Here is a 72,089-nt window from a genome sequence, read left to right on the forward strand (position 1 = left end):
TGAAGAAAAACCCTACTTAGAGTTGACGTAGGGCCATAAAAATTCAGATTTGGCAACTTCTAACCTTGCTATATTAATATCCATGAAAAAGTTAAAATGTGTAAAAATTGCCATAAGGGCCCTTTTCCCATGGGCGCAATCATATCTTGTTGAACATTATTGAACTCCCTTTATAATTTCATTCAAGAAATTACTGTGTGGTCACAAATTAATTGATTTATATAGCCCCAAAATTTTTAGATCTTACAATTCAGTTCTCTCAAGAGCACGCAAGTTGATTAACAGTTTTTTCATGCATTGTTTATAGGAAAGTTCAAGGTTTCATTAATATTATCACTGTACCAACTTGTTTTAGGTATGACTCTTTCTGCATGCTGAAAAAAGCATATCTAAGAAAAATTTGTAATAAAACACGCTTTTCTGAATAGCTTAATAGGCTATATACCTCATTCCAGCTGTTTTGTAAAATCAAGAGATTGTGCCGGACTTGATTATGTATAAATATACTTTCGATTAATGCATAAATCTGCTAAAAACAATTTTTGACTTTGGTTTGTTACAGGTCATCCATCTAGAGAGCTCACAAATCCAGATTATGTGCCATCCATATTTTCCTACAAGGCTCAACCCAACGATTCAGTTCAGAATATAGTCCTTCGACATCAGAGCCTTCAAGAGAGAAAAGAAAACTGCGAAGTCAGAATCTGCTGCAGTTCTTCTTTCATTGGGCAGTGAACTACCAACATGTGTGCCAGGAATCTCTAACATTTCATTGACCTCGATTTAAGAAAGTGGACAATGAACACACACAAAATTGAGGAGGGAAATGTTAAGCAGTTGGTTGTGGTTCATAGGAGACACATTTTGAACTCAGCACTGAAGGCTTTTGACAGGGCTTCATTTAAATTGGAGGAAGCAATGAAAGTAGAATTTCCAGGTGAACTCAGTGAGATCGGATTTTTGAGGGCCAAAGAGGGAGTTTTTACGGTATAAACAGATTTTTTAGGGCCATCTGCTCTGTGGGTGCCTTGAGGATCAGTGTTATCTGTCTGTCTGTCCATCTTCCATCTCATTATCACTTGCCTAAAATATGTTCTCTCTTCTTGGCCTCGTGCTTCGCCCACATAGTACCTGTGGATAGAAGGTGTGCAATGAACATGAAGCATTTGTAGTTCACCTGAGCCAAAGGCTTAGGTAAGCTTTTCTGATAACAAAATAAATTGTCCATTGTCTGTTGTTGTCGCGTGAGTGTAGCAAAGACGCTGAGAGACAAAAAGGAGCCACAAGACACAAGGTGGAAATTTAAGCTGCTCAAAGTATGTGTCAAACAATAAAATTTTTAATGATGACTTAATGAAATTTTTTTAATGAAACTGTTGAAATTCCTCATTCAACTAAATGTACAATTGGGGTTTAAAATTGTTTGTCTGTTGTTTATCAAGTGATAGCATTAGCAGAATAGTATGCCACTTCCACTGGTATGGCTCAAGCCAACTGTAGTCTAACAAAGACCGTGCCTTGCAGACTATCTCCTAAAAATAAAGACAGAAAAATATGATTATCAAAAAGCATTGCTTTCAATAGAGTGTTATCCTAGATAAATTGTTAGCAGCTTTTTCAATTTTTAGATACGCATGTAGAATTTTAAATGATTCATACCATCAGGTGTAATTACTGAGCCACATGTGTACATGTACCGCTCTAAGACTCTGCTAAGACTCCTTTCTTCTCGGGCAGTTAATTGCTTACGACTGTAGATGCACCTCGGTTTTCTACATTCCATACATGTCACAGTTCGACGAACATTTTGTGCAACTAATATCCGATTTGGACAACCCTGCCAGAAATGCATAAAATATACGAATAAATTCTCTCCCAACTTTTCAACATTTATGCCAGGAAGTCATTTTGAAGTTTTCATCAAATCATTACATGTAGAACACATCTGTCAGATACCTGGTGCTCTTCTGCTACTTTAGCAAGTGGCATATTTCTGCTCGAGGGCATGTCCTCCTCTGTAGTGCGGCTTGGCCGAGATCAGGTGCCCATGTTGGTTGCAGATTAACAAAAAAATGAAGTCAAATGAAATTTATTACAAGTATGCTCTATGTAACACTACATCCTTTTGGCAGATTGTCTGAAATTTCTGTCCATTTCTGTCAAGCGGTTTAAAAGATTTCACTTTTACTATAACAGAGACCCATGTAGGCTACGGACTATACATATTCAGGCATAACATTTATCTTTATCATATTCAACTGAACAAAAAAAGTATAATTCAAATACAAACACTTCAAATAATATTGTCGGAGCAGAAAAAATCACATAATTCATTTCTATTAAAATGTTACAGTATACAAAGGACATGGGTAAATTTGTTAATCTTTGAGAGTTTTTCTACTCTTAATATTTGGACACTTGAAGAAAAATGCATTAAAGTACTTTCAATTTTTCTAAAGAAACTGTATATGGGAATGAGAATTTCAAACTTATTTGGTAATACTCAGAGAAAAACTGTGTCAAGTATTTTTTGATTGACTATTTTGGGACCTTGGGCTACGGACTATACATAGAGTATTTTTCATTTAAGGAGAGACCATAGAAAAAATAGTTGCTTGTATCAGTAAATATTTGTTAAAATTATCATCTTGGAGTTCACATTTGTTTAATAAATACTTTCAGTTGGATATTAAATCAATTTATACAAAAATCCTGTGAAATTTAACAAAATAAAACTAAAACTTAGCATAAATTCCCAATACGAGTAAAATATGAATTGTCAGAACAAAATAATACATGTCAGAACTACATGTAATTGGTGTTTCGATAACAAAATATAGTCTAAGACCATCTAAAGACCAAGAATGAACTTTAATTTAGCATCTAACATGTCTAAGAAGGATGAATTTCATGAGAGCACTGGGGCTACGGACTACACCGTTAAACATCTCTATTGTTGACAATCATCTTAAAGAAAATATATTAGTATAATTAATTCTTGGGCAATTTTTATATTATTATTTTGGTTTTCTACAACAGTTCACACCACTAAGTTTGAGTATTTATAATACTGTGCTTAAAGATCAATTGTCTAATGTACTGACTGTACTTTCAATGCCAAATAATGGAGTTGATCCTTATGTTTTGGGATCAAATCCCAATATGGGATGTTAAGACTGGTTGATGGGACCTAATAAACCATTGAAGCCACATTTTGCAGTGATGCAGGCAGAAAACAAATCTCTTGCTAATAAAGAAGTAGATGGTTACTAGTATATGGTCTGTAAATTTGCTAAATTTATTTGAAGAGTCTGTAGCCCTTTTCTAAGTAGAATTTGTGTGGCCAAATATTCTTTTAAAAATGTTCCAATGCTTATTATTCTAAATGGATTGATAGTATGTATCATAAGAAGGAAAACTTTATCATATATTTTTAGAAATATGTTGTGACCACAAACAGAACAGGACAGACTACAGAAGCAAGCCTTTAGTTGAAAAATGTTAATTTTCAGACACTTTATCTTTAATTACAGTGATATATGTATTTAAAAACATTGTATTTGTTCGAATAAACATATTACTGTATTGTAGTTATTGTATCAATAATGTATATGACTTTTTCTGGAAGTTGTAATATTAGGGCTACGGACTATACAGGGCTACGGACACCAATCATTCTTCTATAACTTCTTTTGGTGTTGTCGCAAAAGCTATTCATTACCGTTTTTATACTTTACTGGTAATTTTGAAAATATTAAACAAGAGCATGATAAATTATACATTCTTTTGTTGAACACAAACTATAATGAAATGTGGGGCTAGGGACTATACAAAATATTAGACCAGTGTGGAAAAAAAATTACAAAATGTGCACACATTTTACCATATAACCACTATAATTTTCTTATACTACTTTTTTTCTTAAGTAAAATAAAAAATTTTAAACTCATTATATTTGCTCTTTTTCTGCTAGAAATTATGAATTTTTTCAAACATTGATAAATCTTAAATTATATAACAAAGGTATATCTGCACACATTTTTTCATAATTTCCACAATTTTTACTTTTTCTTTTCTGTAAAAAATAAACTTAACCAGAATGATTTCTCTATAATAAAGTATATTTATTTTGGAATGTTTCATTCAAAATCATTTTAATTAACCATTTTTTTAAAATGTAAAAAATCAAGTGCAACAGCATAACGCTTCAAAAATTATGAATCTGAGACTTTATTCTGTTGTTTTTTCAAAGATGTAGGTACTATATATATGATATTATATACCAATGGAAAGCTCTCATTCTGCTCTTTGCAATGCAACTAAAGACATTTAGATTAATTGTAAGTAAATAGAGTTACGTCTATATACATTATTCATGTGGAAATGGGCACCTGATCTTGGCCAAGCCGAGTGTTGGTCCCTATGACATCATGGAATTTCTTGTAATGCTGGGGATCATCAGGATTGATCACTGGATCTGGAAGAAATGGTGGCAGTTCTACACTGGAATTACGCACAGGCCTACAGCAACCTTGGTCATCACATTTCCTCACCTAAAATAAAATTCAAACAACCACATAACATTATATTAATCTTTTACATCAAAATAGAGTTCAGCCCATATCTTGAGATCCCTTTGATATTAGGACTTCAAACTTGTAACATAGAAAGAAGACATTGAGACAAGATGCACTGCATTAGAATTTTGACCTTGACCCCTTTCTGCCTTCAAGGTCAAATAGAGAAAAAAAAACGATCTGACCATAACTTGAGAGCCCTTTGACAATAAGACTTCAAAGTAGGAACATGCAGAGATGGTATAAAGGAGGGATGCTAGCCACCAAAATCTTTGACCTTGATTCAATTATTATAAGGTTAAGGTCAATCCTTCACATGAAAATAGTCCAAGCCAAAGCTTCAGTACCCTTTGATATTAGGACTTCAAACTTGTAATATAGAAAGAAGACATTGCTACAAGATGCAACACATCTATATTTTGAACTTGACCCCTTTCTTCAAGGTCAAATAGATTGATTGATTGTATGTTTTACGTCCCATTCGAGAATTTTTCACTCATACGCCCGCGTGGCGCAGTGGTTAGAACGTCTGCTGTAGAGTCGTGGCGTAAGGAGTTGATCCTTACGTCGCGGGTTCGAATCCCACTGTGGGACGTGGAGACCGGTCCTTCGAATGAGACCGTATAAACCGAGGTCCAGTGTCGCAGTAGGTGCTGGCACGAAAAAGATCCCTCACTGCTCAATGGCCGTAAGTGCCGAGTATAGGACAAAATTTGCAGCTCTCCACCGGCAAGTAGTGGCGTCTCCATATGAGTGAAAAATTCTCCAGAGGGACGTTAAACAATCTACAAACAAATGATATAGAGACGTCACCATATACCGGTGAAGGGCTTAATTCAAATTTTGACCTTTACTCGGCACTCAGGGCCATTGAGCAGTGAGGGATCTTTATCGTGCCAACGCCTGCCGTGATACGGGGCCTCGGTTTTTAAGGTCTTATCTGAAGGACCCGCAACTTTCACTTCAAAGTACCGAGCGCATGGCGAAGGAACAGTTGCTACCCATTTTTCATTGACTTAGGTCAGTAGCGGCCGAGATTCGAACTCACGACCTCCCGATCACGAAGCGAGAGGTCAAATAGAGAAAACACGATTAGACCGTAACTTGAGAACTTCAAACTTGGAACATGGAGAGGTGGTATAGAGAAAGGGTGAATGCCAACATTTTTTTTTCACCTTGACCTATGATTAAAGTCAAGGTCAATCTTTTACATGAAAATACAGTCTAGGTCATAACTTGATAACTTTCTGACATTAGGATATCAAACTTCGAACAAGGAAAGACAACATTGAGACTAAATGCACCGCATCAAAATATTTGACCTTGACCACTTTCTTCAAGGTCAAATTCAAAAATGACCAGGACATTACTTGAGATTCGTTTGACATGGAAACTTGAAATTTTGTAGACAGAATTTGAGTTGAGATGCACTGCATTATTATTTTTTACCCTGATCATATATTTGCACTCGTTAATGTTGGTAAAGAAGGGGAGACGTGGTTTTTTGTTGTTGTTGTTGTTTTTTTTTTTTTGAAAAAAAAAACACCCACTAGTTTTCCTTGTCTTCCATTTTGAATGGTTAACTAGTATAGAAATGACATTTTTTCCGCTATATTTCTGAAAAAGTTAATAGATCTGTTTTTATTGTCCGTTTTTAAATGAATTTTTTTCTAATTGTTACAAATAAGACGACCTTCCTATGGATACAAACCACTTTGACCTTGACATAGGAGTTTGACCTACTTTCAAAAAACCTTAACCTTAGTCATAACTTTTGAATGGTTGGTGCTAGGGCTTTCATACTTCACATATGTAATCCTTGTGACAAGACCTTCCTTTGGATACCAACCACCTTGACCTTGACATTTGACTTTTTTTTTTAAAACTTTAACCTTGGCCATAACTTTTGAACAGTTGCAGCTAGGTCTCACAAATTTCACAGGTAGATTCCTATATAGACAAGACCTTTCTTTGGGTATCAACATTTTTTATCTTTTGGCCTGGATTTTGACTGCATTTGAGAAACTTTAACCTTCGCCATAAGCTGCCATACGGGGGCATCAGTGTTTCACAAACACATCTTGTTTTAATTTGTGAAGGAAACAGAAGAAACGCATTTCGAAGGCGAAGTAGAGGGAATAAAAACTCTTAATTAAATTTCATCCTCTGATTTACAGAAACCTGTAGGTTAAATGGTTGAGTTGTATGCATTGGATAACTTGCTTCGAAGCTAATTCGTCGGAATAATTGAAAGATTTAAAGTTTGATTCTTGGACATGATTTACACTTTAAAATATTCATGAGATAAAGTTGAACACAAACCTAGAAAATTACATTGTCATTATCATGCATAACTCTGAAATTTGGGAATTAGTTGAAGAAAACAAGGTCAAGGTTAACTTATTTTATTATCTTGAGTAACTTCTGTAGATTTGTGTGGTCGTTTGTGATACTAAGCCAAACACAGGATTAAGATAACCGAAGAGAGCATTGTGGTTCATGGGCTACTTCTTACGAGTTGCAAAATATAACCTTTGTTGACTCCTTAAGAAACCAATCGTAATTTTGTAATTTATTCCTAAATAAATGCACACAAATCTGTTATTTAATGTTACATCATTGTTTAAGAGAAAACGCTTAAAAATAGATTCAGTTCTTTTGGAAATAATTCTGCCAGGGAAACAGTTTGATCAAGTTTTAATAACAAAATGTCACAACACAGCCTCAAATAACAACTGACAACAATCCAGAAGAAACTGAGAAACATCCCAATCAAACAAGTGCCGTCTAATCAAACACTGAGACGAACAACATAGCAACAGAACACTCTGATCCAGAAAACCTTCATAACCAACAAACAATGGCAACCGGATTTAGCCTTCCTAAGTTCAATGGATCGGAATCCCCTGTGATCTGGATTTCAAAACTTGATGCTTGACAAAAATTCCACAATTATCGAGATCAGAAAATTCTGGACATGCTACCATGTGCTCTAGAAGGAAGTGCCAGTACATGGTATCAAACTATGCAACCACCCTGTAATTCTTTAGCAACATTCAAACAACTGCTGACAGAGAGGTTCCAAACAAGTATATACGGAATGCCTTTCATGGGAATCCGACAGGACGCCAGTGAAACCATGGATCAATACCTTGAGAGAGCAGAACAAATTGGAATGATCCACGACATTGCGGAACATTATAAAGTACAAGCAACTGCTTCAGGACTCCTACCCCCTTGGCGCGGAAAAGTGCTTTCTCCCGAACCAAAGACTTTCCAGGTACTACGTAATGCAATTTCAAAGGTGCATGTAGAACTCGGTGACCTTCCATCAAATTCCAACAATTCCAGTGACAATAGTTTAGCTAACCTTTGCGCAACGCTAGCAAATCAGATGACCGAGCTTACGCAAAACATCAAGGCAGAGATAAGCGCAATCCGTGTGGCCAACTATCCCTCCCACCAATCATCACAGCAGCGCTGGACCATTCAACTTGGTGGACGACCACGGTTCAACACACACAGAGACCTCAGTGAGAGTCCAAGAGAGTACGTGAGCTGCAAAGGGTGTAGTAAGTCATGTCCTTTAAGAGAAAAGTGTCAAGCCTTTAACACCAAAATGCACATACTGTTTCAAATGGCACCATTTTGAAAATGTTTGTTTAAAAAAAAACAACTATATAACAAAGGCACCCCAGTACTAACTCTCACTCTACTAGTTAGGGACGCGTGTCTGTCCCTAGCAAGGATAGGCACCCAATTAACAGATCTCAAGCAATAGTCCCTCGTCACAGTGCTAATACTACAATCCGAACTAACAAGTCTAACACTAAACCAAGTACTAACAAAACCAATACCCCTGCTAAAACTGACCCTCAATCCCATAGTGTTAGTCTTATTACGCCTGTGGAGAAAAATACTGTTTGTATTTTTATTTATGGCTTTAGTGGAGACAGAAGCAAGCATATCCTGTGTGAGTTCTGATCTTATAACCCATCTCCTTACCCATCTCCTTTGGTGGGCGTATCATCTTTCACACTTTTCATGTCTTTCAATCATTCAATCATCCTTTGATCTTTGGTCTTGATTTTCTGAACAAAAATGATGGCATCTTCAACGCTGAAAACAACACTTTTTACCTCAAAGATCCTGCAGATCTCACAGCCTTGATACCAACACTGGATTTGCTAGGACTCTCAATACAACTAGAATTCCACCTAATTCTGTAGTTTCAGTGCAGGTCTTTATTATCAACATAGCTAATACTAGTCTGTACTCTTAGAACCATGTGCACAGCTACCACAACGTGGACTAGCAGGAGCGAAATGTCTTGCTGACAACACCAGAAAGACATACATGCAAATCATAAATCCATCTACTAAACCTATCAGACTAAGTGCTACTACACCTATTGCATCTGCATCCATTGTGAGCGAAAAGACAATTACTCCCTTGATACCACAACAACAAAAACATGCTCAAAGAATCCAAGAATCCCATTGAGTTTGATCTTGATAATTCAACTCTCTCTACATCTGAAAAACAACTACTTGAAACATTCCTGAACAAACACAGACATGTCTTTGCCACAGACCTACAAGAGTTAGGGAAAGCCAAAACACAACCTCATCACGTTGTCACCGGGGATTCACAACCTGTACGCCAACGTTTCTACCGACAATCCCCTCAAGTTAATAAGGAAATGAATAGACAGATTGAAGAAATGTCAGCAGGAATAATTGAAGAATCTGATTCAATGTGGCAGAGCCCTGTAGTTATAGTTAAAAAGAAAAATGGACAACTTCGCTTTGCAGTAGACTACCGCAAACTGAACATTTACAACACTTGGAACAAATATTCACTCGACTTACATCAGCTGGATTAACCCTGAAACCCAGTAAGTGCGCCTTCGCTTTACAAGAAGTAAAATACCTGGGACATGTGTTAACGAAAGATGGCATTCAAGTAGATGTGTCCAAAACTGATGCAGTGAAGTCTTTCCCAGTTCCAAGAAACCAGAAAGAATTAAGATCATTTCTAGGACTCTGTAATTATTATAGGAAGTTTGTGCAAGGATACAGCAAAATCACCAATCCATTGACAAGTGTACACTGCAAGGACGTACCATTCTCATGGACAGAGGAGTGGCAATCCGCCTTTGACAGACTGAAAACAGCCCTAACAACGCCCCCAGACCACAGCAAACCATTTACCTTAACAACAGATGCTTTTGGATCTGCCATAGGCTACATACTTGAACAACTTGAAGCAACTGGAAAGGAAAGAGTGATTGCTTATGGTGGACGTTCACTCAACCAACATGAACGCAAATATTCAGTATCAGAGCGAGAAGGACTTGCTATTGTTGAAGGCATAAAAACATACCATGTATATCTGGCAAGTCAACCAATCAAAATTTTCAGACCACGCAGCACTAAAATGGATTAACAACATCAAACAGCCAACAGGACGACTCGCTAGACGGTCAGTCTTACTTCAAGGGTACAACTATGAAATCAATTGCAAAACTGGGAAAAAGAACGAAGTTTCTGATGCTCTATCAAGACGAACCTATGCTGATTCAACTGACTCTTTAGATGAACCGGAAGATGTGCTCCCTTCATCTGACATATCCAGTCTTACATTCAGCAGCAACTTTCAGGAAATCACATTCTATTACAGCAATTCAACACCATCCAGCATGCCTGAAGCAACATCACATGCAGTTTGTACTATAGACACTCGTCTATCAATTGCAGAACTGCAAAATGATTGCCCTGATTTTGGACCAATATATACGTATTTCAAAACTGATAAATTATCTGAAGACAAATCCCGCCAAGAAAAACTTCTCAGTGAATCAAACTTTTATGTGTTCCTGGACAATGTTTTGTATCATTATTACCAACCTCGGTCAAAGAGAATGCGACATCCTGACAAGTATCTCAGACAATTAGCAGTTCCCCGTTGCCTTCAGGAAGACGTACTTCACTCTTACCATGATAGCTTAGCCGGAGGAGCTCTCCTTGGATTCGAGCGAAAATAAAGAGCCATCCAACAAATACTACTGGCCAGGTATGTACCAGGACGTTGCGGACTATGTGCGCTCTTGTGCTGAATGTCAATGTGCTTAGAAATCTACATAACCTAGCCATGTTCCTCTTGTCAACATCCCAGTTACAAAACCATTCAGCAGAATACACATGGATATCCTGGGTCCTGTAACTCCAACACCTGAAGGTCATAAGTATATCCTGCTATACTCCTCTAAATGGCCAGGAGCTTTTCCTCTGAAGACACAAGACTCGCAAGAAATAGCAAAAGTCCTTTTCAGCGAGATATTTGCCCGCTATGGAGCCCCTCGCGCACTCATCACAGACAGAGGACAAAACTTCATGAGTAAATTAGTCACAGCTGTATGTGAACTGTTCCAAGTCACTCGCCATTTCACAAGCTCATACCATCCCCAAACGAATGCAGCTTGTGAACGTGCGCATGAACAGCACCACTGCCCAATGCATCCGCACATGCATCAATAAGGATCAAGATAATTGGAAAGAGCTGCTTCCTGGAATTTTGATGGCCCTTCGAATGAGTCTTTCCACACAGTCTTCAGACCTTTCACCCCATCAGATTCTCTTTGGCACAGAAATGGAACTCCCGTTCGACACATCTCTACTCCCTAAAGATGGTATGAACCCGGACGCCAAAAATCATGTAAACAATCTTATTAAACACCTCAAGATTATTCAAGGACTAGCTTCAGACAACATCAGAAATGCACAACAAAAACAAAAGGCCCAATATGACAAAAAGGCAGAAAACAAGGAATTTGGAGTAGGAGAATGGGTTTTACTTCACAACCCTAAAGTCCCAAAAGGCCACTCTCCCCAATTCCACAAACCTTGGGATGGACCATTTTATATTACCAGAAAAGGACTCAACAACACATATAAAATCATACGCTGTTCCAACACCAAACAATTCGCTCATATATCCATGCAAACAGACTCAAGTCATATACTAATCCAGCTCATCGCGAAAGTCTTGACCCACCACCTGCCACTGAAGCTATCGATGATTCACATCAGCCAGCAGCTGAAGATGCCAACGAAACAAACCAACCTGATGACTCACTCAGACACAAGGATGCCTTTCTACCTCCCAATCCTTTGGGTGATCAACCCAAAGCACCCACAATCCAGAACCCCAATGGTGCACCAGAACAAATGCCTTATGACGTTCTACCAGAAGACGATGCTCATTCTTTCAATCCACAACCTAACACTTCCTCCTACCACACAAACAGGAGACGGTACACAGTGTCAAAACACACAACCACCTGACGACAAAACAACATCTGATGGCCTTCAGGGATATGTTGAAAAACTCATCAAGTACAGGTACATACGAGGTAAAAACACCTCCTTGTAAAATAGATAGGACACAATGAGAAAACTTGGGGACCGGAAGAAAATCTCAACCCGGCTCTTGTCCAAAAGTACCATATTGATAGGACACAAACTGGACGTGTCAAGAAACGCAAGAAGCGCACTTGCTTTAACTATATTGCAATGTTTGTTGCTATTCTTTCACCGTTTCTCATTTACTTTTTCTGCCACTAACATTTTTCTTGTGCTTGTGTAAGATCATATGTTAAAATTTTAACTTTTTCATTTATGCAACTTTTTTTTTAAATGAAGCAATTCCTGAAATTGTTAATTAACACCGATTCTTTGTAACTTTCAAAATTCTTTGGCCACGGTATGTCTCAGATTTGAATGAAACTCTGTGTATTATTAGATATTGGTGTAAAACAGGTAAAAAAACTTGTGCAAAGATTTGACTTAGCAACGGTTGTCATGGAAACGTATCTCAAAACAACCAACGGTTGAAGTATTGGAAACTTTAAACAATCTCGCAAAAAAGAAATATATTTAAAAGAAAAACATAAAAACAAATTAATCAGTTTGTTTTAAACGTTTAAAAACAAAAAAATTATTTACCTAGCCCACAAATGAAGTGTAAATAGTAATTTTCAGTAAATTTCCCTTTTCACCAATGCAAATCTTGAGAGATAAAAAAACATGTTTTGCCCAGTCATCTGATGTAAACATTTATGTTAGAAAAATAATATGAAAATTTGTATAGAATACGGAAGCCTTAAATCTATGGAGAAATCAAAGATAAATCTGGAATCAGATTAAATTACCTGTGCACTTTGTGAAAAAAACAACAAAGAGTTACAGTTCTTGATAGTACTCTTTTGTATTGAAGGGAAGAACGGCCTTCATTTGTTTCCAAAATGTCAGAAGATGGAACCTGCAGTTTTCATTCGTTTCATTCTTTAGTTGTTTGTTCTAATGTAGAAACTTTTAGTTCCATTGATTCATTACCATCAACTTTGAGTTCTATTATATTGACGGAATCGGGTTTGATTTACGGTAAATATTCAAATTCATTTAACATTTGCCAAAATCATTTGAGTTGCATTCAAGAGAAGAATCGTCTGCGTAAAAAAAGTAAATGTTGCGGAATTCCTCAGCATCTGGCATCACACTCAATAAAGAATAAAAAAAGAACGGGGAAGCAAAAGGCAGACAGACACATAACTATTCATCAAGTGGAAGGCATAAACAGGAACTATGGGACAATTCTTCCTGTAGGAACGCGTAAGTAGTATAACTGTATAAGCCCCTTTGTTTCATTCTATTCTTTACACTAATTTGAATAAATTTCAGTAGAAAAGAATACAAACACGATTATAAATTATGATAAAACCATTGCATATTTTTTTTCTAAAATGCTTATACAGGCAAAGTACATTTTCTGCCATTGGGGCTTTAGGCTATTTAGTCTAACTATACTAATTATCATGATTATTAGTACATTTCTGTACTTTCAGCTATATGCACATCTTGTCGTGCTAAACTATTTAAGGAATCCAATGTAGATAGTGATGTAGAGACTTGCAAGGCAGTAAGTATCTTTCATAACTTAAGTAGGGCTCCGCGTAAAAATCATGCAGGTAGCACAGAAAAGGCGCTACATCGATAATCTGCAAATTCATTAAAACTGAGTTTAATATATTCATTTGGGTCTAAAATGAATGATAACGAATGAATTTGTTATAATTCTTCTTTTTTCATATAGCTAGGGATAGGGTACTCCAGGGGTAATTTTGTATGGATAGTGTGTAAATAATGCATATTTCAGAAAATAATTTCTTCTAAACCCAAGAAGATGTATAAGATCTAAACACATAATTACAGTGAAAATAGAAATTGTAAATTAAATTTACTCTAATATTTTTGTGCAAACAAAGGATTGAAAAGATACAGGGTGTTAAAAATCTGGAATTTGTGAAGATTCTTCGTATGAGTTATCTCCCTTAGGAAATTTATATAGGTGGCGGTAGTAAAAAAAAATGGCGGCCTCCATGATTGATTGATTGATTGTATGTTGTTTTACGTCCCATTCGAGAATTTTTCACTCATATAGAGACGTCACCATATACCGGTGAAGGGCTTCAAATTTTGACCTTTACTCGGCACTCAGGGCCATTGAGCAGTGAGGGATCTTTATCGTGCCAACGCCTGCCGTGACACGGGGCCTCGGTTTTTAAGGTCTCATCCGAAAGACCCGCAACTTTCACTTCAAAGTGCCGAGCGCATGGCGAAGGAACAGTTGCTACCCATTTTTTATCGACTTGGGTCTGTCGCGGCCGAGATTCGAACTCACGACCTCCCGATCACGGAGCGAGCGCTCTACCGACTGAGCTACCGTGAACGGTCGGCCTCCATGAAAAGCTGTACACTGCAAAGTTATTTTGATGCATCATGTGGTGTTCATTGTAAATATCTGTGTGAATTGAGTAAAAATGATTGAAAGGAATTTACAAGAACAGATTGGACATAGAGCTCGTGTAAATTAAGAGGAAAAAAAATCCGTGAAACGAGAAAGTGTAGCTTGGGAATATTACTGTCATCGTCTGATCGTGTTGATAAGGGTATCAGCAATTTTCCTCATTACTGACATCAGTATGGTCTATGTCGGAAGTTTAGCTTCTAAGTTAATCCACCAGAATCCAAGAGTAAGCCCTCAGAGAGGAGTTGCAGTCCGGCTGTGTCAGTATACTCAACTTGGAGAGGGAAGATAATGTACCGGCGCCACCGGTACATTTGGACAGCTGTTTGAACAGCTTGATAGGAAGGATTTAGTTTAAATTTACTTCTTATATATGATTATTGATATTTTATACAGTAAAGTATGTATTTGGAAAATTGTTGGGGATGGCCAGTTCCTACATATATCAATATCATGTCCATTTTGAAAAAAATGACATCTTACACATATATATGTTTGAGTGATGTTACTGTGTCTTGGGACAGGCCCTGACCACAGTTAGAATGCCTTCCATATTCCCGCAATGTAGCAGAAAATGGTGGAAACACTCTGAAATGATTTTGGAGAAAATAAATGAAATTGCATTGAAAAATAAGCGTCAAGTTAATAATAACAAAGTTAACCTTTTTTTGTCACAGGGATACCTTTCACCCCCAAAAATTAATCCATATAATGTAAGAGTTCAACACTTTTTGTCAACGTTTTTTTACACGATTCAAATTTACATGCCATGTTGACAGTCAGAAATCTCCGAATTGTTCAGAGTAAATGCATTGACCAGAATTAGTTATGACACGATAGCTCAGTGTTTTTCTTTGAAGTTTGCCGTTCTGTATTAAGGAGCAATACAGAACAGGACTACAGTGGGCAGAGCTGATTTCCATTCTGTATTAACCCTATATACTGTCTTGTATTAGCCAACTATTCTGTATCTAAAATACAGCACAGTCAAAAAATAAATCTGATTCAATTTATCAAAAGCAAGTACAAATAGTATATGCTGAGTTTTTTCTTATTATAAAATTTGGAGAAATATATCCCTAGCAATGAAAATATCAAAATTTCTCAATTTTTAAAAAATTATTCCACACAGAATCTACACGTTATTTCGATCCAAACAAAAAGGAAAATTCGCAGATATGGAAAGCATCCTATGTTTAATAAATTTCTGAAAACTTGTTTGCTTTCCCTGCTTTTTTGGGGTCCCCTTCAAAATAGTTAAGCCAATGGGTTCACGGGTGCAGCATACATTATGTGAACTTCGCACAGTCACCCCCCCCCCCATTTTCCACTCTTCTCGTGCAAACTCATTCAAGTCCATTTTGAGCATTTTTTTTTAACATTTCATCTTAAATTCTTATCGCTGACGACTGCTGCACATCTCTTTCTCTTTGTTTTTAAATTTAATGTCGCATTTCAATAAGAAAATAAAAATTTGTGACATCAAAGTTCATTAAAGAACTGTTTGTATCACCTGCATGTGTATCTAGTTAAACTGAGATTTTAAGACCCCTGAAATAAATTAGGATCAGTCTCCATCTACAGGAAGGTTAAATTGTCCACCTTATCAATTAAGACAATGTCTACCCCGTTGTCAAAACAAATCTGACTAAATCTTATGTTGTCTGTGGAAATATATATCTACTGCGGAGGCATACTCCCCATCAAGGCATCATCTACAGAGAGAACAAACAAACACTGGCAGTAGTTTGAATGCTGCACAGCTGTAAAGGGTTGAAACTTTTGTGAAAAGTAGTGGTAGCATGGGGCTTTAATGGGTGGTCAAAATTTTACTTTAAAAAAAATGTAGATACTGGGTAACAATCTTTAGAAATCTTCTTCTCAAGAACTAGACATACTGGTAGTATAGGGCCACAATGGGGGATCAAAGTTTCACACTAGATAGTGATAATTCTTCTTTTTAAGAACAGCAAAGCCATGATTAGTCGTACAGATACATGTATATATTGAAGAATCCTCAAGTAGTGTAGATTCAAATCTGTTGAAATCATGAACCCCTGGGATAGGGTAGGACCGCAATGGGGATCAAAGTTTTACATACGTATATATATTAGAAAAATCTGCTGATGAAGATATTGACTCAGGTGAGCATTGTGGCCAATGGGTCTCTTGTTTGCTCTACCCATGTCAACATGGCACTAGTCAGAAATGATAACTAAATAACAAAATCAAGTATGGACAGAAAAAAAAAATCAACCAAGATATAAAAAGCACCAAAAAGCTTGATTTATTTAATAAATATATAATTTTTCAGACAAGGCTGTTTATGCACATTTTTTAACATTACTGATGGTATAATCTGTAAAAGATATATCACTGAAAATTCTATTAGTCTTGTCAAACTATTGCTGACTTACATTTTACTGGCCCAACATTTTTAATCAGGCTAGTGTATTTGGAAAACGGTGTACTGTGCTTTGGAATCACCAGGTCAAGTTAATTTAGGGTTGTTAAATAGGTATATTTAGTTGTCTTTATACCTACTCTCTCTCTCTCTCTCTCTCTCTGTATGTCATATTGCATATAAATCTAGATGAAAAATATTCCTTGTTTTTCAGAATGATCAAGAACTTGTTTGACTGAAGAGATAGAATGAAAAGGGAAGACCCAAAAGTGTTTTATAAGAGGTACTGTGAGAGTACCGGGTATTTCATTGTGTAGTTTTAATTTAACAGTAGCAAGATTACAGAATTCATAACTGGTTACAGTTTAAATTGTAATATGGTTAAAACCTGAGACATAAATGATAGAAAATATGGTAAAGATATTTTACATATTTCATAAGTTAGTAATTTGAATTATATACTTTTGAAATGAAACCCTATATCATTTTCACAGAATGCGCAAGATGGTTTGCATCATGGTTATGAAGGAAAAGCTGACAGTATTTTTAAGACAGCAAGAAAAACATCATTGCACACCACCAACTAATAAGACTCCAAAGGTGGGGGACCACATGCCATGCACATGCAACCATTTGAGATTTTACATGAAATTACTGCATTACATAAACTTGAGATTCCATGTAAAGTAATTTATAAATTTAAAAAAAACCCTTTAATACCTTTAAATCAATGTAGAACAATGAGTTTTAATGTGGTAAATGATAATTATATGTAACTATTATTTTAGGAATAACAAAGATTAGAGTTCAAAGAATGCTGGTACTTGGATAAAGATAATCAGGCATGGACTTTCATCTCCCATGGATCTTCAGCACCTTTAGGTTACAGTTTTATATTTCACTAGAAGAGACTCATAAATAAACAAAGGACAGTCAGTTACTACAAAAGAGAAGCATCGGAGATTAGTGATATTTTGTTCAGCATTATTTCATCTTACAAAGATGTAAACTATTAAAATTTTGTTTACATCTATCAATTAATGATTTTGATACATGTACCAGTAATTAATAATTTTGATGTGGGATAAACTGGTAAAATTGAATTGAAAAGAGGCAGATGACTTGGTAATGATGTGTAAAAAACATCATTCATTTAATTAATACATGTAATTGCATGCAGTTAAAATTCGATCAAAATTCTTGTGGTGTATATTGAAAGGTGTAACCAAGAGGGAAACATAAAATGATTTTCATATTATCATTAAAATAAAAGTTAAGTTGTATATTATACAATTATTTGTTTTTGAGGTCATTACAATGGTTTGGCTTGCCTAAATGTATGCATTCACCGATCCTAAAGAAGGAAGTAAATATTGTCCCTCGATGGTTGTTGGATTAATATATTAACACCCCCCCCCCAAAAAAAATAAATAAATGCAATTTCAATTTTTGTATAATACCCTATGTATCATACCCATAGGGTATGGTGTGTGCGAAACAAGCGTGACCTTTTGATTTGCATTGGCTGTTGGACTTTAAAAAAAAATTAGAGGCTGAAAAAAACCCTCAAAAATGGGATATGATACTGTTTTTGTAAATATGGATTATCTCCCTTTTCAGCTTAAAATTAGAACATTTTACTGGTCATGAAAATATTTTGATTAAATGAAAAGTAAAATTGTGTTGTATTTCAAATTAGAAAATTGAGAATTTTTTTTTGAAATGTCAATTTATTCTTACATGCATACCTGGTATATATTCATGATATGTGTATAGGGCATAGTTATTGTACTATGACAAAAAAAGGGAAATTGCCATTTTTTATATAATTCATCAATTGTTTTGGGAAAATAATAATCATTTGCACAAAAATGTTTTTATTTTATTTGCTATAGGGTATGGTGTCTATGAAATTAGCATGACCTTTTGGTTTGGCTGTTGGTTTTTTTTTTTAAATTTTTTGATAGCTGAAAATCCTCAAAAAATTGATATTTTGCTGTTTTTGTCAATATGGATTATCTCCCTTTTCAGCTTAAAATTGGAACATCTTACAGGTCATGAAAATATTTAGATTAATTAAGATAAGTAAATAATTGTGTTATATTTGAGTTTGGAAATGTAAAGAAATTGTGTTGAAATGTCAATTTCCTTTTACATGCATACATATATGGCATATATTGGACTGTGACAAAAAAAGGCAAAATTGCCATTTTTTTAATGAAACTCGTCAATCTTTTTAGAAAATAATAATCATTTGCACAAAAATGTTTTAATTATTTTATTTTCTATAGGGTATGGTGTCTATGAAACTAGCATGGCCTTTTGGTTTGGCTGTGGGGTTTTTTAATTTTTTGATAGCTGAAAATCCTCAAAAAATTGATATTTTGCTGTTTTTTTCAATATGGATTATCTCCCCTTTACAGCTTAAAATTAGAACATTTTACTGGACATGGAAATATTTTGATTAATTATGAAAAGTTAGTATTTGAGCTGTATTTGAATGAGAAATAAACAAAAATGTGATTTATTGTCTGATTTTCTTTTAATTTCACATGAAATATTGATATTTTTGCCTATTTTTAGAGGAAATTTCAGCCATATTTTACCGAAAACAGTTTAACTGTTGCCATGGCAACCAGACACAGAATTGATAAAAAATCATTTTATTTTTTGTAGTATCTTAGCATACCCTATTAACATGCAAAGTTTGAAAAAATTCTGAAACCCCCCATGTATCACCCCCTGCATGATTTTTACACGGAGCCATACTTAAATCATTAAATATATTTGTTAAGTTTAAACATGCAAGATATTATCAAATCAACTGATCAGAAGTTGTAAATCAAGATATTTGTAACTTATGTATTGGTTTGGGGCCAAAATTAAAAAATTGGTTGTTTGCCGTTTTCCAACCCAGATTTTTAACAATGGGTAGGTAGGTAGGAAAAATATTTTATTTTTTCTTTTGAAAAGAAGCATAACAGCCAAAATGCTCATTTGTGTCACTTTCGATATTGCTGCTCTTCTAATGGTTGTTTTTGAAAGATTTCTACATTCCCATGAAAAATTGTGGGTCCACCCTAGGCTTAAGAACACATGACATAACCGAATTTGATTTTCCCCTACATGCATGATTGTACATGTACATGGGCAGAAGGGCACATTATGCTGCAATAAGAAAAAGGAATTATTAGACATGTTTTCTGTTGCATGCTTATAATTTATTAGGCCTTGAGGTGGTTTATTTACTTTTTGTCTGCTTGTATTAATTTGTGTAAAAAAAAAATAATAATAAAGGAAAGGGGGGAGGGGGTTAGAAATTAGAAAAAAAAAAAAAAAAAGCTATGGAAAATTATATATCAAGTGAAAACTCATCAATAAAATTAATAATTTATATTTTTTAAAAAATGATGTAAATCCTATTGAGAACTTCTTTCTGACTCGGAAACAATTGAACCTGCGGGTATCAACTTTCACGTTTGAACAACATCATTTAATGTATTTGACTTTTGACTTCATACTCTGTGTTACCAAGCCCATTTCTCATTCATCTTTTAAATTTTAGTACTGTATACAGGGTTATTTTCGCCCCATGTTATTTTCGCCCTTTTACACTTGCGAACAGTTTTGCCCCGTTTTAAATTCGCCCAGTCACGGTTTTGTTTAAGGAATTATACTGTGTTCTTTGAATTTGCCCCGTTTTAAATTCGCCCACTTGTGACAAGGGCGAAAGGAACGAAAATAAAACGGGGACGAAAATTTTCCTGTATACAGTACATTTATGTAAGTTGACTTATTAAAGGTGCTTGGACACAGATTTGATGTTAATGTTTTCTCAAATTTTCTGCATAATTTCATGACTTATATGTTGCTATAGCATTTCATACTATAATATAATAAAAATCTTATTTCATCTCGAAGTTACTGAAACTTCAAATTTCTGGACGCGTTTGATTGACACATCCTTGCACTTTCACAAATTTTAATTTTATTCTTAATACTTAAGAAAAATGGCAATTTTGTTGTGTATTAATGAAAAATATTAAAACTATAATCCAAAATATTCAGAGTAGAAATGTTCGAAAGCAAAACCCACTCACAGTATTGTCAGTCCGTGCTCAGTGGTGTGTGCAGACTTTAACAATTGAACACACCCGGTGAATCGTAAACATTAACAATAACAGAGCTCGTGCCCTGTTTACAAAAGCAGTTTACATTTCACGGGTATATTCAATTTGTTTAACTCTGTACACAACACTGAGCACGGGATGACGATATTAGTGAGGGGGTTTGCTTTCGCATATTTCTCTCTGAATTTTTGTGGATTATAGATGTAATGTTTTTCATTAATACACAACAAAATCGCTTCTTTTCTTAAATATTATTGATAAAGATAAAATTTGTGAAAGTGCAAGGATGTGTTAATCAAACGCGTCCCGGAATTCGTAGTTCAAATAATTTCCAGATAAAATAAGTTTTTAATTATATTTTCGTGTGAAATGCTATTTCAATATATAAGTCGTGATATTATACAGAAAATTTGAGAAAATATTAACTTAAAATCTGTGTCTAAGCACCTTTAATGTATCTGAAGGTAAAATCAGCAACCTTGTTTGCCACTTTTTCTCATCAACGATTTTTTTCTACTTTCGGTTTTAAAAAGCACCTCCAATTTTGATAATTATTTTAATTGTTTAATAATTTATGTTTGATATCTTTTACAAATTATGCTCCAATTCTCAGTCATTATTTTCTATCCCCTATTACTACTTTTGTCAGTTGTGTGTTCAAGCGAGACATGATTTCCTGTACATTTCACACCTTTGCGTGTATTAAATATCTAAGGCGATATTGCTGCATGCACTGAATAAACAAAATAGATATTCTAGAATTAACACAGATTTTGCCAATCACATTTTATTTTTAATGCTATATGTACTAATCAAAGCATTTAAATGACCTTAAAGAAGTTTTTAACAAGATTAAAACAAACTAGTTTGAAATTATTTAAATTAAAAAAAAATTGGAAATGAAAAGAGCAATAAAATATTTTTAGTCGGGCGAATTTTCGTGGGTCGGTCGGCTGAGGGCAAACAAACAATATTTTAATTTAGGCCTGGCCCTTGAACAAGTCACATTGGTTCTATAATAGTCCAGTTTGTATCAAGTAATTTTATTTTATTTTAGGCAGTGGAACAGAGTACAGAATGTGGTGGATTGTCTTTGAGACCAAGAATTCAAATACACAATGATGAAATTGTAAGATCATAGATTTTTTTCAATGTATTCTCAGCTACATGTATATGCACATCTTGCTGTGCTTTAAACTATTTAGGGAATTCAATTTAGATATAGTGATGTAGAGACTTGCAAGGTAGTAAGTATCTATCATAAGTTTAATCATTAAAATTTTTAATATACATGTATTTGTTTAATTTAAACATGTAAGATATTATCAAATCAATTAAGTTGAAAATCAAGATATTTGTAACTAATGTATAGGTTTAGCCCTTGAACATTGGTTCTATAATAATCAAGTGAATAATCAGCTTGTACCAGGTACTTTTTATTTTATTTTATTTTATTTTAGGCAGTGGAACAGAGTACAGAATGTGGTGGATTGTCTTTGAGACCAAGAATTCAAATACACAATGATGAAAATGTAAGATCATAGATTTATTTCAATGTAAATTTTATATCTCCTTACTCGTCTTTTTGTTATTATACCCCCCCCCCCCGAAAAAAAACAAATATTGGAATTTTGGGGGGGGGGGATATGAATCATATTATCCATCTGCCTGTCTGAATAGCTGTCTGTACAAAAATGTCTGGGCTATTTTCTGTAAAGGAGAATCATTGGAGGCATATACTTAAGGGTATCTTATCACCTGACCCAAGGTAGAAAATTTTTTAAATTTATATCAGGTCCATATTTTTTAGATTACTTATGACCAGAGGATGTGTTTCTTTTTTTAGCCAAGGTCATTTGGCAAGTTCAAGGTCACTTCTAGAAAATTCTATATGGGCTGATTTAAAAAAATGAAAGGATGAGGGGGTATGTATCATTTTGAATGTTAAATCTCAACCAATCAGAGAGATAGGAATTTTTCAATTATATAATGATAAGATTTACTTTGAGAAAGCCATTTGAATAAGATTGTGTTTATTATGATCAAGAATATTATTTGTAATGTCATGTTAAGTGTATATACCTTAAAAAAAATTCTAATCTCCCCAGAACCTAGCTAAGATGTACATGTAATTATAAACAGCTGACTTTGGCTTTTAAAATATAACAAAAAGTGTTTAGACCAAATGTTTTACATCATCTGCTGATGCTTAGTTTAGATTGACTCGGAGATCACTTTGCCTGGTGTCTTTTTCTTCATCTGTCTGTTAAATCTTTTGGACTGAAAGAGTCACACATATGTTTAGAGATTTGATATTTATACCCTGGCTCCAAAGGAGAGCGGGGTATACTGTTTTACCCTTGTGTGTCAGTCTCTCTGTGTGTCTGTCTGTCTGTAACAATTTTTTCGTCGCAGTTTTCTCAGCAACACACACACACACATATATATATGTATTGTAATTGTTGAGTTTATGTTTTTATGCCCCCTTGCTTTAAATCCATTAGTTGTCAGTTGGTATGTTAATAGGTAGACCAAGTGTTGTCCCCTTAACATTTTGAGAATTCTTTGCTTGACTGTTATCACATTTTATACCTTGGTTCCCCCTGTAGTCTTTTTAGGTCACAAGGTCAATAGTTTAGGGTCAAACTGCTCTAGATAGGAAGATATTGTCTGTTCAATATCTTTAGAACCCTTTGCTTGACAGACATCAAATTTAATACACTAGCTGGTTCCCCCTGAGAAATGGATAAGGCCAAATAAAAAAATATGTGTGGTTCCGGTTACCCGACCTTCCCTATTTTATACCCCCGACCCTAAACTTTTTGGGGGCAATTTTCATATTTTTTCCGGAATTTTCCCCAATTTCCATCAGTGGCTCCGGTTTAAGTTTTAGTTAGCAATGACGGCCTCCTTGCAAAACATAGTGCAAGTGTTTAATAGTATTAAGTCCAAAGCAAGCTAGCATGTAGGTGTCCCCTACCAATATTGACTTGTATATTATCACATCACATTTAAATGCCATTTGCAAAGCAGTGATAGGTATTATTTAGAAAAATTAAGAAAATCATTTTGTTAAAAATAAAAAAAAAATTCCCTACCTACCTAATCTAATTTTTTTGGAAGTTTAACTGGAACCACACATATTTTTTGTTTGGCCTAGCACTGCAGATTTTGAGGTCACAAAGTCAAGGGACAAGGTCAAACTGGACATAGGAGGATATTGACTTTTAGTATCTTTAGAACTCTTTGCTTGACAGACATTAAATGTGGTACACTGGATCCCTCTAAGGAGTAGATAATCCCTATTGATTTTAAGGTCACATGCCAGTGTGTCAATGGTAAAACTGGACATTGAAATATATTGACCGCACAATATGCTGAGGACCCTATGCTTGATGTACAACTGTAAAAAAAAATATAGACTGCTTGAATAAAAGGTTAAGGTCATTGGTCAATCTCAACAAAGGGCAAAATCACTGATTTATGTTAAACAAAGTCAAATTTTTTCTATTGTTTCTTGTATTTGTAGGAAAATATTGAATCCAGTCAAGAAACACCAATGGATAGCCAAGAAAACCAAGTTTCAGAAGCATCAATTTCTGGTATTGATCACCTTTCTAAGCTGAACGAGTTCCTTGCAGCATGCAACAAGAGTCCTGTTAAAACACTTCGAGAGTCATTTGTTAGTTCAAGTGAGCGAACAAGAAGAAGATATGCCGCCAAAGCAAATGAATGCCTCTCTCTTCTTTTAGAGACAATATGTCCAGGAGAAAGTGATGCCTTAAAAGATGCCATGTTTTCCAAATTAGAAAAGTCTTACACTCATTATGAGTCACCAGCACTTGTTGAGGCTTTAACTGAGAGTTACCTAAAAGCTGAGACACCAACAGTTCGGCGTCAAATATTGTCTATTCTTACCACCCAGATCAGTTTTCAAGACATTAATGCTATGATTCCATCTGTTACACAACACAAATTTTACTCTGCTAAGAAACATGCTAGGGAGTTAGGAGTTGGAGCACCAGTGCCACATGAAAAACAAGCTAGAGAAAAAGTAGATTCTTCAAAACTTGAGCATTTCTTGGACTTCGTAACATCAAGTCAAGTCATTAAGGACCTACCTCTGGGAGAAAAGACCCTAACCCTAACTACAGGGGAGTTAATTCAAACACCATATGTCATCAGATGTCTAGCACCTGCGACAATTGTAAGACAGTATTCCCAGCTGTGTTTAGAGGAAAATTTTGAAGCCATTGGTAATACTTTATTTGCTTAGTAACTCTTAAGACTACATATACATTAACATACTAATATTGCAAACTTATGTACACATTTTTTCATAATTTTTCATTTGAAGGTGGTTTCAGTTATGATATTAATCAATTGTATTTGTGGAAATTCTGAGTTATCATTTTTTTTTAATAAAGTATTTTTTAGGAGAGAGCACCATGTACAAGATTTTGTCAGAGTGTAGTGCTGCTGTGCGCAGATCTGTTGAAGGAGTTGACTACTATGTTGCAGAAGCTAGTGAGGCTTTTCGTGAGTTAGAACATGTAGTTCGGGAAATGCAGATTCCTCTGAATGAGCAGAAGAGAATGTTGGAGAACCTGATGAAAGCCAAGTATTATTTAAAGGCTGATTACAAAGTAAGATATATTTGTAATATATTACTTTTATGAATTAATGATTATTTGAAACAATTTAATTAAAACATAAAGCAAAATCAATTAAAAAATACATGATACATAGAAATTGACACAATTTCATTTTTACGTCACCTGAGTCACTCAGGTGACCTATTGCTATCTGTTTTCGTCCGTCATCGTCCGTCGTGCGTCGTCCGTCGTCCGTCGGTCGTAAACTTTTGAACATTTCAGCTTCTCCTCTTGAACCACTGAACCAATTTCAACCAATTTTGGCATATAGCATCAATGGGTGAAGGGGTACAAAAATTGTGAATTTCATGGTCCCTGCCCCCCTGGGGCCTGAGGGTTGGGGCTAAAACCATCAAAATTAGTGCTATCTTTAAAAATCTTCTTCTTTACTCCTGGACATCAAGCAGTCAAACTGTTGGCATTATTGTGATAAGCATTGAGCCCTCTACCAAAATTGTGAAATTCATGGCCCCAGGGTCAGGGGTTCTGGTGCTAGGGCGGGGCTATATAGATCATATAGTGAAAGTGCATTATTTCTTTGAAAATCTTCTTCTCTACTCCTGGGTATTATTTAAACAAATTAAATACATAGTTATGATAAGCAAGGGTGACTCTACCAAAATTGTGAAATTCATAGCCCCAGGGTCAGGGGTTCTGGTGCTAGGGTGGGGCTATATAGATCATATAGTGAAAGTGCATTATTTCTTTGAAAATCTTCTTCTCTACTCCTGGGTATTATTTAAACAAATTAAATACATAGTTATGATAAGCAAGAGTGACTCTACCAAAATTGTGAAATTCATAGCCCCAGGGTCAGGGGTTCTTGTGCTAGGGTGGGGCTATATAGATCATATAGTGAAAGTGCATTATTTCTTTGAAAATTTTCTTCTCTACACCTGGGTATTATTTAAACAAATTAAATAGATAGTTATGATAAGCAAGGATGCCTCTTCCAAAATTGTGAAATTCATGGCCCAAGGATCAGGGGTTCTGGTGTTAGGGTGGGGCATATAGATCCTATAGTGAAGGTGAATTATTTCTTTGAAAATCTTCTTCTCTACTCCTGGGTATTATTGAAACAAATTAAATACATAGTTATGATAAGCAAGGGTGACTCTACCAAAATTGTGAAATTCATAGCCCCAGGGTCAGGGGTTCTGGTTCTAGGGTGGGGCTATATAGATCATATAGTGAAAGTGCATTATTTCTTTGAAAGTCTTCTTCTCAACTCCTGGGTATTATTTAAACAAATTAAATACATAGTTATGATAAGCAAGAGTGACTCTACCAAAATTGTAAAATTCATAGCCCCAGGGTCAGGGGTTCTAGTGCTAGGATGGGGCTATATAGATCATATTATATAGTGAAAGTGCATTATTTCTTTGAAAATTTTCTTCTCTACACCTGGGTATTATTTTAACAAATTAAATAGATAGTTATGATAAGCAAGGATGCCTCTTCCAAAATTGTGAAATTCATGGCCCAAGGATCAGGGGTTCTGGTGTTAGGGTGAGGCATATAGATCCTATAGTGAAGGTGAATTATTTCTTTGAAAATCTTCTACTCTACTTCTGGGTATTATTGAAACAAATTAAATACATAGTTATGATAAGCAAGGGTGACTCAACCAAAATTGTGAAATTCATAGCCCCAAGGTCAGGGGTTCTGGTGAAAAGGGGGGGGGGCTCTATTGATTATATAGTAAAAAAGCAAAATTTCTTTGAAAATATTCTTTTCTGCTCCTGGTTAAAAAGCAAAGAAGCTAAGTGTATAGTTATGATGAGCAAGAGTGTTTCTTCCAGAGTAGTGAATTGCATGACCCCTGGGTCAGATGTGCTGGTGTAAGGGTGGGGCTCTTGATAATATAGTGAAAATGCATTAATTCTATTAAATAATCCTGTCTACTCTTAGTGTTACAGTGTTTTTTTTCAGTACTTTGGGACTGGGGGCTGAGACCCTCAGAATTGGGAATTTCAGCGTCATTTAGGCTAAATTGGGAATCTCCCAGAAAACCAAGTCACTTAAAAAGCTTGTCAAAAAGCTTTGCTTTTGTCTTTGCATTAATTTAACAAACAATTGTTATAACAAACCAAGACTATTCTTGGTATGAATTATCTAATTACTTGCATCAAGAACAATAGTGGTATGAATTATCTAATTATGAAGAAATCCAACATGGCTGAACAACAAAACCTGCTTTAACTTCACTGAAAAACATGCAATAAACAAACTGAATTTGATCAAATATTTTGTAAGTTTTTCTTTGGGAAAACTTCCACTACATTTTTAGGTCACCTGAGTCACTCAGGTGACCTATTGCTATCCGTTTTTGTCCGTCGGCGTGCGTCGTGCGATGTGCGTTAACATTTGAACATTTTTAGCTTCTTCTCTGAAACCGCTCTACCAATTTCAACCAAATTTGGCATATAGCATCTATGGGTGAAGGGGAACAAAAATTGTGAATTTCATGATCCCTGCCACCCTGGGGCCTGAGGGGTGGGGCTAAAACCACCAAAATTAATGCAATCTTTAAAAATCTTCTTTACTCCTGGACATCAAGCAGTCAAACTGTTGGTATGATTGTAATAAGCATTGAACCCTCTACCAAAATTGTGAAATTCATGGCCCCAGGGTCAGGGGTTCTGGTGCTAGGGAGGGGTTATATAGATTATATAGTAAAGTGCATTATTTCTTTGAAAATCTTCTTCTCTGCTCCTGGGTATTAAATAAACTAACTAAGTATATAGTTATGATGAGTAAGAGTGCCTCTTCCAAAATTGTGAAATTCATGGCCCCAGGGTCAGGGGTTCTGGTGTTAGGGCGGGGCTCTATTGATTATATAGTAAAAATGCATTAGTTCTTTGAAAATCTTCTTCTCTGCTCCTGGGTATTAAATACAGTAACTAAGTACATAGTTATGATGAGCAAGAGTGCGTCTTTCAAAATTGTGAATTTCATGGCCCCAGGGGCAGGAGTTCTGGTGTAAGGGCGGGGCTCTATTGATTATATAGTGAAAATGCATTACTTCTTTGAAAATCTTCTTCTCTGCTCCTGGGTATTAAATAAAGTAACTAAGTATATAGTTATGATGAGTAAGAGTGCCTCTTCCAAAATTGTGAATTTCATGGCCCCAGGGTCAGGGGTTCTGGTGTTAGGGCAGGGCTCTATTGATTATATAGTGAAAATGCATTAATTCTTTGAAAATCTTCTTCTCTGCTCCTGGGTATTAAATAAAGTAACTAAGTACATAGTTAGGATGAGCAAGAGTTCCTCTTCCAAAATTGTGAATTTCATGGCCCCAGGGGCAGGGGTTCTGGTGTTAGGGCGGGGCTCTATTGATTATATAGTGAAAATGCCTTAATTCTTTGAAAATCTTCTTCTCTGCTCCTGGGTATTAAATAAAGTAACTAAGTACATAGTTAGGATGAGCAAGAGTGCCTCTTCCAAAATTGTGAATTTCATGGCCCAAGGGGCAGGGGTTCTGGTGTTAGGGCGGGGCTCTATTGATTATATAGTGAAAATGCCTTAATTCTTTGAAAATCTACTTCTTTGCTCCTGGGTATTATTGAAACAAATTAAATACATAGTTTGATAAGCAAGGATGCCTCTTCCAAAATTGTGAAATTCATTGCCCCGGGGACAGGAGTTCTGGTGCTAGGGCGGGGCTATATAGATCCTGTAGTGAAGGTGAATTATTTCTTTGAAAATCTTCTTCTCTGCCCCTGGGTATTGTTTAAACAAACTAAGTACATTGTTATGATAGGCAAGGATGCCTCTTCCAAAATTGTGAATTTTATGACCCCAGATTTAAGGGTTCTGGTGGGGGGGGGGGGGGGGGGGCTTCTATTGATTATAAAGTGAAAAAGCAAAATTTATTTGAAAATATTCCTTTCTGCTTCTGGTTAAAAAAGCAATGAAGCTAAGTGTATAGTTATGATGAGCAAGAGTGCTTCTTCCAGAGTAGTGAATTTCATGACCCCTGGGTCAGATGTGCTGGTGTGAGGGTGGGGCTCTTGATAATATAGTAAAAATGTATTAATTCTATTAAATAATCCTGTTTGCTCCTTGGTGTTAAGCAGATAAACAAAGTGATTAGTTATGATGAGCAAACTTATGGTCCCAGGGTCAGAAGCTCTGGTGTTGGGGGGGGGGGGGGGGGCTCTATTGATAATATAGTGAATCTGTAGTAAAAATGCATTATTTCCTTAAAAATCTTCTCCGCACTTGGGCATATCAGAGGCAAAAAGAGTGAAAGTTTTAATAAGGAAGATTATTTTTACCAGATTTTTGAACATCTGGACCATTTGGTCAAGTGTTCTGGTCCTGGCCAGGGCTCTATTATTTTGTATTCTACTGAGAGGAGTTATTCCCCTTTGCCATTTACTTTTGATAATTTATCACTGTAAATAATGTACTTGAAAGGTAAATAGAATAAGAAAATTATGCAAAAACTTTTATTGTATAATACAAAAAGTACTTTCATAGTTTTAATGATCAGAAACACTTGTAAGTAGTAGATAAATAAAAATGAGACAAAAATAACTTGTCTTATTAAATGTTCATCAAGGACCAAGAGAGGCCAATGTAAGAAATTTCAACAAAGGATTAAAATAGTACAGAAGCATTGATAATTTGTTAATATACTGTATGGTGATAGTGATAAATGGGGATTAGATTTATAGAACATAATTTGTAAACTGTTAATGAATATTAAGACCAATTATTTTGTTGATCATGATCACCCTATTTTTCTTGCTTTTTGGCAACAAAGTTTCACCTTTCAGTTCATTTTATACTCTATGCATCCTTTAAATTGTTGTATCATACTCAGGTGACCGTTAAGGCCCTTGGGCCTCTTGTTTTCAATTTTGTCAATTTGAAATTTAGATGCATGTCAGAACATCTTCAAATGTAGCTGACCACTGTCTTGCTCATGCCCTTAGTCAAGTTGACAGTGTATTCTTCGAAGAGAATTGTTCTCATGAGCATACATATACTTGTCTGCAATGCAGTGAACTAGATGAACTTTTGTCATCACTTATGAAACTGATCAAAACCATGGACTGGGACAATCCTGATGCATACATGTTTAAGGTTTGTAAAATGTGTCAAAGGAAATATGTGAATTAAGGTACATATGGTATTTTTAACCTTGTAAACAAAATTTCAGAATTTAATAGGCCCGTAGTTGTTAAACAGAATGATGCGAACATTTTTCACTTGTAAATATTTTTTGGTTTAGAATTTTATACAGTTAAGTACATTGTACTTTGTGGAGCTTATCTTACCAATGACACCAAAATATGCAACATGTATAATTTTGCCACATGATTCTTCTGTAAGTATTTGAAATTGTCTCAAAATTTCAATGTAGGTGGAAAGGTCTGTGACTGCCATAAAGGAACTCAAGGCACATGTACTGAGATCTAAAAACCAAGATGTTGCCAGAGTAGACATCACAGCAAACCTTGAGGATGGAGATGTTTTCCTTGTTGCTGACTGGGCCATGAAGTTCTTGCCTAGAAAATTTAGAGAAGGTCAAACAGACTGGTTCGGAAAGCGAGGCATTAATTGGCACATTGCTGTGTGTGCTACAAAACACAATGATATTTTTGAGCTAGTTACTTATGTACATGTCCTTGATTCACAGTCTTCACAAGATTCCAGACTCACAGCAGCTTTGATAGTAGACGTTGTCAAGGATATTGCAAGTAGAAAGAACATACAGAAAGTTCACATATGGTCTGACAACGCAGGATGTTACAAGAGTACCTACACTCTACATGCCTTGTATCAGGAACTACACCCATTGATTAAAACTTACAACTTTTGTGAAGCACAAGATGGGAAAGGCCCATGTGATCGCAAGGCATCACACATAAAGTCAGCCATAAAAAGATATATAAATGAGGGGAATGATGTTCTCGATGCTTCACAAATGAAAAAGGTATGTTAAAAAGAATTATTTGAACCAAAAGAGAATTTTGTATATGATGAATATTTCTGTACATTGTCGGCCTCATCCACTCCCCCAACTGTCATCAGTAATGTCTTCATCATGCAAAAACTCACTTTTAGTCAATAAGATGAGAAATTAATGACATTGAATAAATTTATTTAGTAAAGAGTGAAATATATATTCTAAGCTTCAGAACCGGTTGTTACTATTATAAATATGTAAAAATGCAACTTTTCTTGTGCAAGAAATATCCTAGACATTTGCGTCAGTAACTTACTTGCTGCATGATTAATATTGCTTGCCACAAACCATTCATTTATTTATTTATGATGAATGTTTCTTCAGTCCCATATATCAAAATATCAGTGGGTGTATTTCAAATTGACAAGTAACAAAATAGATGATTTTCAGTAAGACTGTTTGTTATGTGAATCAATAGGGAATAGATCTATATATCAAACCATTTTAATCATAGTTACCTGATTTCTTACAATATTTTGTAGGCTATTGACACTCAGCAAAAAGGACAGTACAGAATCAAAGTCGTCACTCCAGTCATTGATGCTGACGCTGAGAAAGCAAGTGTGAAAGCCATTCCCAACATTTCATCTCTGAACAACTTTGAGTTCAGCCCTGATGGATTACGAGTATGGAAGGCATACAATATTGGGCCAGGTAGCAACTGATTTTCTAAAACTTCATTTGATGTATGTTGCAAATGTTCTCTCCAAAACCAAGCCAATAACCTCAAAGGTTTGATTCTGAGTTTTTCTTAAGCAGCTGGTAATTAATCGAAAAGATGATGCACTGATTTATGCACTCTTTTCCGGTTATTTATTCATATGACTGTAGTAAAAGTAAAATGGAATGTTGTTCTTAATGAGATTATTATACATAACTAATTAAAATAATTAAAAAAAAATGTTAATTATTATTTTCTAGGATAATTATTACCATGGACAACTACAACTGTGCCATTTATGCAGTTAAATGTCATCAAGACTTGGACAAACGAAGTAAATCCTGCTGTTCTTTCTCCAGGTATATGCACATTTTAAAATTTCCAAGGTTCAAATAAGCATTTCTGAATAGCATGTTTCTATCATGTTTACTCCAATACACAGTGTATATTGGACATAGAATATTGTTTTGCATATCAGGCAGTTGTGATGTCACAGTGGCTTTTGCATGAAAGTTATGACAAAAATAAAGTGAATTAATGTACAGAAACAGTCTGTGTAAAATACATGATAGTAACTAGTATGTGTAAAACATGATAAAAAGAATCTCCCATAGTTCATTGTTGAATATGTTATTTATCCTACTTGTATGTTTTATCTCCTTTGCAAGGATCAGGAATAAAAAAAAAAATGCACAACTTGAAAATCATATGATAAGGTTTATACTTGGTTGTTTTGTTCATTTGATTAATGCAAATAATGACCACTTTGTACTCTACACAGTTTGTATTTCATTTCAGATGATGAGATCGAGACTACAGAAAGAAATGAATTTTCTGAGTCGTTACCCAGAAAACGGAAAACGGTAGATCATGTGTTTTGTTGTGCCAATGAGAACTGCGACAGATCATTTCGTTCCTTAACATCTCTGGAAAATCACAATCTCCTAGGTAACTGTAGTGACAGATCAGAGAGAAACCTTATAGATAGGTGCAAAATTATTTATCAAAACAAGTTGTCAGCTTTGAATACAACTTGTCCATCATATGATGAAGGCATTATAACAACGGAATGTAGAGAGCCAATCAAACCAACTGGATGGGCATTGAAAATGAAAAAGCCGAAGGTTTTGTTTACTGAAGACCAAAAAGAATACCTTACAGAAATATTCAAGGCAGGCAAAATTACTGGAAAAAAGGAGGATCCAAGTAAAGTGGCGAGAGACATGCCGTATGTACTTGTAAATGGAAAAAAGCGTTTCAGAATGGAGGACTACTTAACACCAACACAAATAGCAAGTTTCTTTTCAAGACTCTCTCAGAAAGACAGAAAATGTTATGCTGGAGATTTCTTGGCAGCATCTTTTGATAGAAATTTGAATGATCTGAAAGAAGAAGTTCTTTCACATATATAATGTTTCAGTTGCTAATACATGTACATGTATATTAATGAGGGAAAATACATGTGCTTTTCCCATTTTGTTACACATTTTTGTTAAAAATTTTCAATTATTTACAAAATCTGATAGTCATTGTTATTTTCAGTATGCTAGGGGAACTTGATTTTAATGATCTTTTGTGTACATTTTCATCTAGCTGTGAAGAGCAGAATAATGAGTTCTGATATCTCTTATCTGTCATGTTTCTTGAGGTTCATAAATCTTTTTATGTCAAGATTACATTGTATGCATGTGTATTACAAATTGCATTTCTCCTCGTTTCTTGCTAAATATTTTAATCCACTCTGAAATACAGCAAAATTGCAATTTATCGCAAATTAAGTGCCAGAACATACAATTGATTTCATGCCATAATATTTCTAGTCTTATGTGCAATGTTTCTTCAAAAATCTTTTCATGCATTTAAGGACATTGGCAAGGTTCCTGGTTATTGTATAGAATTTTTCAAGAACTTTTGAGTAGGTTTAAATGCACTAAACATGCTATAAATGCACTAAACATGCTATATTCTGGATCGTTTTACCTACCAATCCAACATTCTATTTAGATTTTGTCAAATTAGTGTTTTTACAATTCTTAATGCATTTCCTATGTAAAATGTTGATAAAAGGGACCTACAAAATTTTTCACCATAATATTTCTTCAAAACTCATTTATTTCATACAGTTTTTGTATTATATACATTATTGTATCTTCATTTCCTATGACTTCTAAATATTTTGGCTGAAAATGTATATATAGAAACAAGACATGGCTATACCGGCACCGATCATCATTTTTGAGTTGCGTCCCTTAACAGCTAAAATTGGTCAAGAGACTGGTTGATTGTTTTTATCATGTAATTGACTGAATTGATTGAAACACATTGTCATAAAAATATTGGCATGGATTTATTTTTAACTTTATTCGTAATTACTAAATGCTGATTCCTTCACACGACCTAAGAACTGTTCTCAGTCGGCATGGTTGACCTACCTTTTAGTATATGTGACATCCAGCATACTGAGCATAACAATGGTAAATGACGACCTGTTGGCTCCTTGTCCCTGAATACAATGTACAACAAAGCCATTACTACTTTTCTTTCTTGCTGTATAGATGATTCTACCCGTTGAAGGAAGTGCACGTGCTTTTGTTTACCTCTGTAACATACGGCGATACGCTTTATTAGTTTTCACCGCTTAGCGAATTCTACACGGGAGATCACTCTCAATCACTATTTTATAAGAAAAAAAACCCATGTATTAAACCTTTTTTCTCCGGAAAACCCTGACTTGCCAATGTCCTTAATTAAAAAGGTCTAGATTCTGCTTATATACTGTTGACTATTGCATTCATTCCATGTATTTCTAAGATTTTTTAAACAAGCATGCAATATTGCAAAAATGCAGTTTTTTGGCATAGTGCCAAATGTTCAGTTTTAAGCTATGATTGCTCTTTTGTATGAAGTTTAACCATAATTCTTTCAAATGTGTTTAAAATGTGGAGATTATGCTTGTTATTGGCTAACAATTAAATTTCTTCTCCATACTTGATACTTTTTAAAAATATACTCAGAAATAGAGTAAGTTGCACTTTTTGGCAATGTGCCAAAAACATATAACTTTCTTGCCATGGTTTCTCTAGAGTGTGATGTTTCTCCATTAATTTTAATATGCTTTTTAAAAGTCAAGATTATGCTTGTGTACTGTTTATAATTGCATTTATTCCATGTATTAGGCAAATGTTTTAAAATCAAGCATAAATTAAAAGCAAAATCCACTTTTTGGCACAGTGCCAAATATTAAAAAAAAATTGCATGTACCCTATGCAATCATCTTTAATCACAGAGTTATAATGATTGCAGGTATAAAGAGATCTATTTGTAGAAAAATGAAATTTGTAATCAATGTTTGCTATTTATATTAAAATTTAATTTGCTGAGATATTAAAAAAGGCCAAAAATGGACTATTTCACGGCTACAAACCACCCTTAAGATGCCATGGTTGGTTTCCATGGCAACGGATGAATATTTTTTTGTTTTTAAATCATATTTGTGCAAGATAGATGATACGAAGCTAGCACCCCCAAAATTAAAGAAATCGATGACATCAAGTGGCCAGACCTCTTCTAGTTTCTTTGATTCTTACATAGAATCAGTGTTAAGTGCTTCTCATATATTCCATTGCATTTTTTCTTCAAGAAGAAAGTCAAGAAGTGGTAGAAATTGTTCATATTTCTCTTTTTTTTTTTTTTGAAGGATCCATTCGCGTTTCTGAACTGGAGGAAGAATGTTCTCGATTTCACTTATCATAGTTGTAGTATTCATTTTTCTTTCCATGTTTACCCTTTTTAGATTTAAGAAACATCTTTCTATGATTTCAATACTGTTAATAAAACACAGATGATCCCCATCAAGAATACTTCTGAGATTTCGAATGTCAGAAAGTATTGAGTCGGTAAGTCTTTCAGGTCTGCCATTATTTAGTTCTAGTCTTTTCCGCATCTCTTCATAATTGTTATCTACACCCTGCACAGTTTTAAGAGCCATTCTCTGTAATGACTTGAACTTTTATATAGGAGCTGTGGCACGCATAGTCTCAGAATTTCTCCAAACTCTCTATGATAAAAGTCTTTGATACCGTTAACTCAAATCAGGCAAAAATTGGTTGCTACGTGTCATGGTTACCATAGCAACATGTCCTAAAGTTTGAAAAATGGCATTTTTCAACATGTTAAGAGTTCTACAGTTAATGTTTGCAGCAAAGCAAACAAGTGACAATGACTGTTTCTGAAAGTTGAAGGTCTGGTGTCTTAAATGCATGATAAACAGGTTTGGTAGATCAACTATTACATACGTTACTATGGAAACAAAGTATTCAAAGGTAATAATTTTGTTCATTTAATTTTATAAAGTCGTACATTTAAGAGTAAAAACAATTATAGGTTGAAATGCAAACAAATAATAGACAAGAGATCCATGTTACATATACCAAGGATAAAATATATTTCTTATAGGATTGCAATGTTTGCCATGGTTTTAATAACACGAAGGGATTTAAATTTACGCTCTTAGTGTCTTAATCTTATCATATCTTTTTAAAAAGCATATTTCTATACAACTGATGATCAATTTTTAAAGGCGTTTGTGTGACCCTAATTTTCTCATTTCAAAAAATTCAAATTCAATTCTTTAAATAGAGCGTTGCTATGGAAATTAGCTGAAAAAATATGCATAAAAATCTGAAAAATATTCTGTTTCCTTGGATACGTACCCTTGTATGTAGATTCCCAAAACTTTTATGATTGATATATATGAGCAACTAACCCGACTTTCAATTTTGACTACCACCCAATCTCTAACAGGATGCAAAAAGCTTGCACATAGGATTTGATATTGATATAAAATTAACAAAATCGAACATTTTCCCTTCTTGGTAACCATAGCAACAGTGTTGTATTTTTCAAACTTCATCAATATATGATATTCAACTTTAGTTCTACCAGATAAGTGCTATTCAATGTGAGTAAAATGCTCTGTTTCTTGATTAAAAGGTAAGTAAATTCCTAAAGCAGCAAAAAAAATATCACTTCAAACACTTGGTACATTGTTCCATGGTTACACTGCAAAGTAACAATTAATCCTAATTCTTCTTATGTTGTCGGTGTTGCAAGGTCCTAAGGAAGTATATGTGCCAGTCATGAATTTTATTGTTGTTCCTCAAGATAGTAGCATTAACTCAATCGTAGCAACAGATTTTGCATGGTTACACTGTGTTACCATGGCAACCATGAAAGTTATTGTTAGAATAATATTGCCAATACCTAATTACTTAAGGTTAAATATTTTTATTGTTTTTCTTTGGTTGTTGATTGAGTTTGATCATGTAACATCTATCATTAGTGAATATTGAGCGTTTTTCGGCATTTTTCAGCATCTAAAATGTATTCCAAATGTACCCATGGTTACCACTTACTTAGAGATAAATTCTAAATAGTTTCTTTATAGCATAAGTGGCAACAAGGTGTCATGTTTTTTGGAGAATGGTTTGTTTGTTTTTCTTAGTCTTTATTAAGGCTTAATAAAGATTCAAAGTAGCTGAAAATCTCAATTTTTTTCAACTTTTCTGGCTGTTACCATGGCAACCAAGACACATGCCAACAAAATTTTATTTGATATATGTTTCTGGTGTCAAGTTGTAATAATGGGCAAAGTTTCATCAAAATCGGTGACCATGCGTGGCAAAGAAGTTTAAGTGGTTACAGAGAATCGCTATTAAATGCTTCACTTGTGAGACTCTTCTTTAATGCAACTGGTTCGGTTCCATATGTTGAAACACAATGCTTTCATAAACTCTCTTGAAACTCGGAAATTCTCTAATTTCACCACTAAATATTGGTGCATCTAATTTCTTTACTTTCACACCCTCTTTTTGTTAGTCCTTTTCTGATTTAGATTGTTTGTCTTTACACTACAGCAGTGACTGCTTACTAACATCTGCACGACAATTACACAGTTCATTATACATTGTGTCCATATCTTTATCTAAATTATTCATGTCAATGACATCTTGTTCATTTTCTGGATTTAACAATTCTATGTACTCAGCATGTCCGTTTTCCAGTCCTTTGTACGAGTTTTCCATATCAGACAAGATGTTCTTGAGTAATTCTAAACTTTCTGAACTTTTCAAATCTTCAAATCTATTAAAAATTCTGTGAAACTTCCCTTTCAGTGTTGATCTTCTTCTTTTCTTGATCAATGCTGTTGGTGATTTCTGAGGAGTTCCATGCTTATCTGCCACTTTCTCTTGTTTGCCAGTCATCTTCCCGTGTGTTGAAATGTTGTAATCAAACAAACCGTCAAGCAGTAATCATTTATTGATTTCAACCTGTGATAAACATACATCCATTAAATATAAATTTGATAAAAACTCTGGACATATATTGTTAAATACTATTACAATAAATATTAAATATAATTTTACTTACACATTGACGGGTATAATTTTAACATCATTCTTTCAGTCATCGTAGTCAGTGTTCATGATACACGATTTTCTGCTGCCGGAACTGGGTTAACATAACTAATTGAGGATATAAAATGACGGAAATGAAAATTCCGGATTAGTTCACTACACCTTTGTTGTCACTAACACGAACCATATGTTGTCATTATTCACAAAGGACATGTCTGCAACAATATTTCCCTCGTTTGGAAACACAGGACAAATATATAACTTCAAAGACATATTCATCCTTTGTTTTTGATTTTTGTTTCTGTTTTTGATTTTGTTTTTTTACATAAAAAAGAAATAACAAAAATGTACAATTTGATGTTGTACTTGTTATGTAAGAATGTGTGTTAAATAATTCATTGTATTAGAAGTAAAATTTGAATTGAATAATTGCTCATCATCATTCAATAAAATGCTTGTTCAGGAATATCTTAATTATAAAGCACTTCATATAAACATCCTTTAAAGTAAACAAGTATCTCAGCCATTCGCATTGCCGCCGATTTACGAAATTCTGCATTCATACAAACGCATAGTGCACAGGGTTTCTTCGCCCTAAAACCGTTAGGGCGAGCGCTGTTCTATGTTTAGGGGATTAATTTTTTCCAGGAATGACCGTGTATCATCATTAACAGTAACATACATTGTTGATATGAATTGACTAAGTTTAATGAATTAAAAATGGCCGCCGTGGTCAGTTGCATTTAAACATCGGTCTTTATATTTTTGTTAATTCTTTTATTACCAACTGTTCTTTTCACAATGAATTTGACAGGGATTCTGTGCTTCGACCTGAAATGCAATGACCGATGACAAATTTGAAAATGTTGTGTCACTAGAAGGAAATTAACTTAACGTGTATTGGCTGCATGGTAAAAGTCAATGAAAACAAATTAATTCAGAACTTTTGGCTACAACGGAATGGATTTGTGATACTTGTATTGACTTAATAGCTAGTCATTACGATTTGGATCAATTTGTTGATGCGTTAAGCCGATAGCCAATAAGAAATAAAACAATGAAATAAAATGAAAGGAATTTAAAAAAACCTAGAAAATCTGCTATTGCAAGCAATAGCGTAGGTCACCCCGAACTGAACCATAAGCTCTAAGACTGTTTAAAAGAAAAACAGTATTCGTAGAAAAATCTCCTCCCCCTTCTCACTCAAGTTATAAAAAGTATTGTCTAGAAGAAAATTGATTTTTAGAGATCTGATTGGTGTAAAATAAAATTATTAATTTACTCTGATATCAGGAATAACAAGAATATCTTCTGTAAAAGACGGTAGGCCTTAATTTACACAATGCCAGGTTCAAGTCAAAACATGGCTGACGCAAAATAGTTCCTGAATTATATTTCAAATATTTCCGTGAGATATAATAATGCATTGACCTTCAATTCAACACTAAAATAACAGCTCTTTAAAGTATGACTACCTATAAATAGATAAAAACTACCCAGGTATGAAAACCTACTGCGCATGCCTCAGGTAAACCCCATCTGCTCGATAGATATAATCGATGACTTTCAATTCAGCTCGCCAAGTGAGTACACGTGTTTTCGTGTTCGAATGGCCAATGCCCAACTTCGTTCGCCGGGTCCTGGACAGGCAACGCCGGCACGTCATGAAAGTAATGAAGAACAGGAAAGCTCACCCGCAGAGGCGGAGAAGAGTGATAACAATAAGGTAGATGAATCGGAGGACTCTCAAGTAGAACATGTCTCTGTAGCGGACAAAACAGAGGATGATTATCGGCGGCAGTGGTCGTCGGAGCAAATTCGAAAAGCAAAAGGTAAGTCTGGCGACGTTTCTAATAGAACACAGTCGAGCTCAAAAAAACGTAAAAAGAGCAGGTCCTCAAATGAATCAAGTTCCAGCTCCTCTAGTTCTAGTTCCTCTAGTTCCTCAAGCTCGTCAAGCTCTAGTTCCGAGTCTGATTCAGATTCTGATTTGTTTTTGTGTTCCGCTGATAGCACAAAATCTAAACCAAAAATTTCTAAAAAGATACTTAATTTTGTTACTAAGTACGCTACTAAAGGAATCAATAAAAAGAACAGACAAAATGTTGCAAAGTTTTGTCCTATACCTAATTCAAAAAAGCTTCAGGGTTTGTCTTTGGATAGATTTTTCAAGAAAATTTATTTCAAGGGGAAAAATGGAATGGCAAATTAGAGAAAAATAAAATCAATACACAGATGAGAATTCTAGATGCTTTAGGGCCACTTTCTGTTTTATGGAGCGAGGCAGAACGAATAGGCAGAACGGGCAAGGGTATGGACCCTTCTGATGTAATTCAGTTTGTCCAAAGAGCAATTATGTTTGTAGGAAATTCTCATTTCCTTTACAATACTGATAGGCGTAAAGCAGTTTTAGCTAAAACAATGCCAGAGTCAGTAGATGTACTTTCCGATAAGAGGTACAAAAAATCACTGGGAAAGTGTAATAATGATTTATTTGGAAAACACTTTCTCAAACAATTAGCTAGAGATAACAAAGATAACAGAGAACTAGAAACTCATTACTAGTAATGAGGTCTTCCGTAATAGTACTTCCTTTTGAGGTAACTGCGTGGCGCAGTGTTTAGAGTGGATTTTTGGTCCGCACTTCTAGCAGTAAAAATTATGGATCAGTGCCCATCCATTGTATATTGAAACGGGTAGATACTGTTAACCTCCTGTTCTTAGAGAAAAACGTCTATGGTATTCATGTAAATTGTTTATTGAAGATGGAAAACATTTTGTTCTATACTGTCCAAAGTATGACCAATATACCGATATATTTAATGTAAACACATATATTAGTGATAATCCCATTAGAAAAATTCTCATTCCTACAAATATTACGACTGCTAGAAGGATATGTTGTTTCTTGAAAAAGTGCTTTGACACCAGAAAAGAAAGTCAACAATGAATATTAGTATTTAGAAATATACAGTATTTTGTTTACCTCACACTTGTTGCTTTGTACATTCAATCGTGTTAATTTGTGTTATGTTATTAATGTTCATGACTGTATGCTGACATAGTAATTGTCAATAAAGTGAATTGAATTGAATTGAATAGTAATTTTGATCTGATAGGGCTTGCAGTTACTTGGGAATGGACTGATCCAAAACTTTCAAACTAGTGACTCATTCAGAAAATGTAATTCAAATCCATCAACTAAAGTTAAAATGATTAATGTCATACGGACCCGGTTTTTCGATAGACTGGGTTCTGTGTATTAGCAATCTAAGCAAAGAAAATACGGAAGATAACTCTAACTCAATGCATACTCTATGAACAATCCAGAGAGTTCCGAAAGTCAACATGGCAAATTCGAAGCGAGAAAAAAATGTTGAGAAAATGGATTTTTCGTCTTTACATGAATTATTTTTAGGTTAAAAGTCATACACAACCTCAAAAAGGTTTGTTACAGTTAATCTGTTTAGTTATTTTCAGTGCAATTCCTTCTGTTTTCCTTCAAATTGTTTCTGCAATTTTTTGCTAACACTACCACACTTGTTTCATATGCTGATCTGACCTATATATTCTGGATGAGTGACCAGGTTAAAATTTCTTAAGCAGGTCATTTCCAAGAAAATATAAGTCCTATCTGAACCAAACTTGCATGAATTTAGTTACAATAATATAACTGCCTTGGGACGAGCTACCACACTAGTTTCAGATGCTGGATCTGACCTATATTTTCTGGATGAGTATCTGAAACGAAGTGTGGTAGTGTGTATACTTAGATGTATCCTCCATGCAAGTTTGGTCAACATAGTTCTTGGAAATGAGACCTGCTCCAAAAACTTTTAACCTGGTCACTCATCATGAAAATATTGGTCAGATCCAGAATTGGAAGCAAGCCTGCTAGTGTGCTTCTTCAGATGCATCATCCATGGAAGTTTGGTCAGCATAGAACTTATAGTTATTTGAAAATGAGACCTGCTCTAAAAACTTTAAAGTGGTCACTCATCTGGAAACATACATCTGAAAGAAGCGTGGCACACACTAGTTACGTGTAATGTGATTGAGCAAAAAAATAACGTATGTAACAGGAGAATCTTCCAATAATGAAAATGATAAAAAATTCTGAAATGGCAAGATCAAAACTTACTAAGATAATATAAAAACAAGATTTTCTCAATAAATGATTTTGATTTAATTACAAGTTGTACAAGTAAGTCACATGTGTATCCATATCAGTGTAGTGCAAAAACATGTGGGAAATACAAAAGTAAGCATCTCTAGTGTTACGATAAACAGAAAAATTCTTTATCAACGACATTTTGTATTGATGAATTACTAAACAAGTTCAATGCCAAGAGAATACATTATTTTCCACCTACTCAGGAAACACTTTATGGCTTTAGAAACTTAATTAGTTTGTCCTTTTTGATTTTTTTTAATGAAAATAAAAGGGTATTTTCTAAACATTTTTTTATTTGCCTTGAGTTTTTTTTTTTTTAAAACTCACATGTACGGGGAAACAAAAGGTTTCATACAATTAAACAGAAGAAGTAAACTCAATTTTTTAAAAGCTTACTTAAGCTTTAAGGATTTCTCTTTAAAAAGAATGAGAGCAGAATTACATAGTCCCAACGTCCCAGTTCCCCCTGTTTTTTTTTTTTTTAAAGGCAGGCAACACCAAGTCCGACTTCTATTTTCTATTCTTTCTTTGTCTTTTTGGCAGGATTGAAGCGCTGGCTGCAATTTGAAAAAGAGAAGTATATATATATATATATATATATATATATATATATATATATATATATATATATATATATGTATATATATATATATATATATATATTTGCCTATTGTGCAACCAGTATTTTTTTTTTTGCTTAAAGCAACATAATTTTGAAAATCAGTGTACTAATTTGAAGAATTTGCCATCTATTTTGGAATTAAAATTTATTAAATTTCGGTTTATAAAGTTGCATTATTTCTAAAGAAAGGAATTTAAATGGAATGTTGCAAAAAAATGTTAATATATCTCACAAACTTCAATCCATTTTCAAAAATATTAACTCTCAAAAGGTGATGAATACTTACATATCCACTACAGTGGTGCCTTTCACAGATCCTTTCACACTGATGTTCTCTTTGAAGGTCAAACCTTCAAAGATGGTCTGTATCATATCTGTACGGATCTTGAGTGTCATCCCATTCACTATGATGTAACTGTAGTTTCTATTAACATTTTAAGAAATAATTTGAAAAGTTTGTAAAAATTTATTGATACATATTTAAAAGTTAATGTGATGTTCTAAGAGGAATATCAATCTGTGTAAATCAAAATATTCCTAACAAGGGCAAGGACAATCAAGACTATATAACCTTGAACCTCCGATGACCTTGATTGGACCAACATTTACCTTTGACGTGAAAATACCAAAAAAAGTGAAGTTTCCATTTGATAGAATTCTGAAGTTATTTAGGTTACAGGCATAATTATGAAACTAAAATGTTTGTACAGCGGGTTTATGGTTTGAAAAAAGTTGATTAATCTAAGGTAAAGAGTCTGCATTTTATTTTCTTATTGGTTTTTCTGCAGTAGTGGTTTTCGTTCTTTATATCTCTATATTTGTAAAGAATTTTTATTTGAACAATGTTCAATCATTTCATACAAGGATGCTTTGTAACAAGTTTGGTTGAAATTGGCTTAGTTATTATTCTTGAGTAGGGGATACAAAATGTGTGGACCCTGTATAAATTATGCAAGGATGTCACTCCACTGCATATGAAACTTACTCAGAAACCTCCAACGCTTCAACTTCTCCTTGGAACTTGCCTTCTTCTTGAGTTTCCTAAATAAATAAAACAATATTTTATTTTCCATAATCAAAAATGATGGTCATCCTGGATTAATATAGCACATGTCAGACACATAGAAATGCTGTGACAGAATCTTCAAATTGTACTTGAAAAAGCATTAATTGGTAAGCCAAGGATGACTTAGTACTTAGTATCATACAAAAAATATTAGTTATAGTTGTCCTTATAAAATTAGAAAATGATTTGAGTTATCACACCACCTCAAAAGTATCTATAGATATACATACAAAAAGACAAAGAGGCAAATTAATATACCTCTATGGAAACAATTTGTTTTAAATACAGGCATTGTAATTTGTATAGCAAGGCATTCCATATCTTTTGCAGGAGCCTTATTACAAATATGTTTATCTTATCCCTAACTTGCTTGATATGTAATCTGAAAGGAATGATTTTATTTCTGTATGAAATACAAGCAATAATCCTTAAGTATTATAATGAAATATAAATTTATGAAAAAAGTTTACCATACACCCTCTGTGATTCAGAAAAAGAAGTATAAATGTGTGCAATTTAGGATTTAGGAATATATATATATATATATATATATATATATATATATATATATATATATATATATATATATATATATATATATATATATATATATATATATGTATGTATGTATGTATTTTTACTGTGCTTGTTGAGAATGAGCAGATATTAATTTTTTTTTTCTTCACTATGATGACTTACAGAACAAGTTGGAGATGATCGACTTTTTTTGTATACTCTCTTACCTTCAAACGTGTTAACACACTGGAATTAAGACAGATTTCTCCTCTCCACTGATCCACTTGAACATTTGTTGCCGATATTATTGTGTCCACTGGAGGCATTTCATACTTTGCGCATTCCCCCCAGAGCTTGCAGACAACTTTTCTTGCACCCTGCAAGGACTCCAATGTAATTTCCCTTCTCTGACTGTTAGGTGATGTAAGTATGTCTGTGTACTAGAATTAAAATGTTCATTTAAATTAATTTGTAAAACACTACTCCTAGTGCATTTAATGCAGGAAAAGTTCCATAGGCGTTGAATTAAATTAACTTTAATGTTTGAAACTTTTTTGACCCTTTAGTATCAATTTTCTGACAGAGATAATAAGATTACGAAAAAATACTTGAGATTAAAAAATATCTCATGAGAAATAATATAATGAATGTTAACAACAACTATATTGCTGAAGTTTTATTCAGATAAATTCAGTGCAACTTACATTACGGAGGATTCCTTTCACACTGACTGTTGACTTTTGTGGAGATTCCAACACTTGTTCTACTGAAAGTTCAGGAGGGTTTAGGTACTTCTTAATTTTATCCATTTCAAGTGGAAATTTTCCACACTCGAATACCTTGAAAAAAGTGGGAAACATTATAATATGTGAAACTCCGGAACCAGTTTTTCTATGGCCGCAAAGTGTACTCAATCTTCAAGAAAGTATATATGAATAGCAAAATTATCTTTCAACTTTACGAAATAATACCAAGGAACAGACTAAGCACACTAATAACTATGTAAAAGTACAAGTAGTCCTGTTTTATTCAACCCAGGTTCTGAGATCCTAGACTATGATCAACATCTTGAAAGAAGAAGTTTGAATTTTAACAGTTATTTTGGTTATGAGTGTAATACCCTAAGAGAAATCTATCAAAATAGTTGAAAGCTTCCATACACCCTAAGAGATTCCACATAACACCCTAGAAAATATAGAGGGACTCTTGATGCAAGTAGACTGAAAATTTCCTAAATTAATTAAGTCCTATATTTATTACACAAGGGACACTTAAGGCAATTTATTCATTATAAATAACACTATAAAGGCCTAGGGATATCTAATTCATTGTTGAACTAATGTGACTCCAGCTAAGGAGTTAGTTACATTTTACAGTATTTAGACCATGTCCTAAACCAAATAATGAGACTGTATGGGCATTACATCTCAGGGATTAAACCCCTTAGAGAGAAGAAGAGAAACTTTAACTTTTGGGTAAATCTGGGGTTGATATATAAACTCTAACCAATGAAAATCATTCTAACTAGCTAGCTATAAAATAGTAAATATTGTGAATATCTAAAATCACTTCTGATATGTTGAAAGTACGTACTTTGAACCAATGAATAGTCAAGAACCAAATTAAGTTCGGAATGATAACCAATATATGGAGGTAAATTTAACTTGAGCACATGTGAAGACAAATAAAGTTATAAATATGGGACTAAAACTTAACATCAACTATGACTATTGGAAAATGTAGAGACCAGGTAATTATATTCTAAGAAAGACAATTAAATTAAATGTTCAATAAAAGTCAAATCCCACACACATGTATTTATATACTATTTGATGCCTACGAAATTGTTAATATGACTTATTATGACTATGGCCATTCTTCACAATAGTAATAATGATAAAACAAAAAGCCTGAGAATTTATTCTTTTGAATTGAATATAAAATTAAAAGACTGCTAATAAATAATATCACAAGGGGCTTTTATTGCGTGGTTGGCTCAGGTTTGATATAACTATTATATATGTTGTCAAAGCAAACAATGCTCACTAGTAATAGTCCTGCTCTGATGTGAATATATACACTGTATCATGTGATTACAGGGTTTAAACTTAGCACTCGCCCACTCGCTAATTGTGAGTAAAACTTGGTGTGACCTGCTCATAAAATGTAGCACTTGTTCGCCCACATGGTGAATTAAAATCTGCAGGAGCGGAATTCATTCGCAGTCTCCTTATTGAAAAACATGTTTTCCCCAGGTTTTTGCTTTAAAACTCTGTTCAATTCAAGAAATCAAAGTGGCATGGTCCTATTTAACGTAAATATCCTTCATCTAATCCATTTACCAGTACTACATGATTTGTGAAATCTTTAAAACGATTGTCTTTTTTTTTTAAATGTTCCTAATCCAAATTTCCTGCATTCCTTTATGTATGGATACGTGATAATTATACAATTACATTATTTCCAATTAGTCAATAATATAAATAAAAGTGTTATTAGGTGCCTAATCTTATTATGCCCCCGGATGGAAAGATCCTGGGGGTGTATTGTTTTTGTCCTGTCTGTCTGTTTGTCTGTTTATCTGTTTGTCTGTCTGTCTGTTGTCAACTTTAACCTTGCCCATAACTTTTGATTGGTTGGAGCTATGACTTTCATATTCACATGTGTATTCCTTGTGACAAGACCTTTCTTTGGGTACCATCATATTTGACCTTTTGAGCTTGACCTTGTAGTTTGACCCACTTTTGCAAAATTTTATGAGACTTTAACCTTGGCCACAACTTCTGAACAGTTGGTGCTTGGGGTTTCAAACTTCACATGTGTATTCTTTGTGACAAGGCCTTTCTTTGGATACCAACAACTTTGACCTTTTGACCTTTGAGTTTGACCCACTTTTGCAAAATTTTATGAGACTTTAACGTTGGCCATGACTTTTGAACAGTTGGTGCTTGGGGTTTCAAACTTCACATGTGTATTCCTTGTGACAAGACCTTCCTCTGGATACCAACCTCTTTGACCCTTTGACCTTGGCCTAGGAGTTTGACCTCCTTTTGAAAAACTTTAACCTTGGCCATAACTTTTGAATGGTTGATGCTAGGGCTTTCATACTTCACATATGTAATCCTTGTGACATCACTTTCCTTTGGATACCAACCACTTTGACCCTTTGACCTTTGAACTTCTTTTGAAAAACTTTGACCTTGGCCATAATTTTTAAATGGTTGGTGCTAGGGCTTTCATACTTTACATATGTAATCCTTGTGAGAAGACCTTCCTTTGGATACCAACAACTTTGACGTTTTACTTACTTTTAAAAAACTTTAACCTTCGCCATAACTTTTGAACAGATGCAGTTAGGGCTTTCAAATTTAACATTTTTTATCTTTTGGCCTGGATTTTGACTTGCATTTGAGAAACTTTAACCTTCGCCATAAGCTGCCATACGGGGGCATCAGTTTTCACAAACACATCTTGTTTCAGATATGTTTCAAAAATAATTAAACTAAAAAAAAATCTTATTGATGTGCCAGTGTCACTTCATCAATAGCTAAGGCTTTATAGTCCAATGAGCAACAAAAGGGACTTGTAAAAAAGGATAGTAAAATTGTTTATTGAATTTTATTTCCTATGATCAAATATTAATATCATTATGGTATTTGATTTTACATAGTAAGAACTTCAATTTTAATTTTAAACAAAGGTATTTACATTAAACTGGTATCTAATTTTGTCCCAGTGTATTCAAATAGTTAAAACAAATCAGAGGGTTTTGGGCTAACAAATTTAGCTGTGGGCTCCTAAATTTGAAACTTTAGGAGCCCACATGGCTAGTGAAAATTTTAGTTAAGTATAAACCCTAGCTGTTATATGTACGCGTGTTCAGTTATAGACAGATGCATTGATAAACAGGAAGTTAAAATCACACAGATTCATACAAAAACAAGCATTCTGAGAGTATTGCATTAGCAATACTAGTCCCCTACCAGCAAGTGTAATCTGGTTCCCCCTAAAAATTGAAAATGCCATAATTCCGTCAAAAATCAATGAAGTGGGACGAAATGCAAACTTGATCTATAACTCATCAAGATACACTCACATACCAAAAATCAGCTCAATATCTGCAAGCGTTTAGGAAAAAAGTGCGGAAAACCAAGTGGGACAGACTGACAGACAGACAGAGGGACAGATAGACGGACGGACAGACTCAGAGGAAACCTATAGTCCCCTCCGGTTTCACCGGTAGGGGACTAATAAATCCCACCATATGGCATATATTGCTTCAACAAAGAGTGTGTTAAGATTTCAAGCATCTGTAATGAGTTGTTCTAGAGAAGACTGTTACAAAAATTTGTTAGATATTATACAGACAGACGCACAGATGAACAGGAAGTTGACATCATATTCAAACAGAAAGTCAATCCCACCATATGACATGCCAGGGATTAATCTAAGGCATATTTACTACTGATATTCGTTTTTTTTTGCCCAAGTGAAATCTCCCCTGAATATCCCATTTTCCACTTTTGATGAGAAAAAATTTAATTCCCCTGACAATGATAGCAATTAAGAGGCCCATGGGCCACAATGCTCACCTGAGTAATTTTGGCCCTGCTGTTCTTCACCAGATTTCCCCCAGTGTAATAACTATTGTGGCCCAGCCCTACCCCCAGGGGTCATGATTTTAATAATTAATGTTATCTTCACTACTCTAGGATGCTTCTACCTAAGTTTCAGCTTTTCTGGTACAGTGGATCTTGAGAAGAACATTTTTAGAGGTTTTTTCTTCATATTTCAATGTAAAACTTGGATTCCCTATTGTGGCCCTGCCCTACCCCTGGGGTCATGATTTTGACAATTTATAATCTACACTATGCCAGGATACTTCTACCTAACTAAGTTTCAGCTTTTCTGACCCAGTGGTTCTTGAGAAGATTTTTAAAGATTTTTACTACTTATTTCTATGTAAAACTTGGATTCCCTATTATGGCCTGCCCTTCGCCTGGGGGTGATGATTTATACAATTTAGAATCTACACTACCCCAGGATGCTTTCACATAAGTTTCAGCTTTTCTGGCCCAGTGGTTCTTAAGAAGAAGATTTCGAAAGATTTTTTCTACATATTTTAATGTAAAAGTTTGATTTCCTATTGTTGCCCCGCCCTACCCCCGGGGGTCATGATTTGTACAGTTTAGAATCTACTCTACCCCAGGATGCTTCCACATAAATTTCAGCTTTTCTGGCTCAGTGGTTCTTGAGAAGAAGATTTTTTTGATGACCCACCCTATTTTTGTCTTTTCTTGATTATCTCCTCCTGGAAGGGGGCTTGGCCCTTTATTTTAACAATTTAAACTGTCCTTTACCCAAGGATGCTTTGTATCAAGTTTGATTAAAATTGGTCGAGTGGTTCTTGAGAAGTTGAAAATATGAAAAGTTTACAGACGGAAGACGGACAAAGGGTGATCAGAAAAGCTCACTTTAAGTGAGCTAAAAAGATCAAATAATTTTTTCCTTTATAAAAAGTGGAAATTTAAAGTAAAAATGTTCAGAAGATGTGAAGTATGGTTTTTCTTTGCTATTTTATGCACTTTAAATGGTATATTAAAATGATGATATTCAGTTGGGCCCCCCAATTGTGCTAGCCCTGCACCCGTTTGGGGTCTGGATTGACCCCCCAAACCCTAGCTGATTTTCCCAATTTCTTCAGAAAAGGTAGTTTCTCCCAAAACCTAGATTAATCCCTGCATGCCTAAAGAAAGTGTGTGTAAACTTTCATGCAAGTTATCAACAAGGTGGAGAGGGGGAATGCTTGAAATTTGAAGGAACTTGAATCTATTTAAACTGTCTTTGAATGCTTCCATTTCAATATGACTAAACATGGCTTTATTCTTCTTGAGAAGATTTTTCTGATACATGTATATATTCCTATATAAAACTTTCATCCCCTATCGTTACCCCATGGTGCCCCCAGGGATTATGATTTGAACATTTAAATCTGCACTATCTGAATTAAGTATGAAATATTTGAAGACTTGAAGTGTCGTAATAGCACTAATGCTCTTGCAGGTAAGGAGCAAAATTTCAAATGCCATTATAAGTTTAAAATTTGTCAAACTTGGTCTGTATTTTCTGGTAATTAAATTACCTGGAAATGCGTGCGCAATTTCAATCTTATATATATATATATATATATATATATATATATATATATATATATATGCATCCCTACAAAAGTTGGAGAATGGAAATTGAATATTTAATTTGACAATTTTGATGGAGGCACCTCTCATCAATATAACCATGCAGTTTGTTTGCTTATTATACAGGAGGATGGAAGAGCATTTCCAAAGAATTAATGCATTTTCAGTGCGAAGTAAAATTTTAATGCGGATTCATATGAACATGGCATTAAAACCTCAACTTACTGCAATGTTAAAAATAACCGTGTACACATCTGCCCATGGTCTTCCGAGAGGCCAAAATTCTGACGCGGGTAACAAATTTTTATGTATCAACGTTCTGTTGTTTAGCAAATTTTCTACTTTCTACAAGAAATTTACATTAAATTGTACCTGCAGTAAGGTTTCAATTGATAGGGATCGAAGTCAAGATTTCGCTTTCTTAGACGAGCTGAGACACGTTTGCCTAACGCAGATGTAAAACGTATGCCCTAATTTTTCACGAAGAGCAATAATATTGTCAGGCTACTAGATCTTCAGCAGACTTTTCATTACTAGCGATGGGGTGTAATTTTAAGACGATTTTTAAAGAATGAATAAAGTAGAATTCCTAAGATATTTTAATTATTTAAACGACGTTTCATACTACACTAGAAGAGCAACATTTTCCTTAAACAACTTTTTTATTTGTCTTGAATATAATTTATTCTTACCCGGGAAGTTTCGTATAGGCGAATAGTGTCGCCTATGCTGACAGCCTTAATCAGGTAAAATTTCCCCGTCAGGAGATGATCTTTAAATTTTAGAGGGAATGTCATTTGCTTCATCTCCTTAGTCGTGTTGTCGAATACTACGGTCAACCGATATTCTCTTTTGTCTGTTTTCCTTTCTTGCGAGGCCGAAACTACATATACTTTTGCTTCTACTCCTCCAGACGCCATGCCCCCCCCCCCCCAATAATTTTGCCGATATATAGAAGACTATAGAAAACATAGCTACTATATGCTTGTGCCCCCTCAAGAATAACGTCTGATGTCCTTTTTTTTTTTGCTTGCTTGTCAAGGATTTTTGGTACTTGACAGTGCCCCCAACTGAAAGTGTATAGTTGTGCCCCCTCAAAGTAAAATTGCTCTAATTTTTGAAGAGTAAGAACTAGGACTTTCTGGTGATTTATTTGATAGTAATGGTAATTTGATGATCTTGTTAAAGAATTTTCTTTAAAAGTCCCTTTTACTATATACGAAGGTATAAAAAGGGTAATTTTGCATTCTTGGCCAAATGTTATTAATATTAGTATAAATTTTGTCACAAGACCTTATCAGCCAAAATTTGTGGAAATCATCAATAAAGATAAAAAGGTTCTAAAACAATTTATGATACATATTTGTCATTACATGTATATACTTCACCAAAGTGTTAATCAAAATGGACTAAAGAACTGCAGTTACAGTAGGCATTTAATTGGAAATTAACTCATAAAAAATATTAGACACAAGGTTTTTATGGTTTAATTTTAGAATGATACATAGGATTCTTGGTACAAATAAGTATTTGTTTTTGTCAAAAATGAGAGAAAATAATCTATGTTCTTTATGTTAGCAAAATGTTGAATCAATTGTACATATTTTCTTTTATTGTCCTAAAGTTAACCCACTGTGGTCTCTTTTAGAAGATTGGATATTTGAAAAAAAAACTGGAAAAATAATAAAATTTGATGTATGCAAGGAACGTTATACTTGGTTCTTCTAAAGAAGACACAATTATTAATCTTATATTGCTACTTATTAATCAGTGCATTTTTCAACAATCAAGAAAAAACCAAAATATAACTATCCAAATTATCATGAAATACTTATATGTGTATTATAAATTTGAAGAAAAATTGTATAAATTTAACAATGAACTTCATGTGTATAGAAGAAGATGGACTAACTGGAACCAGATATTTGAAAGCATAAACATATAGATAAATTTATGTCATCTATATTATTATTTTAGTATGTTCTGTGTATTCATAATTTTTTTTTTGTATTTCATGTATATTCCTAAAAATCTGTATGTAAGCTTTGCAGTCGTGGTGTGTCTGTGTTTGTTTATGTGTTTGTATGTGTTTGTTTATGGCTAAAGTCAATAAAAAAAAAGAACTAGGACTTTCATGTTTTACAAGTATATTTATTGTGATAAAACCTTCCTTTGGATACCAAAAATTTTTACCTTGACCTTGGAGTTTGACCAGCTTTAGAAAAAAAGTTAACCTTGGCCACAACTTTTGAACGATTGGCACTTCACAAGCAGGTATATTTATTGAGACAAGTCCTTTTGGGTATTTGGGTAACAATTTTATTGATCTTTTGACCTTTACCTTGGAGACTAATTTGCATTTGAGAAATTTTACCCTTCTCCGTAAGCTCCCAAACTGTGGCATCAGTGTTTCACAAACACATCTTCCAACTCTTGCATTATAGTGATTTGGATGTACGACATGGAATTCAACACTGCCGGTAGGAATTAATTTATTTCTTAATTAATTAATTGTCTCCTTTATTTAAATTCTATGCCGTTCCTGCAATAAAGATGCTTTTATTTTATTTTGAAGACACCAAAATAATATTTATTTTAATCACAAAATGCATATTTTTGACCACGGAGCAGATATTCTAACATTAACATGTTCATTTTATACATGCGGGGATCTAAGGGGGGGGGGGTCAGTGGGGGTCTGGACCCCCTGGAATTTGCAGAGTTATTAAATTCATATACTAAACCAAGTTACAAGGGACCTGGGATTCCCTCTAGAAAACGCAGACCCTCTTCGAAAATGCGGATCTGTATGAAAAGTCTTAGGTATGAAGCATTACAAGTCAAAATTTGCCAGCCCCCCTCCCTCACCCCCTCCCTCAGAATCAAATGGTCATCCCCCTACATGGAAGTATTCGTTGCCAATTGACCCAAGAGCATTCGTTCGAAGATTTTATCTCCTGTACCAGTGCGAAGTCGTCTCGGGCGACCTTTTACTTCTCCTATGGAATGCAGAAGGAGACTTTTCTGAACGACTTAATTTTCCATGACGTCATTGACATTTCCTGTCGTATGGATGCAGCGTCCTGAGTGTTGACTGTTGCAACTTGCAGGAGAGCTGGAGCTACTGATTCCTGAGACGTTTATTATTTATTTCGGAAAGTTTTGAGGATAGTCTTTGTTAGTCTTTTAATAGTTGAAGATAAAAATTGTTACTACAATCAAAAAGGTGCTTGGAAAGTTTTAAAGTAAGTATTTTGAACAGTGGTTATCTGATTTAACAGCCTGTTTAAGGTAGTAGGGACGTATAGAACTATGAGTCATTATCAAAATCCACCAACATTTTGGTCACAAGTCAGTAAAAAAGTATAGGAAGTAAAAATTATATAATTTTTACTTTACTATTCAGAATACATTATTCGCTCCGTGATCGGGAGGTCGTGAGTTCGAATCTCGGCCGCGACTGACCTAAGTCGATAAAAAATGGGTAGCAACTGTTCCTTCGCCATGCGCTCGGCACTTTGAAGTGAAAGTTGCGGGTCCTTCGGATGAGACCTTAAAAGCCGAGGCCCCGTGTCACGGTAGGCGTTGGCACGATAAAGATCCCTCACTGCTCAATGGCCCTGAGTGCCGAGTAAAGGTCAAAATTTGAAGCCCTTCACCGGTATATGGTGACGTCTCTATATGAGTGAAAAATTCTCGAATGGGACGTTAAACAACATACAATCAATCAATCAATCAGAATACATTATTGTGTAGTTGGCAGAATACTAATTTTGTTGCTGTATGATATATTTAGAGAAAAAATGCATTTATAAATGTGTATATGAACATATTTTACGATGTCCTACACTCCTTTGCGTTGAATGTACGAGTGTTTATAGCCAAATTGAGTTAATTTTTTTCTCATTTTTTCCTTGTATGCCTAAAAGTATTCTTAACATATATGCTATACAAATTAACACTTAAATTTTGTAAATATGCTTGTCTTATAAATATCAATACTAAAATGTGTGTCCCACTAGTTTTTGTTTCTCCTGTTATGCTAATGAAAAAACAGAAAGTAGATATATTTAGATTGAATCTTCTTGTTTCCATACTTATTACCAGCCTCAGTTTCAAAAACATGAAACCAAGTTGTTGATGCCATTCATTCAAATTTGATCGTTTGAAGAAAATGTTCAAAATATATTAAGTATGATTTACTCAGTAGAAAAAAAATATGTCTGTACTGTTACATCGAAAATAAGCAGTAACATTGGAATAGAGAAATTAAAACTTTTCTTACAAAATAACTTTAAAATTTTGTTTCAAACCTACTGCATCATTAGCTTGTATGGTAATCAATAAGGAAAATAAAGAACCAAATATAGAGTAAAATTTTGTCTATCATGTTATTGTCCATCCTGTTACGTGTAAATTTGTAACAGTAAAGACAATTTTTTTAACAGGAAAGACAAACATTACATAAAATAAGGATGTAAGACCTATGTTATCATTAATCTAGCAATTAATTTTCATACAGTTTTTAATAAAGTATTATGTAAAATGAATACACCCTGAGTGAGGGCTTGTTGGTTCAAATATGTATGTTAAAACATAAAAAGTTTTTTTGCAACAGGAAAGACATACCATATTGTAACAGTATGGATAGATTTTCTTAAAATCAGAAAAAAATATGGCCTTTTATTAATTTGTCAGATTTAATATTATTTTCATATTAATATTCTGTAATATTCATTCTATTTTTTGTTCTTTTTTCTATACCGGTAATAAAATGCTAATTCTTTAAAGTAAAGGATTTCGAAATATATGTTTGTAACAGGAAAGACAGGGATTGTTATAGAACGGAAAATTTATGAGATTTTTTTCTTTTAAGCATATATATATATATATATATATATATATATATATATATATATATATATATATATATATATCGTTTAAATAATCTTTGAAGAAAAAACAGTTTCTTTTTAAAAATCACTTTTCAGCATTTTTAATATCAGTTTAATATGATTAAATAAATATATTCATACATATTTAATTCAGTGTAACAGGAAGGACACAATAAATTATGTTACTTAGATAGTATATTTTTCCATCCCTAAACAGAAGTTTTACTCAGTTTTCAGGGATTTTCCTCTCCCTTTGTAGGGCAGAATTTAGGCCCCATTCCCAATTGCAAAAACCCTTCATTTTTCCTAATAAAATAACTACGTTATAGTTGAAAATGGAAAGAATCACTAAAATTTGAAGACATATTGTTCTAGTGATGTGATGATTAATCTACTCTTTGATTAAAAATTCTAAGTAATGTAAAAAGAGGCACATGCACCACAATGTTAACCTGAGTTAATAATGGCTCTTCCTGATCATCGTTACCTATATATGAAATCTTGATCAACAAGTGTATCTCCACCTTACCTTGTGGGGTCATGATTTGAATAAACTTGAATGTATACTACCTGTGAAGATATTTTTTTTTAAATATGACTGATCATGGCTTTTGTGTTCCTGGGCAAAAAGATTGTTAAAATTTTTTCTATGTATTCATATGTTATACTTTGATCTCCCATTGGCTCCACTCTATCCCTGAGGGTCATGATTTGAACAAATTTTAATTTACACTATCTGAGTGTGCTTCCATGTAAATATGACTGATCATGGCTTTGTTAATGAGAAGAAGATTTTTGAAGATTTTTCATATTTATACCCCTTTAAAACTTTGAATTCACCAAGAGTGGCCAAATCATACACCAGGGGTCATGATTTGATTGATTGATTGATAAGGGTTTAACACTGAGTAGGCAATATTTCAGCCATATTTTGGTGGAACATTAAATCTATATGACCGGTTTTGAAAGATTTTTGGTTTCTCTTGTGGCCCTTAGTGAACCTACACTTTTCCGAAAACCAGAGAAATGATCTTTTGCGTGCCAAGGGGGTTGCAATCCTTGACATGGGGCACCATTTAACGTTGACAATCTAGTTTGAAGAAATTTTATAATTATTTTTATCTTCACAGTAAAACTGTAACAGGAAGGACAAAATTTTAGGAGAATCAGTTCTTTGATCTCTTGTTACTCTGAAGTCAAAAAATTCCTAGGTGGGAGTTTAGTGTTTTTGTGTTCTCCAGATACGGGTATGTGTTTTACTGTAACAATTAAAAAAATTACTTTTCAAAGTAAAAAAAAAATGTTGATTTTCCTGAAATTTTATTTCTGTGGCTTTTGATAATGACTCCTATACCGTTAGGTCATTGCAAGTTTTTTCTCTGTTTAGCGTCCACCCATTGTCAAAAAGATACCTACCTTTTCGAAAAAAAAACCCCACACAATCCAAAAAAATAAAACATAGACATAGTTCTAAAAATGGCGTTATTATTTGATTTCCTTTATCATCTGATCATGTTATAAGTCTATTTAACTCATAGAGAGATCAATTCCTTATCAAAATCAAAGTACTCAAAGGTCTTATTATACCTTAAATGACATATTCTAGACAGTTATGTAGAAAAATTGAAAGATTTTGATGAGAATCATTATTTTCAGGACTCTTGATTTTTTTTCCTGATTTGGGGTGTGAAAAATGAAGGTGTACACGGGCGCTAAACATAGAAAAAACCTGGAATGACCTTAGTATGATAACACTACTGCGTCAACTCAGGTTTTTGACAATGTTACATATTTTTTCATTGAAACGAAGATAATATGTTGATGGCGCAACTGTTGGGGTGGCTGCAGTTGTGTACTGATTACCAGATACCTATTTACTTTAAACCTGTATTCACCTATTCAATTCACACTGTGACATGACATTTGGAACTTTTAGATCATGATTTTCTTATGACATCATAGGTTAGTAATATTTTTATGTAAACAGAGACTAAAAAGTGAAATTTTTAACCTACGACCAGATGTTGTGATGTCATGGTTTAGACGTTCCCAAAAAAAATGAAAGTAAACTTACTTTAATGTAAATGGCAGGTCAAGTTGCAGATTAAATGCTCTTTATTACAAACAGCATTTAATCTGCAGCTTTAGAGGATGAAGGAGACATGGTCATATGACTGTGATTAATTACAACATAGTCTCCATTTTATAAAACTGCAAAACATGTAAACCATCAGTTTTTGTATAATTTTTTGACAATTTGTTTTATAAGCTCTTCTGAGCCAAAGGGTCAAAGAGCTAATGCCATGGCCATTTGTGTGGTGTCCTTAAACTTTTTAGAATATGGGCTATAACTCAAGAACCCCTGGGCCATTTATTGTCAAATTTGTCACAGGGTATCCTTGGTCCAAGGGTTCCCATTTGTACTAAAACTAAGGTTGTGACCCTTAAACAAGGGGAGATAATTAGGAAAATAGAAACAAAAGTACTGGTTGCTAAAAATCTTCTTCTCAAGAACCACTGGGCAGATTAACACCAAACTTACAGAAAAGGATGAGGATATTTTGAAGATTAAAAATTGTTCAAGGCATCACCCTGGGGCAAAAGGCGTGGTCTCAAGGTCACTTCAAAGTTGACCAAAAATGACATTTTATTTAGAATGTTGATATTTTGCTTACTATAAGGACTATGATCATCAAATCTTGTCAGTTGATGCATCTAAGGACCTCATATCATGTTGACTCAAAGATAGGTCATGGTGATCTACTTTTTAGCTCACCTGAGCCGAAGGCTCAAGTGAGCTTTTCTGATCAAAATTTTTCCGTTGTCTGTCGTTGTCGTCGGTCTCGTCGTTGTCGTTGTAAACTTTTCACAATTTCATCTTCTTCTCCAGAACTACTGGGCCAATTACAACCAAACTTGCCACAAAGTATCCTTGGGTGAAGGGGATTCAAGTTTGTTCAAATGAAGGGCCACGCCGTCTTTCAAGGGGAGATAATAAAGAATTAGTGAAAAATTAATAGCATCTTTTAAAAATCTTCTTCTCAAGAACCAGAGGGCCAGGAAAGATGAAACTCATGTGGAAGCATTCTCAGGTAGTGTAGATTCAAGTTTGTTCAAATCATGACCCCTGGGGGTAGGGCGGGGCCACAATGGAGGATCAAAGTTTTACATAGATATATATAGGAAAAACCTTAAAAAAATCTTCTCAGGAACAGGAGAGCCATGATGAGTCATATTTATATGGAAGCATCCTCAGGTAGTGTAGATTCAAGTTTGTCCAAATCATTACCCCCAGGGGTAGGGCGGGGCCACAATGGAGGATCAAAGTTTTACATAGAAATATATAGGAAAAATCTTTAAAAATCTTCTTCTCAAGAACAGCAAAGCCATGATGAGTCATTTATATGGAAGCATCCTCAGGTAGTGTAGATTCAAGTTTGTTCAAATCATGACCCCTGGGGGTAGGGCAGGGCCACAATGGACTATCAAAGTTTTACGTAGAAATATATAGGAAAAATCTTTAAAAATCCTCTTCTCAGAAACAGCAAAGCCCTGATTGATCATATTTATATGGAAGCATCCTCAGGTAATGTAGATTCTATTTTGATCAAATCATGACCCCGGGGGAAGGGTGGGGCCACAATGGAGGATCAAAGTCTTAAATAGAAATATATAGGAAAATTTCTTCTTCTGAAGAACTGCAAAGCCATGATTAGTCATTTTGATATGGAAACATCCTCAGGTAGTGTAGATTCAAGTTTGTTAAAATGATGACCCCCTGGGATAAGGTCAGGCTACAATGCAGAATCAAAAATTTTACATAAGAACATATAGGAAAAATATTTCTTCTCAAAAACAGAAAAGCTATGTTTAGTCATATTGATATGGAAGCATCCTCAGGTAGTGCAGATTCAAGTTTGTTCAAATGATGACCCCTGGGATAGGGAGGAGCCACAATGGGGGATCAAATTTTTACAAAGGAATATATGGGAATTTTTTTAAAAAATCTTCTCAAGTACAACAAAGCCATTTGTTATATTGACATGGAAGTATCATCAGGTAGTTTAAAATTCAAGCCCCCCCCCCCCAGTAATCTTTTCAATACTGAACTGATTTGTGAGCGATGTGGCCCATCGGCCTCTTGTTAAATTATGTGGCCATTCTTTTTCAAAATGATTTAGAGGCATATTTTAAACAATTTAAGGCCTATGATCATCAAACTTTGTCAGTTCATGCATCTTGGGTCCTCGGAGTTTGTGAACTAAAAAGTAGGTCACCTTGACCTACTTCTTGAATTTTATGGCTAATCTTTTTCAAAGCAATTAAGGTCATTAATTTGGATACAGAGAGGTTTAGAATCATTAAATCTTGTAAGATGATGCATCTTGGAGCCATAAAACATATTTATTAGAAAGTAGGTCACAGTGACCTACTTTTTGAACTTTGCAGGCATTTGATTTCAAAGCGTTTTAGAGGCATAATTTGAACATTTTAAGGCCTATGATTATAAAACTTTGTAACTTGATGCATCTTGGGTCCTCGAAAAATGTCAACTGAAAAGTAGGTCACTGTGACCTACTTTTGAAATTTTATGGCTATATTTAAATATTTCGGGTACTATTTGGCTTAGAATCATCAAAGTTTGTCAGTTGATGTATCTTGGGTCCTCGGAGTAGGTTGACTGAAAAGTAGGTCACTGTGACCTACTTTCAATTTATATGACTATAATGAAATATTTCCGGTACTACTTGGCTTAGAATCATCAAACTTTGTCAGTTGATGCTTCTTGGGTCTTCGGAGTAAGTCGTAGGTCACCATGACCTTCTTTTGAAAATTTATGGCTTTAATTAAATATTTTAGGTACTAATTGGCTTAGAATCATCAAACTTTGTTAGTTGATGCATCTTGGGACCTTGCAGTATGACAACTAAAAAAGAAGGCCACCTTGACCTACTTTTGAAATTTTATGGTTGTTTTTAATATTTATTCAGGTACTATTTGGCTTAGAATCATCAAAATTTGTCAGTTGATGTATCTTGGGTCCTCGGAGTAGGTCGACTGAAAAGTAGGTCACCGTGACCTACTTTTCAATTTATTTAACTATATTTAAATATTTCGGGTACTAATTGGCTTAGAATCATCAAACTTTGTCAGTTGATGCATCTTGGGTCTTCGGAGAGCGTCTACTGAAAAGTAGGTCACGGTGACGTACTTTTCAATTTATATGGGTATAATGAAATATTTCAGGTACTAATTAGCTTATAAACATCAAACTTTGTCACTTGATGCATCTCGGGTCCTCAGAGTTAATCAACTGAAAAGTAGGTCACGTTGACCTACTTTTGAAAATTTATGGTTTTAATAAAATATTTTCAGGTAGTAATTGGCTTAGAATCATGAAACTTTGTCAGTTGATGCATCTTCGGTCTTCGGAGTAAGTCGTAGGTCGCCATGACCTTCTTTTGAAAATTTATGGCTTTAATTAAATATTTCAGGTACTAATTGGCTTAGAATCATCAAACTTTGTTAGTTGATGCATCTTGGGACCTTGTAGTATGACAACTAAAAAAGAAGGCCACCTTGACCTACTTTTGAAATTTTATGGTTATATTTAATATTTTTTCAGGTACTATTTGGCTTAGAATCATCAAAATTTGTCAGTTGATGTATCTTGGGTCCTCGGAGTAGGTCAACTGAAAAGTAGGTCACCGTGACCTACTTTTCAATTTATTTAACTATATTTAAATATTTCGGGTACTAATTGGCTTAGAATCATCAAACTTTGTCAGTTGGTGCATCTTGGGTCTTCGGAGAGCGTCTACTGAAAAGTAGGTCACGGTGACGTACTTTTCAATTTATATGGGTATAATGAAATATTTTGGGTACTAATTAGCTTATAATCATCAAACTTTGTCACTTGATGCACCTCGGGTCCTCAGAGTAATTCAACTGAAAAGTAGGTCATGTTGACCTACTTCTGAAAATTTATGGTTTTAATCAAATATTTCAGGTACTACTTGGCTTAGAATCATCAAACTTTGTCAGTTGGTGCATCTTCAAAGTATGTCATCTGAAAAGTAGGTCACTGTGGCCTACTTTTGAAATTTTATGGTTATAATAAAAAAAATATTTTAGGTATTAATTGGCTTAGAATCATCAAACTTAGGTGATGCATCTTGGGTCCTCAGAGAATGACAAGTGATAAGTAGGTCACCATGACCTACTCTCAGGTACTAATTGGCTTAGAATCATCTTGGGTTCTCAGAGTGTTTCATCTAAAATGTAGGTCATGATGACCTACCTTTGGAATTTCAAGGCTTTATCTAAATACATGTATACAGGATACTTAAGAGGCTTCAAATAGAAGTGGTAGGTGTACAGTTTATCAGAAGAGCGATTCAAGGCCGTTGGGCCTCTTGTTTTAATTGCCATCTTATATAAAATTAATTAGAGTGTTCCAAGAAGCACATGTGTTGCCTGCTTTTAGTTTCATTAAAGATGTAACTAAATCTAAAAGTGACCAGCTATTTTAAAGTTCATGCAATTTTAAAAAAATCCATGGATTGTAAGACTTTGATAGAATCTGACAGTAAAATTATAAAATGGAAATACAAATCCCCAACCCCTCAAAGCTAAAATGGATATTAAATGAAATTTAAATTAATATAAATGATAATTTATCAATTAATGACTACATGATTTTAACAATATTCTTCAGAAGCTAGAGACTTCACTTTGTCTTTACCGCAATTGTCAGTCTACACTATCCATATTGGAATACTGATCCCAATGTATTCTCATAGTACTTAAATTTCACTTTTTGTGGTAACTATATTTCATCCAGTGTCAAAGTACATTGTCATGAGCTCATAAACATGTATGAATGCTAATTATCAAATCCCTGCCTGTCTTATTTCAAAAGTCATGAGTTAAACTTAACCCTTTCCAATATATTTTGCAAAGTAGGTCAAAGGTCAAGATGAAGGAGATTGTAACGTTGGTATTTTTCAAAAGGTTTAATGACAAATAGTGCACATGCTAAATAGCATAAACTTACATCTTAAATGTTAAAAAAAAGTTGTATATCGGCATTTTCAATTATTTCTAAATGTAGGTCAGAGGTGAAGTTCAAGGATAAATAGGTCATTAACCATGGTAAAATACAAAAGCCATAGTGCCAAGCTGTATGTGTGCAAAATATCAAATCCATACCTCTCACAGTTCTCAAGACATAAGGTGTGAACGATGGACAGACAGACAGACAGATCCTGGGTAAAGCGATCCCTAAGTGCCGCTCTTCTCTGCTGGCGACACAATAAAAAGTTTAAACACATTACTAAATTACGGAATATGTTGTTGCACTTCTTTTTTTCCCTACACTGCACGTTCAACAAGTTGGTGATGTCATACACGATCTATTAGTACAGGAAGATTATACTCGGTGAATACACTGGCAGTATTATTATGTGAAAACAGGTCATAATCAGTGTATGATAAGATATTTTGAGAAATGGGGAACACAAAAACTATTTCTGCATGGCTGATGACAAAAATCTTATGTAGGTATATCTTATTTCACTTATTTGTGACATCATATTTTTTTTTTGTACTCAAGAAATGTAAACATGACAAGTTTTTGTCATCCTTATGTCTTGTTTAACGATGTCCTGTGTATTATTGAGGTTAGGTTCACCATCTGATATTTTTACAGTTAATCAATAAAATGGAGAACTTGCATTTCAACATAAATTTTCAAATATTGAATGATAGAATTGTTTGCAAATTAAGTTTTTGCTGTTTAAGTTGTTTTAAAAAGTACGTAATTTCCCCCTACGTGGATGCAGTGTCATAGAAGAAACTTGATTTTTTGAATTTTAAACCCTATTCATACTCTGAAATATTTCAAAAGATACATGTCCACTGACATGTTTTTATGTATGCTTTAAAGACCCACTATGGACAGAGATGGGCCCAGAAACATGGAGAATCAGAACTCCATTAAGACACTGTAGGGCATAGTATTTGTCGATCAATATCTAAAATAAGGTTAGAAACCTAATGATATAAATGCTTTAAGATAGGTTGGACATACTAAATTAGAAATATACAAGATTTGAAAAAAAATTGAACGATAAGTATTTTTTCAGCTCATGGTCCTTCTTCCCCTTAAACTGCCATTTCTATTAAAGTAAGGTTAGTTTCTTTTTTTATTTGGGAACTTCTGTTTGGTTATTGCAAGAATGCAGTTTGCAGTGAGATACATTTTGTATTGCAGTGTAGGTCTCAAGGTAACTGCAGGAAAAGTTCCTTTGGATCACACTGTACAGTCCAAATTCTCTCTTTACTCACTATTATTGATTAAAGTGGTCAAGGTGATGAGCTGTACTTCATGCCATTTGCTTCCTGCCCTAATGAAAAACAAGTAAATTTGTTGTATTGAGGTCCAATATTTTTGAAGTAGATAGAAGACTATATGTCTATGCTCAATGGCACCTCACTCTGTCATGTGACACATTTCTCTGGGTTGAATATTATTGACATGTTGGCCCATTTAATTTAAAAGACACCTTAGCCCAAGAAAAATTGGTCTGTCCAGGAGTTAATTTATATGAAGGAGAATAATTGATTATTGTTTCATTTTTCTAAGCTCTAAAATGAAGAGAAATTTGATAAAGAATAGTAAGGCCATTTTATTCATGTGAGTGTTGTGGCCCATGGGTGTCTTGTTAAAATGAGGCAAGGTATTAACAAACAGGTTGGTGAAACAAGGATATCAACAATGCCAACTAGAACTGTCCAAAAGGGACAAATACCCCCCGCTGGGTTTTTTCAGAGAAAGTACCAAATCACTAAGAGAAATATGATTTACGACGGGACGTATTATGTTATAGCGTTCATGTTTGTCCGTCCGTTAGCTTTTTCATGTCTGGCTCATAACTTTAATACTATTAGGCCTAGAATTATCAAACTTTGTCAGCTGATACATCTAGGGTAGGTGTGTCGCACATTAAAACCATGTCGTTCTGACCTTTTAATAAAGACGCTATGGCCAAATATGGAAAAATCATAACTAGAAAACCATTAGACTTAGAATCAAAAAACTATGTCTTTTAATTTTTAAATTACACAATCCCAAAAGATGTCAGAGTATTGCAGTATCTTTATTAAAAAAGTGTTAAATCAAGAAAATACTAGTCTTATTTTTTTCATTATGTTCTTTACAGCAATCTGTAACAACAAAAATTCCACCTCTCCCATGGGTGTAATGATCAGGCACTGGTCAAGGAAAATTTTGATAGCAGAAAATTGCATGTCAAATTAGAGATAAATTAATGAGTTTAGTGTGAAGAGATAACTGACAGAGCATCTCTGATCAAGCAGGTGTTATCTACATCTCTTTGGAAATGGGCAAAAGGAATCAGTCTCTTAATTAATTGCTTTTGTTGTATTGAATTGTTCTTGTTGGCTAGTCTTACTTTCAAGATAAATTTGATGTAATTAAAACTAATTTGATATTGTATATAATAATTAAAACTTATATGATATTGTATAATATAATTTAAACTAATTATTTTATATTGTACATTTTTTATTTGAATTTTTATATCTTTACAACAAATTGCAGACTGCCTTGTCTCGCAAAGATGTCATTCAAACAATTGAATCTAAACTGTTTCTGATAATTTAACAATATTTGATGGGCATATCATGCTGTGGTGGGGCACTTTATTAAATGAATGAAACTAAGGTGCAGCCTAATAAAACATCAACACTAATAATTACAGTGTTTTTTATTACATTGAAAAAAAAAAGTTTGTAACTATCTGCCATCTTTGTGAGACATGACACACTGCAAATTGATTGTTGAAAAAAAATATCATAATTAATTATAGAAAATCAAATTGATTTTAATACCTTTATATCAAACTCATTTTAAAAATAAAAGGCTGGTTTTAGTAACTATGTATTTTGACAGACATAAATTACAATTAAGAGACTTAGACAACAGAGATCTTTATTTCTTTCTGCCCAATTCCCCCGAGATATAGATAAGACCTGCTTGATCAGAGATGACCTAACAGCTTCCCACACTGAACTCATTAATTAATCTTTAACTGGATGCATGTCCACTCATTACTCCCAAGGGACAAATGGATTTACACTATCTGCTGTGTAATGTAAAAACTGTTTTTAATACTTTGTGTTTGTTTTTTTTAGTTCTAATGAGTAGTTTTAAGCTGTAGTTCACATTTTTGTACAGATGTTCTAGATTCTGTGTCTCAAACCTTAGACATGAACCCGAAATGACTAAGTCAATAAAAATAAAATTAAAAAAAACACCTGTAAAATGCAGAAAAATTATCAAATAATGTTGAAAATACCAGGTGCACATCTTCATATGGTAAATAATAAGTGTACAAATTTTCATACAAATCCATGCAATAGTCTCTGGGAACAGATCCAGACAAAACCTCATAATAAAAATGAAAAAAACACCTGTAAAATGCAAAATAATTATCCAATCATAATGAAAATACCAGGTGCACACCTTCATATGGTGAATAATAAGTGTACAAATTTTCAGACAAATCCTTCCAACAGTTTCCAAGAAATGGTCCGGACAAAATCTCGTCTACAGACAGACGGACAGACAGACGGACAGACAGACGGACATGCTGATTCCAATATACCACCCCTAAACTTCGTTTGCGGGGGTATAATTACAGTCATGACAATGAGCACATGGCTGGTGTGACCAGTCAAAAGGGGATGCTTTCTTCTCCATGACACGTTTCCACTTCTGATGTTTTTACAGATCCATGTTTGCTCTGCTCCCAATTTGTATTGTGTTATGAAATGACTTTTGAGCTCCAATACTGTTCAGTATACTGTAAAATCCCTTTTAACCCTAGTTGTCCCTTTAGTGTAAGCGTCCCCTAGGCCTTGTTCAATTGTCAGGCAATAAGGGCCCCCCTGTACTGTTGTTACAAATGTTTAGAATTGTATTGAAAGTCTGCCATAATTTAAAGGAAGTGAAAATGAAACTTGGTTATTGGATAATTTGTATGTAAAGTATTCCTGAAAGTGAATGATTTTTAGAAGGGCGTAATCGTTATGAAAGTTACATAATCTTTGATGTTAAAGACTTTAAACATCATGGTTTTTTAGCTCTTCTGGTCAGAGACCAGAAGAGCTTATGTGATAGTAAGGTGTCCGTCGTCCGTCCATCTGTCTGTCTGTCTGTAAACAATTTTTCAAAACGCTGTTCCTCCTACAGTTTTGATCTCTTTTCTATATAACTTGGCACACAAGTAGACTACACTAAGATACATAATTCTGTTTATTGATTTTTGATTTCGATGAACGGTGTTGCCATGGTTACTAAAAATAGAAATTTCTGTGAAATACTTTCAAAATGCTACTCCTCCTACAGTTTTGGTCTCATTTCAATATAGCGTGGCACACAAGTAGACTACACTAAGATACATAATTCTGTTTATCCATTTTTGATTTTGATGAATGGTGTTGCCATGGTTACTAGAAATAGAAATTTTTTGAAATACTTTAAAAAGCTACTCGTCCTACATGTTTTGTCTGATTTCAGTATAACATGGCATACAAGTAGACTACATTGAGGTACATAATTGTCATTATTGCTTTCTGATTTTGTTGAATGATGTTGCCATGGTTACTTAAATCTGAATTTCTGTAAAATTATTTAAAAAGGCTACTCCTCCTACAGTTTTATTCTGATTGCAATAAATCTTGCCACAAAAACAGACTAAACCAAGGATCATTATTCTATTTATTGCTGTTGCAAAATTTCAAGTCCAAGTGCTACTTTTATCTTCCTTTATAAGTACAACCAGCAGAGCTACAGTCTCATCAGAGACTTCTGGTTAAAATGAATGATTCAAAAATATGAGAATCAGGTTACAAAAAGAAATTTTAATTTCATGGATTTATCACAGCCATTGAATAGAATGTCCCAAGAATTTACCATTACTTTCACACAAAATGATTATGTCACCCCTTTTCTTGAAGACAAATGAACTGATTGAGTGGTGTTGAAATGCAGATTAAAGGTCACATGGACAAGACGTTTTGTGAATCGCATTGAATAAACAGTTCCATGCAAGAAAAGTAAAGAAAGGGAACACATCAATATGTTTTATCAGTAATTTTATTGTTTCTTCTACTGACTTTTGTCATTAAAATACAGGTTAGGAATTCCAATGCAGATCAGCTTGTAAAAAATTTAGCTGGGTAGGTTTAACCTATTGGCTTTGTACCTTGGAAAAATTTGTCCTTATGCTGCCTGACTCTTGTGGTTTCAGGCAATAATTTTCTGATGGAGAAACGTTGCATGTCCATATTTCACTGAATGATTACTAATATGTAGAGAATATGCCTTGTTCAAACAAATATTTTTTGGCAAGTTCAAGGTCACATTTCCACAATTTGACTGTGCACTTAAAAAAAAGTGAATTGTGTCTTGGACTTGGTTATTAATTTTTTGAGGTGACTGATAGTACCTCTAGTTTGAATGTGGACCTGATCTCAAAAACCCTTTTATTAATTTTTATCAAATTTGTTACAAAGTAGCCTTGGACATGTTGGATGAAGGGCTCTCATTTACATTAACTAGAGGGTTCTATTTAGGAACGAATGTGTTGCTTGCTTTATAGCTTCATTAAAGATAAATAAATCTAGGAGTAGTCAGCTATTTATTAACCACTAGCTTGCTAGTTCATGCATTTGCCTGCAAAGAGATTGGGATAGAATCTGACAATCAAAGAAAATATAGTTCCCCAATCATCAAATGAATTATGAAATTGAATTGATTAGAAATAATTTTTTATCATTTTATGAAAACATGTACCTGTTTCCTTTCCAACAATCCTTCAAAAGAGTTTTCAGTCTGTCTTTACTGCAATATGGTGGGATTCATTTTTAGCTCACCTCTACGAAGTTGGGGGAGCTTATGTAATACCCTCGGCGTCGGCGTCTCAGGTTAAGGTTTTTGGAGCAGTTTTCTTTTCAAGTACTTCTATGGCCTATATTAGTCAGAGATGCATGGAGGATGCTTCTAGTGTGTTTCATTGTACCAGTCAAGGTTTCAGATGCTGCAATTTCAGCTAAAGAATGACCAGGTTAATGTTTTTGGAGCAGGTTAAAGTTTTTGGAGCAGGTCTCATTTCCAAGTATCTATAAACCCTATATTGACCAAACTTGCATGGATGATACATATAAGGAGGTACACTACTGGACTTGCTTCGGATGCTGAATCTGACCTATATTTTCCGGATGAGTAACCAGGTTAAAGTTTTTGGAGCAGATGTCATTTCCAAGTATCTATAAACCCTATATTGACCAAACTTGCATGGATGATACATATAAGGAGGTACACTACTGGACTTGCTTCGGATGCTGATTCTGTCCTACATTTTCTGGATGAGTAACCAGGTTAAAGTTTTTGGAGCAGATCTCATTTCCAAGTAACTATAAGCCCTATATTGACTAAACTTGCATGGATGATACATCTAAGGATGCACACTACTAGACTTGCTTCGGATGCTGGATCTGACCTATATTTTCCGGATGAGTGACCAGGTTAAAGTTTTTGAAGCAGATGTCATATCCAAGTAACTATAAATCCTATATTGACCAAAGTTGCGTGGATGATACATCTAAGGATTCAAACTACTGGACTTGCTTCGGATGCTGGATCTGACCTACATTTTCCGGATGAGTGAACAGATTAAAGTTTTTGGAGCAGATCTCATTTCCAAGTAACTATAAGGCCTATCTGAACCAAACTTGCATGGATGATGCATCAAGGGACAAACAATCTCAAAACTTGCTTCGGATGCTGGATTTGACTTACATTTTCTGAATGAGTGACTAGTTTTAAGTTTTCAGATAAGTCCATTTGCAAGTAACTGCAAGCCCTATCAGACCAAAATTGCATAAATGTTACATCTAGGGATGGACACTCCTAGATTATTAGTTTAGTGTGGGACTTTGCCTAAATTAAAGACAACATTCGTTGAGGTCTGTCCATTGCTGAACTTGTGTATATTTACATCAGAGTGCATATACACATCAGAGTGGGGGTATTACTAGTGAAGATTGGCTCACAGACTTCTTGTTTTTTGCAAAGTGGATAAAGGTCAAGGTCAAGTGGATGCCATTATTTTTCATAATTATTATCTCACCTGAGTGAAGGGGTCAAATGAGGTTTTCTGATGAAAGTTTGTCTGTTGTCTGTCGTTGATGTCGTCATAAACTTTTCACAATTTCATCTTCTTCACCAGAATCTCTAGAGCAATTTCAACCTAACTGGCCACAAAGTATCCGTGGGTGAAGGGGGTTCAAATTTGTTCAAATGAAGGGTCATGCCCTCTTTCAGGGGAGATAAATCAGAAATAGTGAAAATTTGGTGGCATGTTTCAAAAATCTTCTCAAGAACCATTAAAAGAAATAAGTGGAAACTTGTGTGAAACCTTCTTTACATAGTGTAGATTCAGATTTGTTCAGATGATGACCCCCTGGGGGTAGGGTGGGGCCACAATGGGAAATCAAAGTCTTACAGAGGAATATATAGGAATAAATCTTTAAAAATCCTCTTCTCAAAGTTGTGATTAGTCGTATTGATATGAAAGCATCCTCAGGTAGTGTACATTCAGATTTGTTCAAATGATGACCCCTGTATGTAGAGTGGGGCCACAATGTGAGATCAAAGTTTTACATAGGAATATATAGGGAAAAATCTTTTCAAGAATAGAAAAGCCATGTTAATCATTTAGATATGGAAGCATCCTTAAGTAGAGTAGATTCAGATTTGTTCAAATCATAACCCCGGGGGTAGGGTAGGGCTATAATGTGGGATCAAAATTTAACATAAGGATATATAGTAAAAAAATCTTTAAAAATTTTCTTCTCAAGAATAGCAAGGCCATGATTAGTCATTGTGAAAGAAGCATCCTCAGGTAGTGTAGGTTGAAGTTTGTTTAAATCATGACCCCCTGGGGGTAGGATGGGGCCACAATGGGGGATCAAAGTTTTACTTTGGATTACATAGGATTTTTTTTTAATTATTCTCAAGAATATCAGAGCCATGATTACTCATTGTGATGTAGAAGCATTCTCAGGTGGTGAAGATACAGATTTGTTCATATCATGACCCCCTGGGGGTAGGATGGGTCTAGAACAGGGGTTTAAAGTTTTACAGAGTAATATAAATGGAAAACTTTTCTTCTCAAGAACAGAAAAACCATGTTTAGGTATATTGATATGGAAGCTTCCTCAGGAAGATTAGAATCAGATTTGTTGTAATCGCGACCCTGCGAGATAGGGTGGGCCACAATGGGAGATAATTTTTTAACATATAAAAATATATAGAAAAAAATCTTTAACAATTGTCTTCTCAAGAATACAAAGGCATGATTAGTCAATATGATATGGAAGCATCGTTAGGTAGTGTAGATTCAGATTTGTTCAAATGATGACCCCTGGGCGTAGGGTGGGGCCACAATGGACGTTCAAAGTTTTACGTAGGAATGTATACGAAGAAATCTGATGAAAAATAGAAAAGCCATTTTAAGTCAATTAGACTTAGTTATGATTATGAACTTGTATGATATATCTGATCTTGAAAATTTTTAATGCCCCTGATATCTTAGGCATGTTTTGGTGGTTTCCTTAATTTATGTCTTGGGAATTAAATAAGACGCGATATTATATGTAGTGTTCTGATTAAAAGCAAACAAAATATTACTAAGTTAAGGACATTGGCAAGTCAAAGTTTTCTGGAGAAAAAAAAAGGTTTAATACATGGGTTTTTTCACTTATGAAATAGTGATTGAGAGAGATCTCCCGTAGAATTCTCTAAGCGGTGAAAACCAATAAAGTGTATGTTTACAGAG

At 34.3% G+C, this 72,089-nt stretch overlaps 2 protein-coding genes and 2 pseudogenes across 2 annotated transcripts; 3 read left to right on the plus strand and 1 right to left on the minus strand.

Moving 5' to 3' along the window:
• The window catches only part of LOC133179610 (THAP domain-containing protein 2-like), a 13,235-nt pseudogene extending 12,448 nt beyond the window's left edge, over positions 1-787 (plus strand).
• A 23,713-nt stretch (positions 788-24,500) lies between these two features.
• LOC133180030 (uncharacterized) lies at positions 24,501-33,785 on the plus strand. Its single transcript, XM_061314644.1, has 7 exons — positions 24,501-25,234; positions 25,416-25,624; positions 30,521-30,727; positions 31,008-31,580; positions 32,096-32,267; positions 32,535-32,633; positions 33,073-33,785. Exons 1-6 carry the CDS (start codon positions 24,538-24,540, stop codon positions 32,537-32,539), a joined length of 1,863 nt encoding a protein of 620 aa, XP_061170628.1. The 5' UTR covers positions 24,501-24,537; the 3' UTR covers positions 32,540-32,633; positions 33,073-33,785.
• A 6,326-nt stretch (positions 33,786-40,111) lies between these two features.
• Positions 40,112-41,255, plus strand: LOC133179611 (uncharacterized protein DDB_G0271670-like; annotated as a pseudogene).
• Positions 41,256-43,381: 2,126 nt separating this feature from the next.
• Positions 43,382-52,185, minus strand: LOC133180031 (uncharacterized). Its single transcript, XM_061314645.1, has 6 exons — positions 51,958-52,185; positions 45,773-45,907; positions 45,296-45,508; positions 44,472-44,527; positions 43,773-43,910; positions 43,382-43,421 (listed from the first exon to the last, which is right to left on the minus strand). The coding sequence occupies exons 1-6, from the start codon at positions 52,183-52,185 to the stop codon at positions 43,382-43,384; spliced, it is 810 nt and encodes a 269-aa protein (XP_061170629.1).
• Positions 52,186-72,089: the final 19,904 nt, after the last annotated feature.

Source organism: Saccostrea echinata, unplaced genomic scaffold (assembly GCF_033153115.1).
Source record: "Saccostrea echinata isolate AGI-Se365-2 ecotype Australia unplaced genomic scaffold, CSIRO_AGI_Sech_v1 ptg000005l, whole genome shotgun sequence".
Lineage (NCBI taxonomy): Eukaryota > Metazoa > Mollusca > Bivalvia > Ostreida > Ostreidae > Saccostrea > Saccostrea echinata.

Excerpts from the sequence above, each read along its gene's own strand:
- LOC133180031 (XM_061314645.1), bottom strand. The coding sequence starts at position 52,185 with ATGGCGTCTGGAGGAGTAGAAGCAAAAGTATATGTAGTTTCGGCCTCG. Across the intron at positions 45,908-51,957 it reads GCCTATACGAAACTTCCCGG|GTATTCGAGTGTGGAAAATT; the intron begins GTAAGAATAAAT and ends ACTTTTTTCAAG. Across the intron at positions 43,911-44,471 it reads GAAGCGTTGGAGGTTTCTGA|AAACTACAGTTACATCATAG; the intron begins GTAAGTTTCATA and ends AAATGTTAATAG.
- LOC133180030 (XM_061314644.1), top strand. The coding sequence starts at position 24,538 with ATGGATAGCCAAGAAAACCAAGTTTCAGAAGCATCAATTTCTGGTATT. Across the intron at positions 25,625-30,520 it reads ATTTAAAGGCTGATTACAAA|ATGCATGTCAGAACATCTTC; the intron begins GTAAGATATATT and ends TTTGAAATTTAG. Across the intron at positions 30,728-31,007 it reads CTGATGCATACATGTTTAAG|GTGGAAAGGTCTGTGACTGC; the intron begins GTTTGTAAAATG and ends ATTTCAATGTAG.